The sequence below is a fragment of the Opisthocomus hoazin genome, chromosome 7, assembly GCF_030867145.1.
Source record: "Opisthocomus hoazin isolate bOpiHoa1 chromosome 7, bOpiHoa1.hap1, whole genome shotgun sequence".
Lineage (NCBI taxonomy): Eukaryota > Metazoa > Chordata > Aves > Opisthocomiformes > Opisthocomidae > Opisthocomus > Opisthocomus hoazin.
The window spans coordinates 8,923,515-8,995,603 of NC_134420.1; the positions used below are offsets into that span (position 1 = coordinate 8,923,515).

Here is a 72,089-nt window from a genome sequence, read left to right on the forward strand (position 1 = left end):
TTTATTCTCATTTCAAAAGAATCTCGGCAATAATACCTGTAGGTGGTTGAGTAATTTAGAGAAAATCTGTCAAACCTATTTCCACTGACTTTAGCGATAGAATTCTGTAATTACTTTCAAAGTTGTAAAATGCAATGATTTATTTTCACTATATTCAGAAAGTTCTAAACTGAGCTTTTTTTCTATTTTAATGACTTTAATAAGCTCAGTGGAAGAACTAACTCAAAGAGTAGATCTAAGAATTGTGCAGCATTTCATTTAACTCACAATAACAAAAAAAGCGCCAGTGCTGCATTTAGGTAACAGATAGGACACTGCTGCACATATAGTCCCATCTTTATGCAGGGAGATAGTCCACATTTAGCTGTATCCTTATATAACTCTGATACATCTGAAACTAATCTTGTTTCAATCTTTTTTTCATATAAAACTACATGGGTTTACAGAATATTTATGAACAATAGAACTTAAGGCCTCTATCTCCTGCTCCACATATTTAATATTCCTTAATTCAGAAGAATAGGATGAAATTGAAAACTCAGAGATTTATTGTAAGCCTAGTTAGAATCTAACTAAAAACTCGTAGTGCCCCTAGACTCAGGCACACACAAAAATTACTTTGTTTAACAATCTACCCTTTGTCAACTGAGCTAAATGAGTCATCATTTTTTCACTTTTAGTCCATGGCAAATGTGATGTAATTTGACTTTACACAATCCCTAAAAAAAGAAAGGTAGTCTGAGATGAACTGAAATAATCTCAGGGTGCTTGGAGACACATGAAATACAGGAATTTAACCATTTGTCTGACAAATCCATAGAATCTGGATCCAGATGATCACAATTATTTAATGTCATCAAAGTCAAATATAGTATATCTCAAGTCTTTAGAGTTTATGAATTTTAAATACTCAAAAAAGTCAAATTCATAGTTCTGTGCAGAGAAGCATTTCTTTAAAAGACATACAGGCACTGTTTTGTGGTAATCCAATTATCCAAGACTGGCAATAAAATGGAAAGTAACTAATTCTTTTTCCCTTTCCCGCCTTGTCACCACCAAAGAACCCATGTTCCATTTGGATTTACCTGATTATGCAGGAGGCACCTCAGCACATCACATCTTCAAAAGGTGAACTGGTGTGTGGCCACTGAGGCTTAACCAAATATGAGTGGCAAATGCATTGGACAAATATGTTGGACCCTGCTATAATTAAAACTTCATTAGCCCCAAATGGTCACTTAATTTTTAATTTGCAAAAGACTATCATCCCCCATCTGTGGTCTACATGTTGACTAACATGTAATTTTTTACTGTGAACCATACGTCTCTAGCAAACATTCATGGTCAAACAGAGAGAAGGCAAAAAAATAATGGAAGTTTATGGTGAAAAAAATCCAGAAATAACATTTTTAAAGTATTCATTTAACTTCTTCCCACAATTTCAGACAGATTTCCACCATTTACTCTCACCCATATATTCTCTGTGCAGAAGTAATTCACTATGAAACTGTGGTGAAAAAGTATGGGATAGTGTTAGCAAACTACCTCATCAGAGCAAGAGCTACCTCATCAGAAATACGAAACATGAGTACCATAGCCACCGTAGCTACAATAATGCTCTGATACTCAAAACTGTATGTAAGTTACATACTGAAGTAGAAGGAAAACCAGAAGCAGTATCATTCTTGCTGCTTATAAAAAGGAAAAGATTTAATCAGTCATCCTCTTAATAAACATGCTGTATCTGTGCACCTAGTCACATTAGCCTTTTCTATGCAAAGAAGTTTGTAATTACTCCGTCATCAATAATCTCAACAACTTCTTTTTAACTAAGTAAAAAACTGCTAGATTGCTGAACTCAATAAGCCCACCCTTCATGCTTGCGAGACAGACCTGTTGGTCCCACACCTTTTGAAAACACATTTCAGAAGAATTTAGGATTTCAAATAATTTCCCTGGAAAGTAAAACTCTCTCTAGATCTAAATTCAGTTTTATTTATTTAAAATGCAATATGGCATATAATGGAAACTCTTTATATGTTGTATCAGTCAGGTGCCATTATTCTAAAAGGAGAAAAAAACCTATTTAACATATCAAAATAATTTTCTTACAAGATAAATAGCTCAGAGACAATTCCCCTGCAATGTACGTTTATGAAAAATCAGCAGGAGCCATTTATGGTCTCATAATACATAAATCAACTGAAAGAACACTTGGTCAGAATCTGAAACATCCTAACATTAACTCACTGTGATTACAAAGCTTCTGTTATCCCCCTTACAGGTGTCAAATCATTGTAATGTTATAATTTTGGTTAATAGCTGGTAACAGCTAAATCTATTTAGATGAGAATTGTTTCTCTGATGAATTTAAATGTTGGTTTGGGGGGAAAAAAAAATCATGTTTTTACACATTACCAAATGAAAAAACAGAAAAATACTAAAAATTATCTTACTTTTCCTAACCTAACCATTTTGTGACAAGGCAAATGAACTATTCCATATAGATAGACTTACATACCACTAAGTGATGGAAATAAACAGGGCTTTGAAATACCAGTGTTTATTTTTTCACTACAGCTTTTGCTTTCAGAATAATTACCTATGCACTAACTCTAGATGGCAACATTGCACTTACTGTATTACTAAAACAAAATGTCACACTAAGTCCCTACATATCCTCTTTATCAACATTTTATGTGCCACAGATCTATAGCCTCTTATTATAAGTGTAATGAAGCAGAAGTTATTGAAGCATTTTATTGATTGCTCAGATCACAAGTTTACTGTCATACAGAATTGGTACCTTACTTGCTGAAGCAAACTGCTGACACCTTTTTAAAAAAGTGACAACTACATCTATTTCATGACCAGAAATCCATTTTCATCTCTATCAAGACAAGAATGCAATTTTCACTTCATTTAACTGATGTTAGGCCTGCTCAAGGCATGACACTTCGAAAAAAGCACAAGTTTAAGGTTCTTAAAATACTTCTGGTAACTAGAATGCAGCTCAGTTGTGGGAAAAATTTCAACCATCACTCAAATCTATAAACAATAGAACATTCGAAGAATCACTTATCCGAACTATCAAGAGGGCAGTTTTCTCTTTCAATTTCAAAATTACTGAAATGCTATTTTTATATTCTTTTAATAAGAAGCTACGCTGAAATGTTACAGTTTTCATATGGAACCTTGCTCTATCAAAGTTCACTGTAACACAGGATTACTTCTTGAGTGGTCTCTACACAGGTCAAACAGACAAAAAATGTATTTTTGTGTGACGTATAAAGAATGAAACAAAGATGCTTAACACCTCTTCAAAAGTGTGAGTCAATGTCATATAAAATTAGAAAAGCAGAAGCTGGAAAGAAGAGGAAACATATTTAGTGTGAAAAAAGGGGGAGGTACTGAACAGAGGCTGTGATACTGAAGTTATTTTAAGAATATAATTTTTAAAACCATAAAAATACAAATTAAAGTTTGGGTTGAACTGGAAACCAGCTTAAGCATTTTGGTGAATTTCTTCCTTTTCATCAAATAACACCCAATAATTATTGTGCCAACTTTACCACAACATAACTTGATTTTCTCAAACCAGCATTATAAACAGGGTAAGTATTCTTTGGTACAATTTTCTGAGAACTCTATGAACTCAGATGGATACATAAATGATAGAAAAACATATTGGTTAAAAAATACTTCATAAAAATGTATAATTCTGTTAGTTTCTCCCAGCCAAAACCCCTGCAAAATTATTACACCTAACAGCTAGTTTATATTTTATTTGTAAGGGAAAACACCCCAGAACACTCATTAGAAAACTTATTACACAATGTAACTACTGAAATCTGTGGAAACTAATTGAATAGTAATGACAGATAAGTTTCTTATGACATACAAAAAAGAAAAGTTATGGTGAACAGCTTTTGTTTGCATATCACAGATGTGTTCACCCTCCAGTACTTTGAGTCATTAGTTTCAAGAGAATAACACATGAAAATAGAAGAAATATAGTCTTTCTTTTTAATTTATTCTGTTACTTGCAATATTTCAATTTTTTTAAAGTCAGTAATATTTTTATGGGTCTCCACAGCAAAATTAGGAGAACTTCATGAATTATGACATTCATGGATGTAGCTTAGAACAATAACAGCAAAGCTGTTGGACATACAGTTTTGAAATAGTACATTTAAGCTTGTGTTCCTGTAGCCGAACTGGTGAATAGTAGAATCAGTCAATAATTTTATTCTTTCCTGTTTTCTTGCAGGCATTTTGCATACTAGCTCCATTACTTTAATGTAATGTAATTTGCTGTGGTTCAAATGATTAATTACTGTTACTGTAAGTTCTGCTAGATCAAGCTAATGAACATTCAGCACAATTTCCTGTCACTTCTTATCCCAGCTCAGTCCCCCCATCCCCACATATAACACACTTCCAGCAAAAATAAAAGCACACAGAATAGAACCTTAGGACTGGCTATGTTTGTCAACTATCACACAAAATTTTCCCAAACCCTTGTAAGTATCACACGCTCAAACCATTTAAATATACTTAAAGCAACCTGTGATTCTCAAATATTTATACATCTACATCTTCCATAATAAATCTTTACTGTGGCAATGACAAAATAATTCTTCTATTTACCTGTTCATGTACATTTTCTATTATTTAATAAAGCACAGATCAACAGCTTGAATACAGTGCAATTCTAAACAAAGAAAATGTTTAAAAATCATTAATATCATTTTAAAAAGTATTTGAGTCTTCTCTTTTGGCCTCTGTTTAGCTGTGCTAGGCCTGTGAATGACAGCTTCCCTGCTTGAAGCATACAGAAAGCACAGCCTTCCTCATTCACTGTCAGTACTATGGCCTTTTCACACGTTCCCTCCACAGCAGTGTTTGTCCCCAAACACTGGAACCCAGCACAATGGCATTCCTACTTCAACACCCCCACCAACAGCACCACTACATATGAAGAATGCTAATGAGATGGACATCCCCCATCTCTGAAAGTGTTAACTATATCCCATACTATCAGATATAATCCTATCTCTATTGTTACATATTACATCTCACTTAAAAGCAATTTCATTTTGGCGATGCTTTTTTTCTGAACATTTTTAATAGAAACTATGGTAGCTTGACAAAAAAATTAAAAAAAGTCTTACATGCATTCACTCTGTTGTGTATATTATATACATAATGAACTGATTTTAACCTCCAGATATACTTAGGGATCTCAGAAATTCCGACACTAACACACCATATTTAAAATAGCAAGGCAAAAGGCTAACATCTGAAATATTAATAACAGAATAAGTCTAATAGTACTGTTGTTTAAATTTTACTTTTTTGTTAGAAAATTGTACTTTACAGTCACAGAATTCACGTCAATATAAGCTTTTTCAAGATTTTAGTGAAGCTTATAGCTCATTATACAGTTATGTAATTGCAGTTAGAAAGACTTTAAAGGAAAAAAACAGAAGGCTTTTGTAGTAGTGTTTATATGTATATACTTTTTTCCTTTCTCTTTTATTTACAGAAAAGCACAAACCATTTCCCAAAGTTCAAGTACTTTCTCAGTTTTACCTGTTTTACTTCACCTATATTATTCTCAAGGAATACTATTTGAAGAATAACGATTTTCCTCTTTGAAAGGATACAAAGACCACAGCAAAGAGACGATATCTCCTCACTGTTTTCTTCCTCTGGAGCAAGAAGCAACAGAGTGATTATAAAGACGACACTGTGCAACCACTGTGCAGTGTGGACCAGAAACTATGTATTTTTTTAATTCAATACATGCATTTTAAACTGAAGTCCAGACAGACTTTAACAGAATTACATGTATTGGCATATTATCAGTTGTATGTGCTATCTGATTTCAATGCACAGACTACAGTGTCTTAGCAGAGTAATACTTAATCAAAGAAGTTTTCTTTTTTTTACTTCCGTTCCCTTTTTACTTAAATGAAAAAAACAAAGTAAATACAAATAATTCAAATGTCAAAACAACACTGAGATAAATAGAGATCAAGGAAATATATTTAATGTTGTCAAGTAATGGCTAGACTTTATATTGGTATGAATACTGTAGGCAGTCATCACAGTATTATGTTGTCAGGCCTTAGCACAACAGGACAAAGTGATAGTATTTTGACTGAATGTCCTGGTTCTTTTTAACATGCGTCCTAATCTTCTATCTGTATCATATCACAATGTGCTCTTTACAAAAGAAACTTGTTATAGCTATTTAGCCAAAAAGGTCAACATCAGCAGAATATAGTAAGATTATAGTGAGAAGTATTGTTATACCTACAGTACAACATAACCTGTAGTTATAATGATTTCATTTATGTTCAGTACTACATGACTTTAGTTAGAAAACGGCTCGAAAAATTGAGACACTTTAAGCTGAATTATATGTTGTATCTTACCTTTGAAGTAGTATACTTCAAAACAACACAAGCTTTCAGCACAATAACTGCACAAAACATTTAACATCCTTATGCTGTAAAATTTTCATTTAAGCACTTAAACTGGTTTGAAATGTTTATTAAAATATTTTAATCATAATATTTTTGTAGACAATTAACTGTCATAGCTGACCTGACATTTATCCTTGTAATCTGGACTCTTAAATGTCCAACATGGTTATACTGAACATATGTCTATATGCAAGCCTTTCATTATAAAGAACCATTTGTCTTCAGAAGAGAATTCACATAGACTAAAATTATTGTATTTTTCTTGTCATTTACAGTTTCCAGCTGAACACTGCTGGATAATGACCAGAGGAATGATTAAAATAAGTTAAATTACTGAAATGTCTTTATACATTCTTTACAGAGAAAAGCAAAAAAGTAGCCAATAAATGACTTGCATATGAATTTTTATTTAGAAATTCCATTGTCTGTTTTGTTGTACTAATTACCGTTATACTTGCTAAATACTTGTATGCATTTCATATATTTTTTTTCTAAAAGAGTAAATATTATATGTTAAGGAACTGGAAAGTCGCACATTTCATTTCTGTAGCTTTGTGACACGCAGCATTGTCTTAAAAGTGAAGAATTATCAACAAAAAGAGTAAAGATATTTCTCACTTTTTAACATATCACTGCACTGACTCAGAAATATTCTGCAACAAGCTCTTCTTTTTTTCTTTTCTGCTTGTTTTTCTCTCTCACACATGCTCTCCCATTTTTGTTTTTGTTTTTGTTTGATTTCATCTTGCTGACCACTATTAGCTCTAGAGAGGAATAGTCTCTTCCAAAGTCAATTCTCATTTCTCTTTATGGATCTGACAGCAGGAGGTGCTGTATAAACAGTGTGACTGACACTTCACTTGCACCTCTCCTCCCCCTTCCTACACAGACCGGTAGCTTGATCTAGCTGATGCAGTCATTCTTAACTCTGGGGCCTGAGATCATTTTTAAATCTAAGGTTCCTAGCTGTTTTTTTATTTCTATACAATACTTTTCCTGGAAAATCTGTACGTCTACTATTTTTATAAAGTACTCACCTAATCCTTAAACATATGTACATTCTTACACATATAAAAGAAATTAAGTACCTATGCTGAACAAGATCAGTGGCTTTTTACTTATAGTTCCTAAAATAAAACAGCTGATGAACAAAAAATAAATCATCTTATTGCTCCTTAACTATCAAACAGTATATTCAGAATCTGTTTTCTCTGTTTTTCCAAACTATAATGCATGTCTGTTATATTTATTTAATGGCACATGTATAGTAATTAAAATACTGAGGTTTTAAAATATTATACATTTCTTTGATTTTCCATAATGCAACACTAGTTATACTTAGAAGTGTTTTATTTATTTATTAAAAAACTGTTTCAACTAAATAATTGTTTAAACTAGTTATATGGGAAGATCTATGAGACCATTAAAAACTGCATGTGCGGAGCAAGCAATGAAAAATGATTGCTTTAGAGAATTTCCACATAAGGAAGATCACAGCTAGGCACAGTATGCAGCAAGAAAAGATGAGACATATGACATCCCACACCAAAAGAGAGACACAATTAACTCCTTTATTGTTGGCTTTGCAATTACAGGAGAAGCATTTAATTTTCCTAACAGAGACTGCAGCTTACGCAATTTATGTCACCCTTCTTTATGACACAGTGCATATTGTTGGTTTTATACAATTACTACATTTGAAAATGAAAACAAAAAAGCAGACTTTTAAAGAGTGGGACAACTCACCTGTTTGCAACAGTTTGCAGACTTTAATCGTTGGTGCAGGGCCAATAGAACTCCTTGGACAGAAATCTTTGCTCCTGAGAGGCTGAAACCTTCTTTCTTACAGACCCACACAGGTCCACACAAAGGTGTGATGGAATCTTGCAGGCATCTGTCAAGCAGAGGAGCTATGCAAAGAAAAGAAGAAAAAAAAAAAGAAAATGCATTCTTTTGACCCAACTGAAATACACAGCCTCTAACGCAGCCTCAGCATCAGAACTAACTCTTAATATCTATTATTTATATCTGACCTGGGTTAAGTCTTGGAAAAACAACTCCTGCATTTCTAGTGGCCACCATGAAGGACGTATTTATATTGAGACACCCCCCATGAAAGACTCATAAGCTTCGTGAGCACACCTGAATAGTTCTGAAGTGTGCCTAACTAGCTGCACGGAGTGTCATGGTGTGCACTGATTGCCTTATCTTCTCATTTATCACAGATGAGTTGGAACCAACCTTGCTGAAATCTACTTGTATTGTCCTGATAAAATTGCAAGATCCATGTTGTTTCTGTATACAGTTTCCTCTTGAGGAGCTTACATATACCTAAATATCATAAATGGCAACATTCACAAAATATAATCAACACTCTCATAGCCATTTTATTATAACCTCATTGCCACTATTCAAAAAACAACTTCTAACAAATAAAAATGCTCAGTGTAGCTGTTTAATAACGAGGAAAGGTCAAATGAAAAGATAGATAAAATTGATTCATGGCGGTGCTCTCAACAAGATCTTTTTCTTGCTGTTCTTAGATTTCAAATCACTGCAAAGGTTGCAAGCATTCTCTCTAAGGGAACTAATGTCAATATGTGTGACAAACAGAGAATGATTATTTTGGCTTCAGGCATTACTGAGATGCATGTGCTTTTCAGATATTTTTGTGTAATGCATACATGGGCCTTTCTTATATAACAAAATAAAATAGCAATAAGTAGCATTTCAGGCTTTTACCTGATACTGTACAAGGGAAGGAAAGGGGAAGGGGAAGGGAGAGGGAGAGGAAGAGTGAAAAGGAAAGGAAAAGGGAAAGGGAAAGGGGAAAAGGAAAGAGAATGAGAAGGGCAAAGGGAAGGGGAAAGGGGAGAGAGAAGGAGAAAAGGAAGTGGAGAAAAAGCAAAAAATCACCAAAATCTGGTTTTACTAGTAATATACAAGAATACACAAAAAATAAACTGTATACAGCAAATTTGTGAACAATGCAAATAAAATTATATACATAATTTTCCCATCTAGTCAATCTATGGCCATAAAGATTATTATTTATCTTATAGATTTATATTGTGGATTTCCTAGGTACATAAATACTTACAAAGAACTACAGGTTTTGTCAGAGGAAATACCACTGGATGAATTACACTTTACATATTTTATTGAGAATAGGAGACAAACATTCCATTCAGACATGACAAATATTTAGCCTCAATAGCTGTTCAGTCAGCTGTTAGAACAAACAGAGTCTGAACTACAGCCTTAGTTAAGAAACTTTCATATGTGAGTTCTTTTATAACTGGAGAATTTTGGACAAATACAGAAGGAACTTATCATACAGTTAAATCCATCTTCAAAGATAAAGAAATAGGTAAACATGCAACAGACTGTATTTTGCCTCTGCTGAAGTCTGTGTATTTTATGAGTGATTTAAGCACATGGTTAAGCAAAACCACATGTTTAATTTTGTGAAAGGCATTACTTTTTAAAAAATCATGCTAAAACCCAAGTCTTCTGAATTCCACAATTTTGTGACATAATCTTACAATCTAGTCAGTAATTTTATTCATTCTCATAAAAATAATATTCATTCTCATAACATAAACAATCCTGAGGCTTCCATACAGTATGCTTACTTCTCCAGTAGATATCCTTGCACCCACTTCTGTCCTGCACTTAGCATCAAATGCCTTTTCTGACGTAGTTGGCAAAGACATTCAAATTTAGTTACTTAAATCCCACTGAAGTTTCAACATTCCTATGTTATTTACAAGACTTACAATCTCCGTTCAGCAAAATACACAAATAGAAGACTAAATAAAAGCACTACAAAAGTTCTGTTCAGATCTAAAGGACTATCTACATGGTTAATAAAACCCATTTGAATAATCTCTTGAATGAAAACCTATCACACTATTCTTCCAAAGTAATTTAGAATTGTCTCTAAGTCTCACATGTACTTTCTCTTCATTACAGAAGTGGAAAACGGTAGACAGAAGTTTGTATCAATGGCAAATGGGAAGAGAGAGAAGCAACGCAAGAAGACATGTGGAGAGATACATACAAGGGTTCAATGCTCTGCAGGGACTTAAGAAAAGAAAATGAGGTGAAATCCTGTCCATACTTCAGTTTATGATAAAAATCCCATTTAACTAAAGGGAGATCAGACTTCACAAAATAAAGCGGATGGGGATTCACTGAACAAGGTTAATATGCATATTAACCTCCTCTTACTGGTTATCCTAAAAAGTAATACTGCAAAACTTTTTCAAAATATGCCATCAAAGTAAAGACTCCAAACCAGAATGCATACTATATAGCATTAAATGTTTGCTTTTAAAATCCAGTTTCTCAGGATATGGCCATGCAATTGAACATGAGTAAAAATGATTTCAAGAAGACAATCAGTGAATTAATACTTTTCCAGACTATTCTAATAATGCACTTAATCCCTAACACTGAAGTCAGACAAAATTAAGAAGATTAGATGAGGTAATGAATGAGGTCTGACCAGGAACACTGGCAGGAGTGAGTTTACTTCAGGACTAAGCGAGCAGTATGAGAATTAAATCTATTTTTCCTATTATGTGATGAGGAGTGGTTATAGTCATACTTAGCTCAAACAAAGTAAAAGGACAAAAATCTGATCCCAGTGAAGTCTCTGGAAGTTTTACAAATAAGTTTTTTTACTCGGTGCTTTTAACTTAGTTACCATTAGAAAACAATTGCAAACAGAAATAAAGAGAACCACAAGTAGTGCTGCTTTTCTGAGTGTGAAACACAACTGTGAGAAAATGTGTTTATACTAGAACTGGATTTTACATCTGAACACTAATTGTAATACTATTAACTATTTTACCACAAATAATTTTACCAGAAGCATAATGTGGCCATGCTGATTCAACTTCTCTGAAGGTAGTGACCTTCAGAACCAGAGAGGGGACAGTTGCAGGACCTGCCGGCATAGCTCTGAAGCAAAAAGATCAGAAGTGTCACCTCTTTCAGACATGCCTAACACCCAAATTAGTGTATCAGACCCAAATAATTTTCTATAAGCAATAATCATTTCCATAAGCATCAGCTGCTTCTACCTCTAACAGTATTTGCTTCATTCCTCACTCAACCTTTTTGTTTCCAGACTTATAGTCTCAAACAGCTTGTATTCTTTCATTTTTCTCACATCCTTTGACCTGCTTTTTAAAATTCCAGAAATCAATGGCATTTAAGTTATTAAGCATTCACTGAAGTATGAAACCATGTGTCCTTAGAAAGGTAAAGGAATAAAGGTAGAACAGCAAGGCAGTCATTTCAGAAGATTATACTTTTACTGAAATACTCTGTAAGTTTATTGCTCTCAGTATCTGGTTGGTGATTCCAGAAGATGTCCTTAGTACTCTAGATAAGAAATTCACTGTTGCTCAAAAATCATTCCTAGTTTAGGATCGTTTATGTTGTTCTCATGTGGAATTGGTGCAGGTATGCAAGAATAATAATTTTCAATTAACACCTAGCTACTTCCAGACTTCCGGCTATTTTGGTGACTTACCTAAAGCAAAGAAGGTATTAGAATGAACCAATACCCTTTTGAAAACTAGAAGAGTGTCAATAATGAGTCCATAACTATCTCTCAACTCCACTAGAGTACTTTGATATCGTGGCTTTACACAGACCACAGTCCACAAAGCAAGGTGAAAAGAACCTACAGGCAATATTTCCCAAAGATTTGCAAGTCTATTGCCAAGTGTTGCATAGTCCATTCAACATTACAGCTGATCAAACATTACACACATTGAACTATGAAGCAGGACTATGAAGGTAAATAATGTGTTAACCATAGCAAAAGAAGGCAAAGGCTAACCCTTGGAAAGAAAGTCCATGAGTTAACTAGTAAGGTTTAGGAACAACTCCTCATGATGTTTGTCTCTCAGCAGGTTAGAGATTTTACTGTGAGGTACTCATGGAATTGCTTAAGAGGGAGTGATGACAAATGAGGCCTTGATCAGAAAGTGAAATAAATTTTAAAGGAAGGAAACTTCCCTTCAAGGGAAGCTGAGCAAAGCAAGGTAGTCAGAAGTTATGGAAAATACTTTGATAGACAGAATCCCTTTTATCTATAATTTTTCTGCAGAATTTAAAATACTGCATTAGAACTTATCTGCATTTTTTCTTTTTTAATTGAATAAATTTTTCCATTGCAGCAGTCTTAGCTGCTAGTCAGCCATGGATAAAAAGAGGTACCCAAGGTTCTTTGCTCCTCAGCTAATAAGAACAGTCTAAATATACCTTTATTGCTTTTATTCTCTCCCTCATTGATTTTTTTACTTTATGTCATATGACAAACATCGAGTTTCCTTGAAGAAAATAATTGTTTTACAGTGTAATTTTACACTCCTCTGAAGAACAGAGATGAGAAATTTTCCCTAAAACAAAACCCAGAGATCTTAAATTGATGGAGAAAATGGCATGAAGCCACTGTGGCAAACAGAAGAGAAAAATCTGCTTTTTTCTTTGTCTGGTCTTTAAACTTGCTGAAAATGATAACAGTGCAGTGCTGATCAAATGGAGTGACAGAAAGCATGAAATCCAAAGCCCAGTAGGATATCCACAAAAAGTAAGCAGAACATTTGTAAAGGAATGGGAAAATCACCCTCTGGTAATTTGCAATCATCACAAGAGGACTGCAAAAAAAATCAAAACAAATCCCCCAAAATTCAGTTTGTTAACTTTCTTCTTACTTAAACTCATGGCATTATTGAAGCATAAACACTAGCATTATGCCTAGTTCTCTTCTACATCAATTTCTCTTAGCAAACAACCTAGAAAGCAGTACAAGTATTTTTGTAACAAATAACACGATCAGAATAACAGGAAAGAAATAATTAAATATTTTTTCTATGGGGAAAAAAATCTTTCAAAATGGTCAAAATACTAGAAACTCTTTTTACCCTCCCTAATGACAAGGGTTTTCCTGAAGGTACTTTCAATATGTACTGTACACTGCATATATACTACACAGAGGGCATGAGATTGCGCTAGCATGCACTGTACTTCACTGTTTCTTGTTTTTAGCAAACACCACGCAATTCTTTGTCCAGGGCAACCAGCGTGTACTATCCAAAACTGTGGTTTATACAGGGAAACTGAATGACTCAGAACATGCAGTTTCCTATGTTATTTAAATGATGTCAGTGTGTTTTTACTCAAACAAAAACTAATCTAACAGCTGCTGTGTACTTTTGTTTACGTGCTATATGTCAAATCGTATTGTCCCCAAGGTACTTATGAGAGATGCTTTAGCAGTCATTTTCTTAAATACTGATGCCTATCCGAATTTGGATTTTTCCACTATTGAACAGAATGACAAGCACACGATTGCTGTACTTAAAGAAATCTTTCACAGCTGCTTTGCTTTTTCAGTGATCCCATTAAATTGACGGCATATGCCTGTGGGGTCTACAATGTTACAATACTGCTGAACAAGATGTTGATTGTACAACACAAATTTGTACAATAGAACTTGGCTTTATTGTGGGAACCATTTCCTGGGTCATCCTTCCATTTATTTTTCACCTGAGCAAGATTTAATTTAAAAACTTACTTATCTCTGTGACCTTTACTGAACACCTGGTTATATTAATCGTTTAAAAGTGCAAACTCTAACACTCAGTGGTTAGTAGGCATGAAAACCTACGAAGTCTCCTCAGTTCCTAAAATGAGCATGAGTCATGTCTTTTCTTGAACTGAACGAAGTAGCTGTGCATTAAATATGCTGGCATATCTTCTGCTTGAGCAAGTGGACCGAAATGGTGTGAATTGTTAATGCCTTGCTGCTTTGGTTCACGGCTTGTGATTGATCATTTGTAACTATATCTACTCCTTGTTCCATGAAATCAAGTATGGAGTAATGGGTTCATCAGATTTTTGGGTTAAATTGAGAGTGAAGAGGTACTGTGTGTGGAAATAAGAGTTGCCATGTTCGGGGCTGGCCTTGTAACAGCACGGAATCTAAAGGCGATATTCAAAACCACTTCACTCATCATACGCTTACTGATTCTGAATGGGGTCCATTTGCAGGGGACATTTGGTAGTTTTCCAATACACTTTATGCCTCTTTCTGCACTTCTACCACCCTGCACATCTTTTTTTTTTTAATTTTTCTTTAATTTTAAACTAGAATAGCTTATAACAGGTCAGCACTGAAAACTAATAGATTTAAATAACTTGCTATCTAAAAGTAAAAATAGCCTCAGACTGAAAGGACTGTCCTCCAACTAATTAATGATACTACCTAAATATTAAGTCATTTGCATGGCTCAGGCTATAAAGAACTCAGCAAAGTTTTATTCACTATTCAGAATGACAATCTCATATTTCATAGAAAATTAGTTTTCCAGGCAGAAAGAAAAAGTTATGATAGACTGAATTTTACTCCTCAGTCTGTTCATGTCCAGGAATGACATATTTCCAGACACTACAACACTGCTTGTGACTTTGCAAATAGCAGTGCATGTGACCACAGCAAATAAAAGCCAACAGCAACAAGAAGTGACAACTTGTGATGGCCTGCAGGAGAGTAATCACATTACAGTACCTCCACAGAACAAGAAAGGTAATGTATGTCGGTACCAAACTCGCTGCAAAGCTCACAATGTTCTGTTTGTGCAACAGAAGCCTTGCTATACTTACAGTGCTATCTCATCTCCTCTGGTTAAATTCCACCAATTCAGAATAAAACATACCAACTTTTTTCCATTGTTTCAAAACAATTTCCAGAAGCTATTTAATTACATGTGCATGTTGAACTCGGAATGAATGAATCACGCCAGTCACATGAAACTTACAATCAGGTTTTCCATCTGCTATTGTGCTGAAGTTCAGAGACAAAACTAAAACCTGGACAAATTTAAGACCAAAAGAGAAATACAGGGTAATAATTGGCTACTATTGCTCCTCATTTAGTAGAAAAGAATGATATGGAATGGAAATAAATGGAAGTGGAAAGGAGTGTACTGCATGTACACATCTGTGTATACATGTGATGATTATAGCCACATTAAGACAAAAAGAGAAATGCAGCAGTTTAGTTTGATTTAATCCAACTAGGTCATATAAGAATTTAAATCTTTATTCTTTGTTTAATAGTTATCCTGATGAATGTAAGTAAGGCGCAAGTCTACAGCGATCTAATCGATGCACAAGTTTTTTCATTAAGAGTTTTGGGAGACTTCAGTCCATGCAACATTGGAGGAATACAGGAAGCAACCATAAGAAGGTGCTTTTTTCAGACCTCATTTTGAAAGTTCTCTATCTTTTTCCCTCTTTTCTCCTCCTGTCTTTGTGTTAGCACTACAGAAACCTTGCTGAGGTCAAGTTTCTACATTTAACTATTTAATCAGGCTCTTTTTTAACTAGTCAGACTCATGATGGCTTTGTTGGCTTATGTTGTTGTTGCAAAGATGTCCCACACTTACACAAGGAGCTGTGTCTTCCTTTGGAACAAGTTTATCACGCCCATGGAAGTCTTTTATAAAAAACAATCATTTTCCTGGGTATTTCCTTTTTTTGATTGTGACTAAATTGCAGATGCTCATCTCTATTTTAAAACACTCAGTGCTGAAGCAGCTACAGAAACCTGTCCGGATGAAATTGCAGCAACCAGACAACGCAAGGCCAAGAAGACTTTCTCAGCCACAGCATGCTTAGAATTCTTCAAAAAAATTGGTTCTGAGGCATTACTGCAGTCAAACTGGTAAGTTCACAGAATCAAAGAATGGTTGAGGTTGGAAGGGACCTCTAGAGTTTGTCTAGTCCAGCTCCCTGCTCAAAGAAGGGTCAAGACAGAGCAAACTGCTCCAGGGTTTCTCCTGGCATTTTGAATGTCTCCAGGCATGAGATTCCATAACACCTCTGGGCAAACGGTTCAGTGTTTGACCACCCTCACAGTAAATTTTTTTGTCTTATGTTTATGCGGAATTTCTGCACCTCAATTTGTGCCCAGTGTTTCTTATGCATTCACTGAATACTACTGAGAAGAATCAGGATCCATCTTCTCTGCTCCCCCTGTCCTAGCCTACACTGGTGGACTGGATACCTCTCCAGCTGCAGGACTTAGCATTGTCCTTTACTGAACTTTATGGAATGCCTGTCTGCCTATTTATTCGTTCTTTCTCCAGCAGTGCTTCTAATGTGCAGAAGTTCTTTAAGACTTATAAGTAGAAAGAATAATGCATATTGCCCAATTCACTAAGCACATAATTTATGTAGAAGGTAGAGAAAGGTCCTGAAGAAAATGAGGGTTAAGCTTCATAACTATGACCTCATAGATATTCATTCCATTCAGGCGAAAGGCTCACTCCTAATGGACTACAGCTTAAAAAAATACTACCTATGAAGGGATATATTCAGATTTCATAGCAAGTAACTCCAGATATTACTCTAAAAAATATTACTTAAAAATCAAAGGTGCTGTTCTCCATTCAACCACATATACATCTCCTGCCAGAGAGGAGAAGGAGGAAAAATTGATCTCCTGTCATTTTTTTGCACTCTAATTTACCAAGTGAAGTAAAGATAATTTATAACAGAACTTAATGCTGTTTCAGTGCTCCGTTGGTTACAACCCATGGCGTCAGCAGCTACACATTTGCCAGACCAATTCAAACATCTTTTTTATTTTCCCTGCTCATACTGTGCTTTCTACACTAAACATAATAACGTATATACAAGTGGCTGCATTCTGTGTGTCAAATGAGTCCATTAGATTGAGTTGTGCTTTCCAATGGAGTTTTAGAACTTCACACAAGTAAGTGGAACTGAGTACTGAGCATCTAGTTTTATTTAAGTATCAAATTTTCATGTAAAATGTATAATCCTCCTATTATTCTATATAGAATATAGAATAATATAATGTACATACAACATATTAGTAGACATTTACTGTAATAATATTCTGTATGTAATAACATAGTTTATATTATATTATGTTCCATTCTATAACATTACATATGTTACTATAAATTGGGCTGAACAGACGAATTAATTAGCTGCAATTGTTGATGCGAATTCTTACTGGTCTGACAAGTCAATGAATATACACCCTTAAGAATAGGCAGTAGAGGTACAAAGGGAGAAAAATACTATGGAAAACACAGTACATGATAGTAGACATGGAGGCAATTTTTATATCTCTATGTGAAAAGTAATGATACACACTCCACAGGGATGGAGAATTCAGAATTATGATCCTAGCTAGGTTAAGAATAAAAACACTTCCATAGCTGTGGAATCAATGCCAGTTTACTTTTTCTGGATGCATCAAACAAGATATGTCCACTAAATCCTGCGTCCGAGGACAGAAATGTTGGGCTGAATCTGAAGTTACATGTTAGGATGAAGTGCAGAAAAGAAATATCTGGGTTGATTCTTAGACACATCATGCAATTGGCATCAAAGATACTTTTGTAGCACTACACGATTTCACAATGAAGGCAGAGTTGAGCGTTTCATCATGACTGAGTTATATTTAAATGCTGGTTTTGAAGGAAATATTTTAGTAGTAACTTGTGCTTACATACAAATGCTGGAAGTGTGGTTACATAGTCTGCGATTAAAGAAAACGAGGCACACAAAGGCTTAATCTATATCTTATTATCCATTGTGCCACTGATGTCATCGCTACCATAAACTGAAAGTGCCACCAAGGAGATAAATAGTTCCATCACACGGAGTAGGAAGGCTCTGAATATATCAGTGGGTTCTTTTTTCAACAGTACTGACAGGTTATATGTCCAGTTACTCCTCAGGCAGTTTTGTGGAATATTTAGCTGAGGCTATCATGCTCTTCTTATTACAACTATTTTCATCAGCATTCTCTGTATTGTTTTAATAATCATGAATCTTTTTTTTTTACCTCTTTGATCTGAAAGTAGCAGTAAACCTTGAAATAACAAGAAAATGCTCACAATGAAGAGAGTCTTCTCTCTTCCTAAAATGTGGTCAGGGAATGCTATCTCACTTTTGAGGAGAGTCAAAAAACCCTGAAAACTCTGCTCCTAGCTGGGATAAAATCTGTGTTACTTCTCTGAAAGTGGTTAGGACTCAACGAGAAGTAAGCATACTGCTTACATAAACATTAATTGAGGCACACAGCCCAAAGAATTTAAGACTCCTTTTAATGACTTACAAATGCTACATCTTCCTCACATACTTCTCCCACGATAGGAGGATTATTTATAGATACAGTCATCCTTTGAACTTATTTATTTAAAACCTTGTACTAAAAATCTTTGGTCTTAATAACAGAGAGATATATTCAGGAATAAGAAAAAAATCTCATAAGAATATATACTAAAATGCTTAATTAAATTTATAGCACAAAGATACAACTATTTGTTAGAAAACAGCCCTGAAGGAAAGCTCAAAGAAATAATTCTTAGCCGCCTTAAACAATAGAGCTGGAATGATGTCTTGTTTATAGACCACATACAAGGACAGAAGAGATAAACTGTGTGTGTGTTATCCCATTGAAACTGTAAGAAAAACCTCTCTGATTAAAGAAGAACCTACAGAAAAAAAAGACATGCAACCACTGAAAAAAGGATGAAAAAATATCCATATATTAAAATGCTAGAATTACAAAAAACCATAGCTTTATTCATGAGTTCATTTAATGACTATATGCCATTTTTAGCTCAATTTAAGGGCAACAACCTACACAACGGATTAAAAAAATAAGTTCAGATTTGCTTTTCCGTTCTAAGACCTTGATACAGTAAACTTACCACTTAAGATATTGCCAATTTTTCCTCCACAGAAGTTGCATTAGTGGCTCACTGGAGAACTATGATTCATCCTCACTGTGCAATCATCTGAAACCCTTAAAAATAGATAATAATTGAGACTTAGTTTTTTAAAAAATACATTAAGAAAAACAAAAAAGCCCCACCGTAGTATAAATACGCTCTAAATAGCTACAAATTAAATATTTACCACTTAGAGAACAAATGCCTTTGCAATGTAGCCTACACCCCACACAAAATGCAGAATGTACAGCTGGCAATCCTTTGATTTCCAGTAATGATTATACACATTGGCAAGTCCAGAATTCTGTATATGCATTTATTAGAAATGCAAGAAATCAAACATTCCACAGAAGCACAGAATCACAAAATGTTCGGGGTTGGAAGTGACCTCTGTGGGTCATCTAGTCCAACTTCCCTGCCGAAGCAGGGTCACCTACAGCAGGCTGCACAAGACCTTGTCGAAGCAGGTCTTGAATATGTCCAGAGAAGGAGACTCCACAACCTCCCTGGGCAGCCTGTTCCAATGCTCCATCACCCTCAGAAGGAAGAAGTTCTTCCTCATGTTCAGACGGAACTTCCTGTGCCTCAGTATGTGCCCATTGCCCCTTGTCCTGTCGCTGGGAACCACTGAAAAGAGTTTGGCCCCATCCTCCTGACACCCACCCTTGAGATATTTATAAACATTTATTAGGTCCCCTCTCAGCCTTCTCTTCTTCAGGCTGAACAAGCCCAGCTCCCTCAGCCTCTCCTCGTAGGAGAGATGCTCCAGTCCCCTCACCATCCTCGTAGCCCTCCGCTGGACTCTCTCCAGTAGCTCTTCATCTTTCTTGAACTGGGGAGACCAGAACTGGACAGAGTACTCCAGATGAGGCCTCACTAGGGCAGAGTAGAGGGGAAGGAGAACCTCCCTCGACCTGCTGGCCACACTCTTCTTAATGCACCCCAGGATCCCATTGGCCTTCTTGGCAGCCAGGGCACACTGCTGGCTCATGGTCAACCTGTCGTCCACCAGGACACCCAGGTCCCTCTCCACACAGCTGCTCTCCAGCAGGTCCGCCCCAAGCCTGTACTGGTGCATGGGGTTGCTCCTCCCCAGGTGCAGGACCCTGCATTTGCCCTTGTTGAACATCATCAGGTTCCTCTCTGCCCAACTTTCCAGCCTGTCCAGGTCATGCTGAATGGCAGCACAGCCTTCTGGTGTATCCACCACTCCTCCCAGTTTTGTGTCATCAGCAAACTTGCTGAGGGTACATTCTAACTCTTCATCCAGGTCATTGATGAAGCAGCTAAACAAGACTGGGCCCAGTACTGACGCCTGAGGGACACCACTACTTACAGACCTAAATTATCCTTGGGAAAAAAGTAATTGCAGGTAGAACAAAATGTTATGTTTTCTTTACCAGCTGAAATAGTATGAAATGAAAAAGAAAAATTTCGATGCCTCTGAAAAATGAATCTACTTCTGTCAGATGTTGTACACATACATGTAACAGAAAGCTCTTCTTCAGAGACCTTTCAGACAAAGTAAGATACAGAAAGAAAACTGTTATTAAGTCTAATTAGTTTAGCCACACAAAAAGATGAATATGCTGTGTAAAATTTTTTAATGTGTATTCATAGATGATATATGGTAATGCTAGAAAAACAGTATAATGTAGCAGTGTCTTAGAAGTTACTCAGTGACTTCAGCAACAGACTCCTTAACAGTGGAAAGCGTATGGTCTGCTAGCGCACATTAGAGTTACAGTGGGTGCTGCAGAACAGAAAGAGGGGCTTGATTGTCCATACTACACTTTTAAGCTAACTGCATATTTTGACTAGAGCATGCATGCTTTGAATGTTTCAAATAAAAAGATATGCTAAACTCTAGAAAAGTCACAATTGCTTAATTTAACCTCTGATTCCTATTAAACATACAGGTATATGTTTTTGTATTTGTTTAAATGTTTAATTCTAAATAACTTTTTATTCCACTAGCAAAGATAGAAACTCTCCTTTAGAACAACACATCCCAAACATAACACTGTTTTGTCTTGTTGTATACCATCACAATAAGGGATACCACAAGCTATTTCTTGTGCCCACAATTTCTGGATTATGCTTATTGTCCATGTCCACATTGTTATGATTGTTCCTAGTCATGCATTACAGCTATTGTTTTAGAGAGAATCCTCCCACTATCAGGATTTTATGCTGAACCAGATTTTCAGATTGAATAACATAACGTCATATACCTCGGTCATTTTAAAACACCTGTTTCTTGATAGCATTCTTTTAAATACTATTTGCTTGCTACACATACTTCAGAATAATTGATTATTGAATATTTAGATTACCTTTCTGCAATTCATACAGAAATCATAACCCTTGAGAATATATACTATATATATTAATAATAAATATAGTAATATATTTATTGTAATATATACAAACTCTGTTTTTATATTGTGCAATACTACTCAGTGAATGCAAATTTTATGAAAGAGGTGAATCATCACTATAGGAGTTGTGTGATCAAATCAGAAACTGTCACTGAAATGATGCTTGTGAAATTACCTGTCATCCTCTGGAACAAAGTCTAACACAGACGGCACACAAGTTACTTTTTGATGACAGAAATGGCAATACTTTGACCAGGAGAAATTCATTGTTCATGGAACTGTTGAAAAGAAAAGGCACAAGAAAATACTAACGACATTATTCATCCATCATGCCTATTTGAGGTCAGTCAGGTGAATATCCTAAGCTTTTTCAATGTGCTCGTAGAGAAAACAGAGCCAAAGTATGAAGAAAAAATTTATCAGTCTTGTAAATTTTAAGAGGAACGTGTCCTATTTTAAAAATCTCATGTTCAGCTGCAATAACATGTTCAGGTGTGAAAAACACATCTCATACCTCAACAGAATCCACATTCCACAGCTGACATTGCACACCACACTTAGGAGAGATGCTGCCTCTCCAAAGAAATATGATTTAATACAAGACAAAGAATACAACATCAATAAAGTTTTGTGTTTCCTTGGGTTTTTTTTTCCTTTTCTTCACTTTCAACTGTAATTATAGTAGCTTTGATGCTGTTCTAACATGCACAAACACGGAACTGTTCTGAAGGTGTTGCATACCACTTAGGATTGCTAATATACAACATATTGCCTCCCCCTCTTGCCCATTTTTGCACATATTTGCCATATTTGGGCCCAAATACCATACTTCTGACCCAGTTCTAACTCAGAATACTTTTTCTGGAAAGAGAGAAGAGAAGATGGGAAAACACGCAAATATATTACAATTTCTTACAATAGAGTCAAGGTCCTTCGATAGTTGTAGTTTCTGATTTTTTACAACTGAAGGTTCCTTAGCCTTCTAGGCAGTTCCCTAACTGAAAATGCCCATCTCAGACAGACTTGGGAGAATCAGGTTCAAGTCTAATCAGAATGTGGACCTGTACTCAGGTCGCCCCTATCAAATTCTAGTCTCATATCTCTGTCTTAAAAAATATTTGAAAAGAACTTAGCTCAGTAAGAGCACTTTAGACATTTTCTAACTTTGGCAGGACAGAAAAACTGTTTCATACAAGTTTAACTACAAAACAAACAGAAAAAAAATCACTATTTATCTTCTCTCTTCCTTCAAATTTTCTAAACATACTTATTCCTTCCAATTTTAATTGCAAGGCATTTTCAGCACGAAAAAAAATACTGTCCTTCAAATAACTACAAATCCTACTTGATATACATCAGTATATTGATTGCTGTATGGTAGATGTGCAGTTCTTCTATCAGCAATCTGTACTGTGACTAAACGGAGATGGGAGGAAGACTGTGAAGATTGTACAGTCTGGTAAATCTGCCTTCTTGAGAACAGAAACAGAGGTAGCAATTGTTCAGTGCATCCTTTTTCATCATTCATTCAGTGACACACATCTAGCATAGCTGAAGTGAGAATGTTATCACTTTTGTCAGGATTTCAGAACAAAAAGAATCAAACACCCTTCAGTTGTGCTTCTGACCTTCCTGCCAAGATAGGCCCAGTACCGGGTGAATTCACATCACTCTTTCACTCTTTGCACAGTTTGTCCACTTTCTCATTAATAGGTAAAAGTCTGAAAAGAAATTGTTACTGACTACAGAGCAACAAAAACACTTTCCACACAATAGCAACAATCTACTGAGCATTTTGCTTATACATAGAAACCCCCCCACATTTCAATCGTTTTTTTAAATCATGCTAAGTGAATGGCTAAGGGAATGAATAATCACAGAATCACAAAATCACAGAATGGTAGGGGTTGGAAGGGACCTCTGTGGGTCATCTAGTCCAACTTCCCTGCCGAAGCAGGGTCACCTACAGTAGGCTGCACAGGACCTTGTCCAGGCGGGTCTTGAATATCTCCAGAGAAGGAGACTCCACAACCTCCCTGGGCAGCCTGTTCCCGGGCTCCGTCACCCTCAGAAGGAAGAAGTTCCTTCTCATGTTCAGACAGAACTTCCTGTGCTTCAGTTTGTGCCCGTTGCCCCTTGTCCTGTTGCTGGGCACTACTGAAAAGAGTTTGGCCCCATCCTCCTGACACCCACCCTTGAGATATTTATAAACATTTATTAGGTCCCCTCTCAGCCTTCTCTTCTTCAGGCTGAACAAGCCCAGCTCCCTCAGCCTCTCCTCGTAGGAGAGATGCTCCAGTCCCCTCACCATCCTCGTAGCCCTCCGCTGGACTCTCTCCAGTAGCTCTTCATCTTTCTTGAACTGGGGAGACCAGAACTGGACAGAGTACTCCAGATGAGGCCTCACTAGGGCAGAGTAGAGGGGAAGGAGAACCTCCCTCGACCTGCTGGCCACACTCTTCTTAATGCACCCCAGGATCCCATTGGCCTTCTTGGCAGCCAGGGCACACTGCTGGCTCATGGTTAACCTGTCGTCCACCAGGACACCCAGGTCCCTCTCCACACAGCTGCTCTCCAGCAGGTCCGCCCCAAGCCTGTACTGGTGCATGAGGTTGTTCCTCCCCAGGTGCAGGACCCTGCATTTGCCCTTGTAGAACATCATCAGGTTCCTCTCTGCCCAACTTTCCAGCCTGTCCAGGTCATGCTGAATGGCAGCACAGCCTTCTGGTGTATCCACCACTCCTCCCAGTTTTGTGTCATCAGCAAACTTGCTGAGGGTACATTCTAACTCTTCATCCAGGTCATTGATGAAGAAGTTAAACAAGGCTTGGCCCAGTACTGACGCCTGAGGGACACCACTAGTTACCAGCAGTTTGAATGTCCCATTCAAATAACAAATAATTTTTGTATTCAAGTTAAAGGAAAATGCTCAGCTACTGATACATTCTTTGTGATTTGACTACACATTGACTGGGGTTATCCCAGATGAGGGAAATATGCTAGGAAATAATCAACATATGCAACATATATACCATATGCTGCCTTTATTTTTCCACTTTTCTTTAGATATCACTCAAAGACAGGCTATTGGACTAGATCAAAGTCCAGACTGACACAGTATTGCAATTTTTATGGTCATTTGTTTTTGTTTTCAATTTATAAGCAAGAAATACGTTCTGTTTTTAAATCACTAGACTGGATGAAATACCATTTTGAAGATTTTAAAATACATTAATTTATGCTTACTGTTGGATTAATACCTAAGACACTGATTTTCAATCTATTTTAAATGTGCCAATCTTTACATATTGAACTTTCATTGGAGGATCATACGCTTGCATAAAATTCAAATGTGAATTGCATACAAACAGAGAAATTTTCCTTTGGTCTTCGTTCTCTTTCCCCTGCACCAAGTGGTACATACATGCTAGAATTTTCCCAACAGTTTTTCAGACTCATTTGTTTCCTTCCACTCCCATGTGATCTTTTTTCTTGTGGTGTAAAAGTATTTAGGTGGGTGTGCAGTGAATCAGATTCCAGAAACTATTCCAGATTAAAACTGACTATTATAACTGGTTTATTTTTGGTGTATGTCATCTTCCCTATGGGGTTCACTGAATAATGGAACAAAACCCTTGAGCTGTCAAGGGAGCTGCAGAAGTCCTACAACAACAAGGCCCAAGTGGTGGAGGCTTCTTTTTGCAACAGGGCTGGAATACACTGACTTCAAAGGTACTCAAAACTACGGCCTCAGTCACTTTTGGATACCCTTTACAAGCAGCCCACACATCTACAAGGCTTCACAGACACCAGTTTAATAATTAATGTTCTAGGTCAAGACAACACTGTGGAAAAAAACCCAAGATTGATTAATACTGTATCAAATTACTGATTGTGTGTGATGTTCAAAAACTATTGCTGAACTTCTTTGGTCTGATGAACCGACAAGTTTGATCTGTGTGTTTTGATTAGCTTCATAACGTTGAAAGTATTCTGAAAGTTCTAGTTAGACAACAGGTTCCAAGAACATTTATTGCAGAAGTGTTATTATTCACATTTGCATGCAATTTCTTGATAGATACTAGCACCAATGCTGACAGTAATAAAACTAGATTTATATTACAAAACGTGGGATGATATCTATCACAGGCAACATTAGAAAACTGACAGATATATGACCCTTCATTAACTGACCTAGATATAGTTCTCCTGGGTATTATTTTAGTGTACAAAAATTATAATTGTCCTACAGACTTAAGAAAAACTGGATTACACAGTTCAGAGAGGGATGAATGCTAGTATTCCAGGCTTCCAAAATTCCTTAACTGTAGTGGAAATCTTTGCAAAGTATTCCATGTTGTGAATCAGCCCTAGCCTTGAAAAGTATTTAAAAATTATTATTAGAAACTTATTTCCAATATATCACAGAGTAATAATAGAAATGAGGTGATATAAAGTATATATGCCACACTTGTTTTGGGACAAATACATACACTCTTCTAGAATTACCTGAAAACAAAGACAATATATCAATGCTTCTAAAACCTACTGAATTGCCAAAGAAGTATTAAAATGCCTTATACAGGAAAAAAGATTCTTGTATATACCGTAACGATAAAATATGTGTCATATCTTTTAAGAAAAATATTTTAACTACTGAATATTTATGATTAAATATCTAATCTAATCAAAACTGACCATCTTTTCAAACATATAACCCATGTCTCAGATAATCTTAGAAATAATGTTCCTCGGCAATAAATCCTCAGATAGTGTACTGTTAGCACACACAAAACTAGGAGAATAGGCATAATCAGAAGTAAGGTGGCTACTAGGCAAAGACAAGCAGATTAAAGAGCAGAGGAGATTTCAGGAAAGAGGGAGCACAGAAGTAAAATTCCCCTTATCTAACCTGAACAAACATACAAGCCCAGTTTTGCTGAATTTCAAGGATTTATAATTCAAGGGATTTTTTTTGTTGTTTTTTTTAAAGAATAATCTATAATTATCCAAAAGCAATTAAAACATGGTAACAACAAAGGTACTTTGGAGATGCATTCATTCAAACATGCCAGTAAAAAAAGATTACCTTTTCAATTTGATTTTGTGATGCAACAGCCTCATAGTTATCCTGCCCCATGCAGTTATTAAACACTAAAATTCTGTCAGAGGTGTCCTCAATAATTTTCTACATGCAGTTGGAAATGACAGGCTTGGTTTTCTTTTGCTTGACACCATTACGAAGAACCAGGCCATTCACTGTCTAAGATACTTTCTTGCTTAATGACAGATGGTCTGCAAGAAAAAAGAAAAAAGAAGTAAAGTCAATATTTGGCTTCAAAATTAAAAACGGACACATCATGCTTCCCTTTCCCTATTACCTTAAAAATACACACTGGCCTGACTCCACTTAGATGCTGGTATTTTCTGAAATGCTACCACCAGCTTCCTACTAACCGTGACATAAGCTGTAGCAAGCTGTCTGCAGTGATAGCCTGCATAAATCATCATTCCTGAAGGGAACAGATGTTCAGGGTATGAAAGAGTAATACCACAATTTAGTCATAATTAAAATTCACCTTAGCATGCCTCTATCAGTGAGCAGAGAGGAACATTTCACTTCTCACCTACAAAAATGAAATGCCTCTCATTTCTTCTGCTTCAGAAAAATTAAGCCTGAACCTTTTGTACATTGTTTGAGTTCCGTATCTGACACTGCATCATATAAATGACATTTTTATTTCACTTCAACTGTTAGGTTTTTTCTTTTTCCAAACACTAGAACATGAACTCTAAATGGTGTACTGCCGCTGCACAGCTACTCCAGAGGTGTACCTAAAGCCCCTCCATAAGTACAGACTAGAGCCACCCTGGAGTGAAATCTCTTAAAATGTGTACAGTAGGGACATTAAGATCCTTTCTACTAACCGCTTTGTTCCACAGATCTGTTTCTCTGGTGCTGTACAATTTGTTAACCGAGACTTACCTGCTCCCTTCTCCAGAACTCTTCCTGTTACTTGTAGAATTTATTAATTTTGCCTTATCTTTGCTTTTGAAACAGCAAAAATGTGCACTTGCAGTTGTCAGGAAGGTATTCTGTGGTTGCTGTGAAAACCAATAGGCATGTGCACTTGGGATGAACTTGTTAGAATCTGCTGCTAAAACTCTAAACATTCACATTACCACTGATCAGGTTCCAGCATCAAGGGACTTTGCTAACACCAGCTGTACCAAGTAGACTCTTAGGCTCAAAATAGCCTTTTACATAGTATACTTAAAATTAGAACGCCAGGTACGATACAGATCAGTGAACAGCATTAGTTCTTACTTGCCACAGCTAAAAATAACTATGTTAGATTGGGAAATGCAGGGAGACTTCACTGAGTGGCATTAACAATTCTGTGTGTTTCACAGTCCTTACTGTTGAGCAATTGAGAAATACTTATTGTTATTGATTTATTATTCCTTTAGAAAGCATGAAAGTTTTACTAAATCCATTTTAGAAATGGGATCCCTGAAAAGTTGTATAGGATCTCACAGAAGAGCTTGAAATAATCTCCTCTCTTGAAGGACATGCTCAAATATCAACCACTCATCTATACAGAACAGTTACTCTTTACTTCATGAACAACAACATTTTATGAGGACATTTTTCTCACAGACATTATTTTTTATGCTAATAACTTCCATTTGTGTGAAAATATTATTTTGGTTGACTGTGTAAGACATCCTGTCCACTCAGCATATAGGATGGCTTGACTATCCCTTGGTCCCTCCATCAATACAGGTTCCAAGTCATATGAGACTGCAGTAATGAGGAAGATGCATCTCAGAATTGACAGGAACAGCATATCCTGAATCACACCTTCACGTGACTTATCCATGAATTCCACTTCTGATCACAAGAAAACAGTGATCTTGTAATAAAGAGGTGGCTGCAAGACCAGCTTAACTACTGGTTGAAAAACATCTCCACTGACATTGGAAAACAGATCTTAAGATCTCAACTAACACCAGTGATTAAAAAGATGAACTGATTGTCAGGGGGAATTTTTCAAAATGGTGAATTTTCAGAGAAGCTGCAGAAGGTTGTTCAGCCTTGGACAAAGAGGCTCCCACATGCATTGACAAACCTAGCCTAAGTCTGTGCAATGGTTTGGTAGGGTGTTCATTTATACAGTTATTGGGCATATATTATCTCTTATTTCCCACATCAGCAAGTATTAAAAGTTGGCTGAGTAACAGCAAAAGGATGTTTTCCAGTTTAGGTATGCTACACTAAGTGTTGCTTTGCTTCCTCCTGAGCAGAATGGTACTTGGAAAAGAAGTGGCAGCTGATTTAGATGATAATGAAAGACGACATAAGGTGAACCTCAGAGATCACTTGCCATTGAATGATAAGAGCAAATTGATGCCTAAAGGCGAGTTCAGGAAGATTACAGCTGCCTAAGCCAAAGAATGTGCTAAAGACAAATTCTGCCCACCCTTTAAGGTTATATCCACAGTACTCCTTAAGGCTGGCTGGAGAATTGCTCTGCAGGTCAAGCTTGTCTGTATTCTATAGTATAAGCCTGCAAGGAAGCTTCAAGCACAATAGGAATAAACCCCCCAGCAACCTGCATGGCGAAAAATGCTAAGCATGATCATTTGCTCCCAGCCTTGACAGAAGAAGATGTCAATGAGATTGTTATATGCATGAAGGGCAGGCACTACGTGGTAATGAATACTCTTCCGCCACTTCTGAGCAGCGTAGGCATAAAATCAGGCACTTGAGTGTCTTGTGTTCCCTTATTTTCAACAATACATTACTCTTGCCACCTGAAATTGTCTGTACATTGATGCTGCTGTGCATCCTTAAGTGACCACGATCCTACACGATTTGAGAAGTCTGGCAGCTACCAGTCTCTGGGGGCTCACAAACCAGAAATCTCCAAAGCAAAATTCCCTCATTGAGGGGATATTTCTGATATACTAAGTGCAGAGACAAACAGTGGTAACACTGAGTTTATAACAAAGTGAAACAGACTTGAGCATTTAAATCAAAAAATGACTGGAAGAATAGCGGTAAAGTCTCTATTATACAAGTGGCCAAGTGTTTGTATCTCCTGGGTGGAAGGAGGTCAGATTCTATAATCTTCTCAGTCTCACAGACTCAGTTCCATATTTCTCCATTCCCAGGAGTATGCTCGTGATCTCCAGCATGCTGGCTGGACTGAGATCTCTCTTGTTGCTATTGGACTGCAGCAATAACGTAAAATTCCCAGTGGAAGAAAGAAAGAATGGCCATGGGAATCTAAGTTTACAGACCATTGATAATAAAAGTACTTATTTGGCACTAGGGTAAGGCTTTTACAATCCTAGTCTTACACAATGCCTAAACAAGGCGTTTAAGCAGAGGCATCAGATGAGATTTCAGCTTCATTCCTTTCTTCAGGATTTCTTAGTATCTGTCATAAATGCTGCTTCTCTTGAACCTACCCTGTGCTTCACACTGATGCTGTAACTGAAAATGTTGTTACACACAAGTGATTTGATGAGAGACTGGAAGGAAGCTTCTAACCCTGCTCAGAATATTTTGAGGTCTTTACATGCCTAGGATGTGTGACAGAAATAGAGCAAACATGGACAACGGAATGTAGAAGATTGCCAAGATCTGTAAGCAGAGAGGTTATACTCTATTAAGCTAACAACCACAGTAAGAAAAAACAGACAAGCTCTCTGACATATAATTCCTCCTTGCATTGTTTAAATACTTAGATCTGCTACAGGGACCTATTATTATTACTACAAAACAAGTGGATTTCATTCACTTTCATAGTTGGGAATAAAATGCAGCATCATTATGCAACAGGAGAGGTTGAGAGATCATGGACAGAAGGTAGTTGAGAGGACATCTAACCGTAATCTTCCACCACCTAAAGAATGGCTATAGGAAAGAGAGAGAAAGAGATTTCTCAAAGAGGCACGGTAAACAGACATGAGGAAAAAGTCACAGCTGCAGCATGAGAAAATTCAACTAAATATAGGGAAAAAATATTTACAACAATTAAGCAGTCGAGTGGGTTGCCCATAGAGGCTGGGGAATTTCCATCTTTGGAAATTTTCAAAATTTGACTGGATAATGATCCAAGCAATCTGTCCCACCTTTGAAGTTAACCCTATTTGAGGAGAGTGGACTAGATGACCTGCAGAGGTCCCTTTCAAGGCAAGTTATTCTGTGATTTTCAGTCATCTGCTACTCTGTAGCAGACAGTTGTACACGCTATTGCCAACCATAGTGTACCTTAATTTGTTAACCACAAAGTTAACACCAAGTGCTTCATACTGCAAATATACAAATCTTAAACCAGGTTTTTATAGGCACAATTTACACAATTTTTTATGCCAGAATTTACCATAATTTTCAAAAATTAAATTGTATGCTTGCTATTATGCTTAATATTAACTGTTGAAATGATTGAAACAAGATCAGCAATACTAGTCAATAATTTCATACAGAAAGTGATTACCCCAGCAAATTGACATTACACTGAAAACTGTGGATAAGCAGAATATATTGCCTAAATGGAAGTGACCCCTCCAAAACACACAGTAACATTGTTACTCGTAGTTAAAGTAGCTCTAAAGCTTTAATCATCTCAAGATAGCAGAATTACAGCCTAAATTCATATGCCAAGGAACATCTTCCTCCAGCAAAAGAATTCTTAATGATATGATTATATAGAGGTTCACTGTTAAGAATGAAGAATATTACTTGCAGAATAACAAATATAAACTTAAAGAGCACTTAAATTTTCATTTGACATTCCCTGTCTAAGTATTGACTATACTGTTCATGATCTGAGCCAAGGTCTGTATGTCACACACATTTCCTGCCACAGTGAACTTATTTCCCAGTTCTGTGTTCTCATTCTCCCAGCACCTATCCCCTTCACTCACAACTGCTTTATACTGTCATTGTTGAAACAAGATTTACAGAGTTGTATGAAACTTTCTCCAAATGCTAACAAAAAGGAATAAACCGACAGGTTTAAAGGGACCATATGGCATTAAAAATATATTGATACTGTATGCTATATATTATATTAGGCATATGTACTTAGACACGTCTTGCTTTAACTTCTTTTCCTTTCCTTGCCTTGATAGAAATAAATACCAACCAATGGCTCAAACAACCTTCATAACCTCATGAATCCGAAACTTATTGTCTGAAAAAAATATTTTAATCTATCAAAAACAGGACATAATTTTCTCAGTTCCCACTTTTTAAGAATCTGAAAATTGAGTGATACGTTTTAAAGGATGCAAAAGAGTAAGAGACATCAACCTAAAACATACTTCATATATTAATATAACTAAGTGTTAATATAATAAATATGAAACTCCCTGATATATATTTATGAAATAGGAAGAAAGGCCCAAGTTTCCTACAATTTAAACACTCTAGTAGTAACAGCACCCAATGTTGCATTCAATTACCTCCTCTGTTCAAACTGCAAATGCCTCTGTATCTGGGAAACAAATTATGCCCAGGTCACATTCCTGTGTTTAAGTTTACAGTCACTCCCTTTTCTTTAAATACTTGAGAGTTTTTTGTTTCTGCATGTTCTGAAGTGTCATCATTTATTGCCACAGGCGGAATGGCTATATTTAACTAATAATGACAGCAGTTGTTCTTAGATTTTAAACTCACTAACACTAGTCTGACATATTATTTGAAGTATGTCTTAATTCTAAATTTGATTAAAATTACAAACATCCTATCTTCTCTGCCAATCAACATACTTCTTCCCTTTGCCCTGAACTTTTCTACGAACTCTTCAGGAAAATAGGTCACAGTATTAGTGTCCACTTCAACTGAAGAAGGCCCCCAGATCGTGAAAATACTTTTATACGCTTTTCACAAAACACAAGTAAAAACTTAGGTTCATCAATGAATTATGAATGTTTTTCACTATGTTTTGTGTGATTGGAATCTGAAATCCAGAATTTACTTTAAAAAAATCAGATTACATTTCCTTTTAAATAATAAAGTTACATTTTACTTTGGGAAACAATTGAAAATATGTAAATGATTAGCAATTAAAACTGCTAATATTAGTCTAACAAACCAGAGAACCAATACTAAAGGTTAAGCAAAAATTCCCATGATTGTACTTGAGCAGTCCAGAGGCAATGAAAATTGTTTCAAGAAATCAAAAATTTAGTGTCAGTACAGTTTAAAAGAAATAATTAACTTTTTTTCATGTCATCTCACATGAATTCTTCTCTTATTTACACTCAAGTAAACCTGAAATTATGTGGGGAATTTAACAGGTGTAAATGCCAAATGGAATAAATGAGCCCTGAAGAGACTGCAGCAACAATGCAGTATGATAAACACATATAGAGACTGGGTGAAAGGTTAAGGCTCTGGCTCTGCACGTCAGCACAAAATTCAATTGATACATTGATAGTTTACAATGCAAACAATTTTCTTCCACTTGGCAGAGAGAAGAGATGGAATGGCTCTTCAGTCATCTCACCAGTGCTCTACATTTATCCTCCCCATTCCTCTTGAACTTACGTTCACAGGATCTAGAGTGATAATGGTTGGAAGACTGTCTGTCTCATTCTGGATTGGGATGAATTTCTCCACTCTGCACACCTGGCAATCAATTTTGGTTTGGTTTTTTTATTTATATCGGGGTCAGAGGTTTAACTATAAATTATTTTAAACAGATTCTTACTGCAATAGACAGGTTAGTGAGGATACAGAGCTCAATGTTTTACATTTCTTGAAGAATTTTTCATTTTAACACTCCTGATTAGCGCAAATAAAGAAACTAAGACAAAGGTTCTACAGGCGAAGATCTTCTTCTGTTGCTACGTGAAAGGTATGGACAAAGTTTTCTTACAACTCCTGGTTCTTTGTACACATAAGAATGTCTCAGAATTTACCCTGGCTTTGTCTTCCAGGATACCACTGGGGAGGTGGTAGGACAAGTTGAACTACTCATTAAACAGAGCTGTACTTTTTACATTTAATTTACACCGTTTCGGCCATACCTTATTGTTTACATGTTCTTTTATTCAAATACAATTTTAAGCCATATTTGGAAAGTACTTTTCCAGTCTAGAAAACAGCATCATTCTTTTTTTTATCACAGAACTGCTGACTTCTTTACCATGACTAAGTTCCTACTGCTGTAGATATCATAAAAATATACAGAAAGATACTGCTTCATATCCAGGCATTTTATATATTTTATATATATTTATATATATATTATAATGCAGAAGTCTATGGAGGAAGCTGTATCTCTCTCTAAAATTCAAGTGGATTCTGGGTAAGGCATCAGAGTCTGCGTCCCCTCAAAGCACAGTACTAACACCAAACTAACTAACACAGTATCATCTCAGTCTTTGGTGCCCTAAACAAAAATGCAATATGAAACATAGATGTTCAAGAGAAACTGTAATAAAAGGGTAATAAATAGTGCATTTTACACATATATATATATGAAATGTGGTGGATACTATCATTTCATAAAATCATTTCTCCTTAACAGCGGATGCTGTCTCTAAAGGGTTTAGTCATCTCTGTTTTGTCTCTTTAGCAGCATATTATAATGGGTGTTGACTGGTTATCTAAACAATTCAATTTGTATAATTAATCTTATGCTTAAGTAAATTTTGCATTATGGCTTTTTAATTGCTAAAAAATCCCAAACAAACTGTTGAAAATATATTCCCTCTGGTGATTTTTCTACTCTGACTAATTCACCTTACTTGGTTTTATTTTTGTGTGTGTGTGTAAATGTATTATCACTTTTAGCTATCAGTTTACAACTTCTAGTGAAGTTGTCATCCCTCACTCCATACACCCTATTGGTTGCTCCCAGAAATCAAGCATCTGGTCAATCCGTCATGGTGGAAAATGTCTTTACAGACCAGTAACGTCATCAAGTGAAAGTATACACTAGACAACCTTCAAAGGTCACTTCCAACCCAAATTATTCAATGATTCTATCATTCTATACCACAAAAGTTTCTCATATTTCTTTAACAAACTACCACAGTTAATAGACGGGAGAGTAAAGCCTAAGACCAGGAAAGAAAGTTAAAGCCTGACAACATACATTTGCTATGATTACTGTGCCATCTATAAGACCCTGTATATGTTGTCTGGAAAAACATATTTATCAAAATCTGCTGTGGGAGCTCTTGAGAGAACACTGTAGGTACCTTTGCTTCTGGTGCCAAAGGAAGTACTAGAGATTGGTAAGTGAGAAATCTAAAGGAAAAGACACAGCATATTAAAGGTGAGATCTTACCATTAGATTCCTGTATAAAAAACACTAAAGACTTCAATGCCTTTGAGTGGCTAGAAGGGAGACTTCAATATTGTGAAGGGTTCCAAAGCAGCTCAGAAATGGGCATTCTTCAGATTTGAAAAGGTATCCACAACAGGAAAGGGCTGCAAGAATCGGTAATAGTAATTTGAATCTAAATTTTCCATAGTCAAATAATAAAATTAATTTTCTGTCAAACTCTTCAAACAAAATATAATCTAGGTTTTACTGGCATCCCTCTCAAAAACCAAGTTTTTGTCATTCTAACTTCTAGGATATGATCAAGCTATTTTCTAAGTATTCAATTCTATTTTGACATATATTGATTTGAGAAAAAAATTCTACAGCTTGCAATAAATCTGTTTTATATATTAAGATCTTCAACCTGTTATAAGATGGATGAGCTCATAATATACGATGAGATACCTATTTCTGCATATTTTTATGAATAGTTGTTACAGCATACTCCTATTCCAGGTCAAAATTCCAGTACTAATGCACTGAAATAATAACATATAATACAGTAATTACAGGAAAAAATTGTAATAAAACGTATGAACTTCAAGTTCATAGAGGAGATGCATTTTTTTTCTGCAAATTAAAATGTAACAACTTCAGTTTTTATGTGTTGATCAGAAAAAAGCCCTATATTATTTAGAATGCTGCTTAGAATTGAAACATTTCCAAATCAGTCAATAACTAGAATGGTAAGAAGCCATCATTTCCCTTATACTTACTCTGTGTTGAAAAGATGTCCTATTCTAAATGTGTTCACACACTTTCTTTTCATTCGGAACTTGTTTTGGTAAATTACTTCATTTTGTGGATCACATGATATTTAAAAAACAATAAACAAAAAAATCTTTATCTCTTCATTTAAACACAGACCTGAAATGCAGCATTAAGAACACTAAACATGGATTACTTTTTCCAGCAGCCTCATTGTCACAGTGCATTATACAAAAGACATAAAATCTTATTCATTAGTTTTAGTTTTACTTTTAGCAAACAGTACTGGAAACATACACATCCTACAAACATAACTCTTTATCAAAGAGTACAGACATTTTGGCTAACCAGTAAAAAACTGAACATTTATGTACTAATTTTTTCCATATCAGGTGTTCTTCTACTATAGTGATTCACAGAATGAGAGCTGGAGGTGGGTCATAAACAACACTCTGCACCTGGGTAATAAGATGAATAATCAGATGAAGCGCCAATGGGATCAGTGAAGTGGACCATGCTCCACGCAAGGAATCCTTGTCAGTATGACTTACAAAAAATACGTGAGCATGGCATATCAACAGCAGCATTTTGGCCAAAATGCTGTCTTTAAGAAGTGACTCAGTTTAAGATCAGCACAGCTAAACTAGATGTCTACTTGTAAATTAGACATATCTGAGCTAGTCATCTTAGTTTCCATTATAGTCAGTGGAGCTCTAGTAAGTATAGTCATATATCAGTATAAATACCGAGCTTCACTGCTCTGAAGGCTCCTGCAGAAGTCACTGATGTGACACTCCGCAGTACAGTGAATTAGACATGAGCATAACTGGTTTTGGATTGCACTCTAAGACTACAATCGATTGAACAGCCAAAACTCCTTTGTCTCCAACTTAGCAACTCTGAAGCAAGATCACAGTAAAGGACAAACACAGAAACTGAAAAATTACTGATTGGAAGCTGAAGTTTAGAAGCAGCCGTATTTTCCACAAGAGCAAGACAGATAAAATGTGCAAACTTTTTATGAAGGAGTGATAGCTAATTGATTGTTTTATTGGGCAAGGTTGCTAATGTCACTAGAATGAAATTAAATAGAAAGAAATTAGTACCAGTTTAAGAAATTGGGAACTAATGAAGAAAAAATGAAGCAGTACATAGCAGACACCTGAAACTCAGTCGCAAAGAAGTGTGCAAAGGGGGTACAATAAAAGCTGACAGGAGAAACACAAGGTATTAAAAAGAATAAATAAGAACATCCAACATATTTTAAAATTCAGTGGCCACTAAATATAGAAGTGTCAGCAAACAAACACTGAAGTACATAGTGTCCCATATATTTCCACTGAACAATTAATTAAATACAACCATTGATTGCCACCATACATACATTACATGGAAGAACAACATACTACAGAGCATTAACTCTTTGGCACAGTTCTGCAACACACTAGTTCCACAATACTACCAAAAAAAATATGTTTTGAATGCTTGAGACTTGATATATTTTTGTTTGCTAAACTTCTGTTGGAATGGCACCTTATAACAGATGTCACATGTATTTATCATAAATATTGATTTAAATCAACAGAAGCAATGGCTTTCAATTTTTATCCCATATCATGCAATTTGACAGCCTATGTTTGAATCCTTATTCATTTAATCAAAAACTCAATACAAATTTTAATATGTCAGAAAGATGAGGAGGTGAATAAACCCAAATAAACCAAGACACCAACATCACTGGGAATTATATTTTATCCAGGTATTGATACCACTTGAAGCAATAAAAGTATATGCAAGATGATATAATTCTGACAGACGTTGTAATTTATACAGTACTTCAAATACAGATTTTCACGAAGGTGCTGATCTTGCAAATATTTATCTGTAACTACACATGTAAAACGTCTCTCTGATTTCCATGGGATCACTTGTACATATTTGCAGGTTGGGGCTTTACAGTATATCACTGTCCATTCCCATGCAAAAAGGATTTACTACTGACATTTGACCTTGTTATCTATGCGTTAAGGACTCAAATGCAGCAATCAGCATGTTTATACTGACAAGTCATTCTACTCTACGCTTTCTTCCCAGTTGTGGGCTAGAGAAAGAAAGTATAAAATACGTACCGTCTATCTCTATGTCTATACATCTCTAAAACCTATCTTCAATATATTGTAGCTTTTTGAAAATGTATACATTGTCCATTCATGCTACATATAAATAAAGATATATAAGAAAAAAAAGTGCTACAGAATATTATATAGAACATTCATAAATGTGCTTAACATCTGTTTTGATTTTTGAGCACATGGAAGTCTACGCTATTAACTGTCTTTTTCCAGTTCTATTAAACTTGTAAACATGGGTGTAAAAATGCCTATTTTCTGGTATTGGTGGCTTTTCTACTCATAGTAGTGACTTTTTCCTGTTATACTTACCCTTTTAATGGACACACAATATGTTACTCTGTGCCCAAGCTCACCTACTCCTTTTCTCAAAAGACAAGGCACATCTGCCACCTGCTCTAGTCTGTGTCCCAGCAACAACTGTCGAGCAGCAAAAAGATTGATTATCAGTCAAAAACCATTCAACAACACCAGATTTTGGTAGGTTAAGCTTGCTGATCCAGCAAGAGATGGTGTGAAATTTTCAGTAATGTGTGCCAACATTTTGGTGCTAAAAGAACAGCAGTGCATGTCACAATGAAACACAGCCAAAGATATGCAAACAAAGCACAGAAGTTTTTGTTTTGAACTTGGCTTGCAAGAGGAAAATGAGAGAAAGAAAAAAAGACTCGCTTAATGAATTTGAAAATCTCTCGTAACGCTCAAGTCAGATGTATGGAGAAACTATAATAAGAGTACCAGTGAAGACTTTGTAACAAATTATAGCAGTGCCTATATAAAAATATTGCAATAATAGGATTGTTTCAATGATTCACACAATACTAATAGCAGTTTTATCATATACTTCTGTAACAACAAGTACAAAGATCTGTTCCTTTTACTGAATATACAGGCCATTCATTATAGCCATTCCAGTGAATGGATCACCTGTATCATACTAAGAATAATTTTTATGTTATAAACAACAGCTTATCATATATAAAAATGCTTATGTAAGTCATAGACTTACTAACATGTTTCATTCATTAATACCTCCATGAATATAGAAATATACCTTTAATTATACGACATATCATAAAGCCTCTACTAAGATTAGATTTTTATGTGTATAGAGAGAGCTATGTTATCGTAATTTTCTTAGGCAAATAGCCAGTAATGAGTACTAAACAGATATCTTCTTGAAGTGTATCTGTACTAGGCAATACCAATCTGTAAAAGAATTAGCAAAAGATTGTTTATTTTGAAATTCAGAATGAAATATTTGACACTAAATTATGTCTCCTCATACTTCCCAAGTCAACAAATGCTATTTAAAAGCTATGTAGAAATATAAAACCCAAGGGTTTTTTCTGAAGAAAGTACGTAAGAAAAAAAAAATGCCCAAAGGTGCAAAGAAATCTCTATATATAATATATACCACATATACAAAAAATACACACACTAGTTTGATGATTTGTCTTTTGTTTTTCTTCTTTGCTATCCCTAACTTTTAAAAAAACATATTACATTTTACTACTACAAGATTATACAAATTGGAAAGTTTCATATAACGTTAAACAGTTTATCTTACTTGCATTTCTTATTGGAATTGTACACTGGAATTTTAGATTCCTACCTACACATACACTATCCTAATGATAATTTTACTTTTTTATTATATGTTAGCTTATAAAGTTCTTTATCACAAATGCCACTTGAATTAATAGATAAATGAAATACCCGATTGGGATCTTGAATATGATACTGAACCCCACTGAAGCAAATATTATAAAATGTTACCACAATTTGCTGCAGAAATCTCACAACGTACTTCATGATCTTAAATTATGACAGAACAAAACATTTACATTCACATTGAAACTGTAAAGGATTTAGAAATAGTTTTCCTCCCTTGTGAAAAATAAAACATAATTACCAGATTGGTAAAGGAATGAGAAGGAAAGAAGAAAAATTTTAATAATGCTCTTACCAAAGAATCTAATATTAATAAAGCATAGTAAAGTTGGTAAACTTTCAAAAATTTTTAAACAATGGCATTAATGAATCCAATCTTACATTCTGGATTATTTTTGCTAGTGGAATAAGTCTAATTAATTATATCTGTTTGATGTCACTAAAACTAAACAGTAAATTCAATAATCTCTTTACATTTTCACCATTTAACCTCCTGCAGGCTCCCTAATGTCTATTCAGATCTATATTAAATTAAGTACCAATGCTAATGAAGGGCAATAAACGTAGCTGTCAGTAGATTTTTCTTTCATTAAGCACATTATCCTCTTACTGAGCTGTAAATGAGTAAACATTAGTTTTGTTAAACCATGCAAAAAGACAGGACGAAAATCATTTTTAATTGCACCCCTTAAGCCATTTGCTGGGAGTTCAGTTTTGTTTTCTTTTTTTTACCTTTTATTTTTTTGAATGGATATAAAAAGGTCTCTCCAGTTGAAATATAAACGTTGGCATCATGGGGTACGTCTTTAGGTTCTAGTGCTTCAGTGCCGTCTGCCAAGAATGCTCATCGTGCAGCCATGTTCAGATTCAGCTTTTCAAAGCCCTCCTCCAGCAGCTAAATGAATGCAAGAGGTAAGGAATACTGATTACAAATATATTTATTTTATGATCAATATTCAGTCAGATAAAATAAAAATGGAAATAAAAATTCCACTCCCAACTAGGTTACCAATCATAGTAACTGCACTACAAGTCACTTAGTATTTCAGTGATTATTACTAGAAATCACAGGATAACAATATGAGAAAAAACACATAACCTTAAAAAGATGGGTTCAAAATTATTGTGCTCTTGCCTTTTAATGTTATATAATACTGTATGTTATGCTGCAACTTATTTCACTTAGCATTTATAAGAATTTTTAACAAGTCACACATTTTCAGCATAGGAAAAGGAAGAAAAGTTTCATGTAAGCTTATTTCAAAGGAAAAAAGGATTTACATTAGGGTTTGACGCAAAAGCTACAAACAAACTTTATGCACACAAGAAAACTTACATTAGAGATTACTGGCTGAATTAAGGACACAGGAACTTTAGCACAGATCTTTCTTGTGCCATTTTTGTAAGCTATGACTTTGATTACGTTTGGCAGCTGTTTAATAACTTTGGACACTTCAAATTTCCTCTGGACATGCCAGAGTTTTGAAACAGAGAACACAGTTAATTCTGTTGAAAAAAACCCAGTTTAGGAAATTAAAGAAGCAATTCAACATATCCTATTTATATTTTTTTACTTGTTTTTTAGAACTTCTGTAATAATTGTGGGAAAAGACAATCTGAACATATGATCATTAAAATTCTTCACAGTATAAGAATTTAGTTTGCAGTGCCTAAGTAATAAATATAGAAAATACAGAGAAATTGCACTGCTATAAGCAAAATAGACTTAATCTATCCCAAATTGAGTTTATTCAGAACTGCCAGAATACGTGGAAAGCAGTTGCTTAATTCCAGTATGAAATCCTTTTATACAATACTTTAAGAATTTCATAAGAAAATAAATCACCTAATTTTAAAAGTATTTTTCAAAATCTATCAGCACAAAGAAACATAGCAAAAAAAATTGATGATTCTGAGAAAACTCGTAAATAAAGAGTGCCTTCAGTGCATACTATGTAGATTATTGCTTCTAGTTTAAAAGGTAAGAACTGATGACTGTCTTTTCTCAGGCAAAATTTCAATCAAATTGACAGCAATTATGTCTGTACAGTGACTGCAGAGTGGGGCTTATTGTTAATTGTTTCTGTTTCCCAGATAGCCAAATATATTCAGTGCAGCTGCCAGAATAAAATTAAATAAACTAATACTCAATTTAAAAAAATCATAATACTATTTCAAAATGTTCCTACCACAGACAACTACTGAATAATACCACAGTAAGACTGCTTTTAAAAAGAAGGGGGGGGGGGGAGCAGATTTATAACAAAATGTCATACTTCAGCAAGAACATTTGTGACATATGGTCCCCGTCCTAGCCTGCAACAAGAGGTTCCCATGCAGAACTCGGAACTGCTTTGAGGCCTATGATTTTAATTTCTCTTCCATGAAAAACCTTGGAAATTTTTCCATTTATTTCAATTAGCATTGAACAGATACTTCACTTAAACAATGATGGCACGTAGGTAATCTCACATATTTCACAGTTTCCACATTTCTTGAATGACAAAATGACCACATAAGAATCCTAGCTTTTTTATATTCTTTTTAGCATTTCTAAAGCAAGCCACAGTATTAAATCAGCATAGCTACTTCAGTGTTGAGTACTAAACTATATAAATAAGAAAGCCAGAATGTGGCCCCCTTAAAACGCAATTACATTCTTTTCGGTTTTAGAGTTTAAGACTTTCATACACCAAGGGACAAATACATTAAAATATATGTCTTATCATACAAAATTAGCAATTACAAATATTTTAACAGTTTTGGATAAAGCACTTTCAGAAAACATTTACAGAAAAGATATTTAAGTGCCACTTGTATCCTACTTGAGGGGATGTCTGCATACAAATGAGGGGATACTATGATAACTATAATCATCTAGGTTTGTCTCAGTTTACAACAATTTACCTACTCAAAATAGAAGACACTAACAATAAAAAACTTTTGATGAGAAGATCCAAATTAAACACACTAAAATATACTTCTGTTCATCAGGTCTTCATTTTAATCACCTTTATGTCTTCACTTTAATCACCTTTATGGTACATTGGAAAATCCAATGGTTCTCTTGGATTTTCCAGACAGATGGAATCAATTAATTTTGGACTAATTATGGAGAAACACAAAGGGTAAACTTGATGGATATTACCTACCTATTGTTAAGTCTATTAAAAATTTGTAAAGCAAATTGGTATGCCTGGTTTATTGTCATTTTATGTGTCTTTCAGAAATGTTTTATGAAATCAATATGGTTTTAAAAAGGACATACTCCAAGAATTTTTTAGGTCAAGAAATCTTTATAAAATTATCAAGGTCTGTTTTAGAATATCAACTGAATGATCATTACAAGGTGACTGAACTGCAGCAGTCATGATTAAATGCAACAGAGAAGAGCTTTGATTACCTTAGTTGACCTGTGGGAACACTTTCAGCTCTGTTTCTCTTGGATGGTGATATAAGACAGAAATTGTCTGTACTGCTTGATTTGTAGCTGTCTATATGTCTGATACTCCATCACAGCTCTGAACTGATTTTGTTTGATGTGTAGAACAATCCTGAAGTCTTGACCTTCTTGATACCATTGCTGATTGCAGGCGAATGTTATGGGCAAACAGAAGTTGCTAGAGCTTTGCTTCCCTTCAATATTTTTAACAGCTATTTTTGCATAGGGAGGGAGACATTTTCTGAAACAGAAATATGATAAATATAGTTAACATTTTATTATTTTTCTCTGGTCTTTCAATTACTTTAAATTATTAATGACTGACTGTAAGGAGTTCAGAGACGCCTACAACAGTTTAATTAAAGTTGGAAAACACCTGATGAAACTGTGTTAATGGTTTAATCCTGATTCTTGTTTCTGCAAACTATAAAATTATTTCAGAATTCAGCTCAATTAATCTTTGCACAAGCTAGGATCAGAATGGGAATTGTATAAAGTGCTGTAGGACAGGATTATGGTGAAGTACAGTACATATTTCAGCTATACTATATCGCAATAGCACTAAGACTGCGCTAGCCTTCCTTCACACAAAATGAACATTAAATTATCTCATAAAACTAAACAAAAAAAAGGTTTTATTTGCATAAAAAAAATTAAAAATAATGAGAACAAAAGCCTCCAACTTTCAATTTGAGGCTACCATTAATGGCACAAAATTACTTTATACCGTGGGCCAGAAGTCTAGACGGAATAATCACCCATATGAAGATCACACAATCTAATTTTATCCAGTCTTTGGAAGATCCAAATCAGCACAAGTATAAGTGTGCCAATAGCAGTATCAAAGATCAAGAAGAAGCAAGAAAGGAATCGGATGAGATCAAGCCCTCATTCTTCTTTCGCATTCAAATAATTCTTAAGCGACAGAATATTCCCATTATAAATTATAAAAATTATGTCACAACAAACGTGAACTTCAAGATATGTCTACGTGTATTGCAATACGTTTACCTAGGAAATTCTTAAACTAATATACTACCACTAAATATTGGAGCAATCGAAGAAAACTCTTTTTAGTATTATGAGTCTGAACACATTACACTTTTGATTTCTCACTAGTGACAACAAGACAACATTATTTTTTGTAAATACTCTTTTTCTTAAAAGACCATTTTGTTACCCACTTCAAGAGCAGAAAATAACTACAAAACCAGAAACAAAATCCTTGAAACAAAATCTATGAATTGCCATTATTTATTCTGTAGATAACTTCTTTCTTCAGCAGATAGCATCCTTACTCCTTATGAACTATTTTGATGAAATATTAATAGTATTGTTAGTATTAACTAGGAATCATCTTGTTTATGTTAGAAGTAAACCATTATGTAAGTTCAACAATATATACTACCTATTCTTGTCACTAAATTACACAATACAAGTAAAATACCTACAAGAACACTACTATTATTGTTCCCTAGTCCTTGTCCAGTTTTTTCTTAAAATTTCCCACCATCATAACAACTATTTATACGTACAGGGTATGTAAACCTCAGGGTACTTGTGCATACACTCCAAGACCTTAACTGAGGTGGTTTCAAACAGAAAATGCAAGCATGCAATTACCAAGAGTAATCTTACTCTTGCACTGCTGAGCTGTTCTATACTTTGAAAAAACTCAAATTTAGATGTAACCCTGGTGACCATTCTTCTGGAGATTAAACAACATAAAATGAAAGTCCTAATATCTGGAAACCTCATGAAAGAGACAATGTGAAATGGCATTCACTAGTCAGTAAAAAAAAAGCTTGGTACTCCATATTAAAGCAAAATTTCTTCTTAGTCAATGGTAAATTTTGCTGGATGCTAACACAAAGACTGTGTGATCCTATTTTTACAGCACAAGTAAAGCTGTCCAGATAGAGATACAAAGAGAAAATATTTTTAAACCAGAAATTTAAATGGGAAAAGAAATGAAAAAAACTAAAATCTAAAGAGCTCTAACAAGTTTTTTCCCATTTAAAAGTAATTAAATTATTGTTTATTCATGGCCAAACACTGAAATCTTTTTGTAATTATTACAAAAGGAACTTCTACTTTCAGTTAGTTCTATATGCTCAAATTCTGTAGCTACATCAGATTAAAATTTTTATTCTGTTGCTATAGTGTAATTCTCTAATTATTCATTATCGTCTAACTACAGCACGTTTCTCCATATTTCTTCTTTAAATAGGAAACAGTATACTAAAGAAAAGTAAATAGTCCATATAGTTTTCTAAGACATAAATCTGCACATGGCTAATATTATTTTCCGTAAGTAAAAAATACAGTTACTTAAACAGACGTTGGTTCAGTAACAGCTATACAGGTCAAAGTTATCACACAGTTTTGGATGTGAATTCAACAGCAGGATAATGACAGTTGCCAAGGATTTGTACTTGCTGTCGCTTACTACTAGTGTTGCCTGTCAAATTGTCTCTTTTTCTTATACAGAAGCCATGGAAATTTTTATGGATAGCAATTACTTACAATATACAATGAAGTACATCAGATGTAACAACCACCCTTTAGCCCTTCATTATTTGGTCGTCTCTTTGTTATATCTAGTCATCCATTTTCACCTAAATTATTTATTTATACTGCATATTTGACAAGCATGTATTCTTTCCTTTATTTTTTCCAGTAGCTGTTCAAAAGATATAGTGATTTATTTGCATATTCTATTGGAATTTACATATTTAAATTTTTATATTTAAATTTACCTTATTATTTTTATTTCTGTACTTGCACTTCATGTTGGATTTCTCAAGAATAGCATTATGTGCACAGTGAAGGCATTTTATTTATCTGTCAAAGGTATTAAAAATTAAAATAATTGGAATATCAGCTCTTAACCACAATGGAGGGGTTAAGTAAATCTTATAATTCATTCATTATTTGTTTGCATTATTGAAACATTTTTCTCCAGTCATCATATGCATTTCATATTTGTTTTCACTTATGTTATTGTTGCCCTACAGTCCTGTATGCTCCAGATAACCATATTAATATATTAATATATCTTTATACTGATATATGAGAACATGATGTTTCATGTATTATGGTCCTGAAACATTTTCTGGTACAGGTCTGCATTAACATCATCTTAAGTGTTGTGAAAATTCTAAATTTAATTGTATGTACAGGAAACTCACAGTATATATCATTTACATGATAAAAAACAAAGCCTAATAGTTTAGTAAATGTAGTACATTTGAAAAACTGCCTTCGTAATAATTCACCCAACAAAGGGCAGATTTACACACGTAATCTGTATCACTTTGGGAAATATCTTCTTCAACAAATAATGCTGCAAAACTCTCACCTGCCAAGTAAACTAAACTGCTCTCAAGTCACACAGCAGCTGGAAAGAAAAGGTGATGATCACTATCCTTTTATTAGGAAAGCCAAATCTTCCCCTTTTCTCCTAATACTCACTCCACTTACAGTCTATCACAAAATTACAAGTTATTCTACATGAGTACACCCTGAGTAATAACCTAACAAGTACAGACTGTGTGTGAACTCATGTCCCACTAAAATTGTTGGGAATTTTGCCAAAGTCTTGAATGAAAATTTTATCCTGGATCTCTGAGTCAATGAATAGAAACTGCTTCTCCTTTCCTTGTCACTTCCCCACTGAAACCCTGGCATCCCACAGGCCTCTGGCCATGAAATATTTTTCTCCAGCACCTCAAAGAGAAGAAAAGAAACTATACTGCTCAGTTAGCCAACTGGTGCCTAACGCAGAAGAAAACATTTAAACCATCCTTTTTTAATATCTCAATAATCTGGCAACATTTACTATCTCATCTTACTTAGCCAAGAAACCAGACAGCACCCAATATGCCACTTCTGTCTCCCCCTCAAATGCCAGAGAAATGGGATTTTCTTTCAGTTCCTGAAACAGACAAAACCTACTCAATGCCTGAGGAATGAAGCCGCCACACTTCAGAAATCAGTGCAAAAAATGAGAACATAGAATTCCTTGACCAAATAAGGGCTCACAAATAAATTGAGAACTGAGTCATCATAGCACAGTTTTACTAGTTAGGTAGATAACAAGGTAAAGAAAAAGCTGTAAAAGTTTGAAACTTAGGTGTCACTTCCACTTGCAGAGCTAAAGTGGCTCCCATCTGCTCCCATGTCTTTCAGTGAAGCAGAAAAAAAAAAGGTCGCCGCACCTTGGGATCTTCAATGGCTGTAAGGGCCCTGCCTGCACCCCCCTCCCAGGGATGTGGCTGCTGGGCTCAGGGCCAGCTGAGGGACGGCGCAGCTGAGGGCTGCTGCTCCTTCCCTCTGGTGGCTGTGGGCAGCTGCCAGACAGCTCGGCAGGGCGGCCTCAGCCAAGGCTGGCCCCTTCTGCGGGAGCCGCCTTGAAGTCGAAGCTCAGGGCTCGGCCTTGCCTAAGGTGCAGCCTCACCCGCGCGGCAGCCATGCTGTACCCCAGGCCCGGCCATGGGCCCCGCTGATGTGCACCGGTCCCGGCCGCAGGGGGCTGCCTTCCCGGCTTGGCCTGGCCACCACAGGCTGTGTCTGATCCTGGCACCAGGCCTGATCCTGGCCCCGGCTCACTGGCTCGTCCTCCTGGCTTGACCTCGGCCCTGCCTCATCGCCACGGGCTTGCCTGACGACGCGGGCTCTGGCTGGCCCCGGCTGCCATCCCGGCTGGGTCCTGCCCAGCACAGCCCCTGCCCTGCAGCCCGGCTGTCAGCCCGGCCCCCACCTCCCCGACCCGCAGGGAGCAGCCCACCCTCCCCGTGCTCTGGCGAGGGCTTTGAGGACACAGTGCGGTCTCTTCCCTTCAATAACTACATGCAGAATCTTGTCATTTCTAATCATTCTTACACTTTCTTTGGCACAAAAATATCGTCAACTCTCCTGTCTGAAATCAGTTATTAAGACCATGACTCGGCGTTCCAGTTTGCCATCCAACTGACGAGCAAGAACTGGTATCTAAAGAGCTGAAGAAACATGGGAAGACAAAGAAAATTATTTTACAGATTTCAGGCACACTAAGTCAGCTGCAGATGGATCCGGAATGAAGGATTCACAAACACTGAAAAGACTAAAATTTTAAATAAAGACAAATGTTGAAAATCAACCTATCTGTAGGGTTTTGAGATATTTTTTCCTCTTACTTGAGTGAAAGTGAAAATATACTATACAGAGACAGTATAAAAATATTTTAAATGTTTTACTGCTCTTCATCTTTAGTCTGACACTGATGCTAACAAAATATTTACTCAATTATATTGTTACAACTTATCACACAGCAGCAAATTAAACATCTTTGACAAATTACACGAGTGAAAAGTTGCCATGGCTTTGCTCACACTTTTTTTTGTTAATGTAGGCTGTGCATCCATGTGGCATGAAGACATTTGGAAAGTTAAGCACTCATCGTATTTTGAGATGGTGCACATGCCATATGGCATTTTTCCTGAGCACTTACTAGACTTCTGTTGCTTGCCATTTCCTCTTTAGAAGTACAAAGGTTGTCACTAACATGAACACAATCAGCTTTTCGTTCATAGTTAAGACCGGTGACTAAACAGTGATTCGAGAATCGAACCAATCTTGTGTCATAATTTTCTCTACAGCTTGTGAGACATTGGTGGGCTTTAGACAGAGTCTCGCTTCGATGCATGTATCCTTTGCATATTGCTCCTTTCTGGAGTAGCAAGGTTTGGAATTGAAAGGGAAGTTTGAAGGCTATAAATAGAGAGACAAAATACTTTCTCTGTGGACTCAGATTAATCTGATTATCTGTATATATAATAAAATCAGAAACATCTGAAATAAAGTCATACAGTTTTTCAATAAAACCACCTCTTCTCATATTCTCCCTGCTGCCCTCTATCTCCTCTACCCCTATTAGAATGGAACAACTATTGTGTTTCAGAAGTTGTTTCTACAAAGACATTACCAAGAACCCAGGACCTTTGTAATTATCATATACCTTTTAACAGGAAAGGTTCTTTTTTTTAATTTAGGGAAAACAAGTATGTGATAGACCTTGAGATAAGATGATCTGAATCCAGGTCAGAATCTACATAAACCTAAAACAGATCACTGGCTTTTGGACATATATACGGTCTAATATTTTACCTATCATTGATTGAGACAGACTGGTGGCCAGTTGAGAAACCCTTAAATTATACTTCCTTATGCATGAGATCTGCCATCTGATGTGCAAGTTACCTGTGAGAACGAATCTTCCATTTTCAGCATTACTGCAAAAACTGTGCTGACAAAAACTTACAAAGTAAGCTCTTAAAGTGAGTGCTTGCTTTAATATTGTATAAAGATCAACATTTGAATATATGTTTTATTTTAATGAAAAGAAACAACATACACTTTACACTGTCAGCTATACTATTTTTCAGGGACAAAAATTTACGAGTTGATACCTGTAACAGTTTAGCAATCACTGTTACCAGCAAAACCAACAGTAGCAGTAAACACTAAAGCAAATCTGAAGCTGGCCTTTATAGTTTTAAGAGCCAATTCCTGCAAATACTTCCACAGTTGTTTAATATAAAGCACATCAATGTGTCTGTTACTTGAGTGCAAACAGAAGCATATATGCTTCTTTGCAGGACTGAAGCCTTCTTGTGCATTTCTTAAATATTTGTGTTTCAGGTTTATATTACTGTTTTCACAGTCTACAAAATGTAGACATGCCACCATGTCCTAAAAACTACCAAGACCAACCTTAAACATTCCATTCACTGAAAACAGCTACAAAACCTTTTCACCGTTGTCCTGGTTTCGTCTGGGGTAGAGTTAATTTTCTCCCTAGTAGCTGGTGTAGCACTGTATTTGGGATTTAGTATGAGAAGAATGCTGATAACGCGCTGATGATTTAGTTGCTGCTAAGCAGTCAAGGACTTTTCCGCGTGTCATACTGGCTTGCCAACGAGAAGGCGGGGAGCGCACAAGAAGTTGTGCCGGGACAGCTGACCCCAACTGCCCAAAGAGATATCCCGTACCATATAATGTCGTGCTCAGCACATAAAACTGGGGGAAGAAGGAAGGGGAGGGCGTTCAGAGTGATGGCGTTTGTCTTCCCAAGTAACCGTTACACGTGATGAAGCCCTGCTTTCCTGGAGATGGCTGAACACCTGTCTGCCGATAGGAAGTCGTGAATTAATTCCTTATTTCGCTTTGCTTAAATGCATGGCTTTTGCTTTACCTATTAAACTGTCTTTATCTCAGCCCATGGGTTTCTACTTTTTCCCATTCTCCTCCCCACCCCACGGCAGGGGAGGGAAGGGGTCAGCAAGTGGCTGGCTGATGCTTAGTTGCCACCTGGGGTTAAACCACGATAATCGTACAAACTGATCCATCTGACTAGTTAGGCAAAACGGGTTGGTGTTTCATTGCCCTCCCAGATTTCTTGAATTTCTTTCTTCTAGATCTTTTGTTAAATAGAGTTGCTAATTTTTTTGGTGATAGGATTTTTCTTAACGGTATGTCTGTACAGTGTCTAGCACAATGGGCCCTGAACTTGCCTGAAATATCAATGGACAACAACCCCTGCTCCTCCCAAATCAACACTGCGGTAACAATAAGGTAATAACGTAGAACCAAGTAATTCTATAAGCCAAGAAAAGCCAACTATATTGCTGAAATATAATTTTGATGTTAAACTAGATAAATCTCAATACCAGTTACAAAAATCAGAAAAAGATGCAAATTTTATTCAGTAACACTTATTTCAACTTGACTGGATTGATATTCTGGTACTGAGTACTATTCTGCTTTTATATATCTTAACCTTCAAACATTCATTGATGCATTATCTCAAAACAGCTTTATTTACCATGTGCTTGCTTTTATAAACTTTACTCAGTCTAGCTCAATGCAATCTGATGATAAAGTAATATGATCTAATGGCTAGATGACATCAAAATGGGGAGACTTGCTCCCCTCTTCCATCTCTTCCCCTTGTCCTGGACAAGTTCTCCAGCCACCTTCTCCGTGCTGGCACTGATGCATGACAAATCTTTTCAGTAGGACTAAATCAGCAGAAAATTATAAATTTTTTGGCAGAATTAGATTTTTGTTTATTTATCCCCATGAATTATTTCACTGTGTAGTCACATGAATGGCAGTGCTGATGCAAGGGCAGCAAGAGTACATGACTGAAGCAGGTGAAAAAGAAATGGCAGAAGAATTTTACCACTTTCAGTGGCAACTAGTCATTAGATCAGCATAGCTGTACCTTCAAACTACACCTTTCAGTTCAAACTGAAAAGACAACAGGAGTTTTGCTTAAGCTAAGACTGAAAAATATATGTAATACAGGAATATACAACTACATGGTATCTGAAGTACAGCAACTATAGTCTTTCCTGTAATGCTAAAAGGTATTTTACAATTTGTCACCACACTTGGAAAGTAACTTAGTCTTTAAAGGAATCCACATAATGGAAAAACGTTAATCAAAAGTATGATAAATTATAAACTGTGTCTCTAAAGGAAATAAGCAAAAAGCCAATTAGCCCAGTGCTCCTCTTCAACAAACATGGGGAAACATATCCAATTATCTCAGAAAAAAGCCAATTAAAATAAAATGAATAATCTAAATACCAGAACAAAATATTTCATTTTATAATTACCTTTCTCAAGAAGCTGGTTTTAACATAAACTGTGAAATACTGTCAACCTGTCATGTTTGCAAGCTTTACAGACACCACAGTTGTTGCTCCGTTGCCTTTGTGTATATTGCAGTTTGCATTAGCAAGTAACCAACGTGACATTAAACATGCCTGTTTCTGATAAGGGTTTTCAAATATATGAATATTTCGTTTAAGTATATCAGAAGAAAGATCAAGGTATATCAGCAAAAGGAGTCTTATTCAGTCTTTTCACTACAGGAATTTAAAAAAGAAGAAATATGACATGATGGGGCTTTACACACATGGTTAGCAGAATGTGAATATAAGTACAAGAGGGACAGGAAGAAAAGAGGTCCTTTTGTTTGAAAAATCCAGATGCAATCCAGGCATAGCTGCAATTTGAAGACTGAAAGAGTGGATGCGTATTAAAACTGTTCTGCGTTCTATGACAGACATGAAAAAAGCAAAGCCATAAAATGGCACTTTTCCGAAGTTGCAGAGGGATATCGAGAACAATGTGTATCGCAGAGAAGCATTCCTTTCTTAGAATCTCATGGAATATGATGCAATTCTATATTAATTAATTCTACTGAGCCTACATGGCAAAACTGGGATTGAAACAGCAACATATGAAAACATTTGCTATATAATGTACTGGCATATAACTGGGAAAAAAATCAAGTTGATTTTTATATACGTAGAATTTAAATTTCAATAAAGTTGGACTTTGACTACATACAGCATAAATAGGATTCATTAAAATGACTACGGGGCCTCAGCAGTAAGGACATGGTGGTACTAGCCTAGTCATGCTACCTTTGTCATTTGCAGGCAATCAGTATGGGAATGAGGTCTTTTACAGCATGACAATGTCTCAGAGGAAATCCCATTATGATGAAAACAGGGATTAGAATGTACCATACTGACAAAGTGTAACCAAGTAATGTTAGTTTCTTGATGAATGAGATCCTTAATTTCAGACAATAGTGTGCTAGTAACTATGTATTGTTGGCCCAGGGAATAATTGTTCATATATATGAAACTTTCACATCTTGGGGTTTAACACCTGAAGGATTTCTCTTGCACTAGTGGCGCTGTTTCTTGTAATCTTTTTATTCCACCAGTGGCCACTATCAGAAGGCTAAGTACGAGTTTAACCCTGTTTGGCTTCTTTCAAGCTCTTGTGCTCACAGACCAAACCAAACCAAGACAGTAGCTTGTTGTCATGTTTCCCACCATGAGAAAACATTCCACTCCTTTCTTACTAACACAGCAATTTCAGAAGCTCAAATATCATGTTAGTAATGTGATTTTTCAAATGCAGTTTGTTTAATTTAGCAAGTTTGCAAAGTCAAGCACTGAAAATCAAGATAAAAATAAAAATTTGCACCTGCAGACTTTGTTTGACTTTAAGTACATGGATTCTGATAGATGTAGTGGCATAATAATTTGGTTTTCTGTGTCCTCCAATTCACTCACATCACTGAGCCAGAAATGTGCAAGGAAATGCAGGAAAAGAGAGAATTGTCTCATGGCCAAGATCTACTGCGCTGGATAAATTGGATATCTTTCTTGTCTTTGTCTTAAAATTCTAAAGTGATATTGAAGAAGTCCTATCGACCAAAATTTCCCAGGAAAAAAAAACAGTAGCCACATTTTCTAGATACCTGATTTGGAGCATCTGTGGTCTGTTTTTGTAGGTTTTCCACTAACTGTAAATGAAGTCTTCTCTGAACATATGAGATGCATTATAAAGATAAGTACTGTACGTTATAGGAGTTTCATATTCCAAAACAGAACACCAAAATTCATCATTACTTTGATGTCATGAAGACTTATTAATTAGAGTGCAGAATGAAGTAAGATTCTGTAACATGTTTATTATGGATGTTTATTATTGATGAATGCATCTTCAGAACAAAATTTGAACAAAGGTCCATACTGTAAACAAACAGCTCATATGAACACTCCTCATTTTTGGCAGAGGCAGAGGTCACCTGAGAATAAAAATACGCAATATGTTACAATGCATATATATGCCAAGTGGGTGAAAAAAGATGAGAATAGCTGGTTCTTGGTTCAGCCAAGTGCACAGCTTTTAATACTGTCTTAATGTTTAAATATTAAGCAAATACTTAGGGAAAAAAAAGTTGGACACGCATAGATGTTACTACAGTGCAAATGTGGCAGGCTAAAAAGGAGAGACAAATAATTTGTCACAGGGCCCAAGAGTAAATGCCATGTGGATCAGTGTTAGCAAAGCAAGGAAAGGTACGAGTATCTTTGTCTTTCCCCCAGTTTAATCTATGCCTGGTTTAGACTGATTGACATTGCACTTTAAAGACAAAAACTAAGTCATGAAGTCTTTCAAATTATCATATTTGACTGAATTTTCATCCATTGATTTTACTCCACCTGCAGCACACTAGACAAGGTAATAATTTATGATAATTATATGAAAATATACAATTAATATTCATCACCTCTCATTTCTCATCACTTTAGATGATCAGTAATGCAGAGTAAAAATGCTGTCAGATTTCTAATTGCTTTGTAATGGGCCTGAAGTAGGGAAATCGTTAAAGACAAACAATCTGTCACTTGTCTGTTACCTTAACTATCTATCACTTAAAAAAACCCTCATTAAATACATTGCTAATGAACGACAAAAGACTGTACTCAGTGTGCCCAGATGTACCTTTTTAAACAATATTGTAAATTGCTTAAATAATTCCCAAGACGTTTTCAATCATTTTTGTGCAAATTTAATGGAAAACATATATTTTCAGTGCATGTTACATCTCATTTGTTCACATCATTATGACATTTAGTCTATCATATCCACATCTCCTGGGAGACAAAACTTTGTTTTTCTTTTTTCTGTTGACAAATCTGACCCAATTACAACAAATTCTGGAAGAACTTAACATTCAGATCTCTGACACCTTTCTCTTAAAAAGAAATAAAAAAAAAGGATCAGCTTTAAATAATCCTATCTCTTCCAAGAATTTTTAATATCTAGATTAAAAAAGAAGCACAACATTGTTCAAGGCCGAACAAATTATTTTATCTTTCGCAAAGAAAACAATTGTTCCCAAGAGACAGAATTCAGAATTTTTGCTTGCACCATTCTTTTGAGTCAGCTGTCTGCTATAGCTCTGACAGAAAACTTCACTTGAAAAAAATTATTCTCACTGTACTGACTTCAACAGTCAGAACAAAAACAGTATGCCAGAAGGAGTACCGGTGAGACCCCTTTGTGAAATACTGTATTATTAATTGCCACATTAATTACTTACTTTTATTAATTGCCACATTAAAAAGTTGGAAAAAAATGAAAAAATAACAACTACAAAAACCATCTGAGACAAAATATCGATCTATGCATGACTTAAACATGTTCATTCTCTTAAACTTCTCAAAACCCGATAAATATTCAGTGCTTGTTTTTGTCAGCATGTATCAGATGCTAAAACACCACAGTTTAAGGCAAAAGGTGTAAGAAGAATTGATGACTGGAAATAAAAGCCAGGCAAATTCAAGCTGAGAATTACAGACAAATTTTAACAGTAGAATGACTAGCTGTGGAAGCAGCCTTCTCACAAGTTAGGAATTTTCCATCTTTCAGTATCGATAGCCAGACAGAACATATCAGCTCAGAATAGTCCTGTAATACATAAAAATTCAGACTAGATGATCTAGTGCTTTCTTCAGGTTTTATTCCCACGTATCCTATTTCCTCTCAGTTACAAGAAAAACAAGAAAGCAGAGAAGACTATGCTTTCAGAAAACCATGAATTAAATAAATAAACAAGTGAGCTAACAGACTCATTCAGGTGCAGGGCTTTGTATCAAGAACAGCACTGCAGCGTATGCTGAAGTTTAACAAACCTAAGTGCCGTCCAGATAGAGACGTATTTGTCCAGATAGGAATTATACTAAATAACTTTGCCTTTCCAACTATAAAAAGGCATTTGTTGCACAAAATTTTAATTTCTCAGATTATTCTGAATATTCTAGATGGTAAGTAATCTTAGAAAGACTTGCCTTCTGATTTTTATATAACCTGTGCATCACACTTTTGTATACATATATAGCAATATAAAACCAATACAAACAAAAAAGCAAAAAAAAAAAGCTTTACTACTCTGAACAACACTTTGAAAAATACCAGTTGTCTCCAGAAGTAAAAAATATAGTTAAAAGTTAAAAAGTCTGCATGCTTCAGCTGTTTCTTAAAAGAATAAAATAATAAGGGTATGGCCCATCATTTGTACTCCCCTTTCATTGTATTAATCTGTGACACAGTAGTCCAGTTAACTCCTTAAACAATTCTTTTCCTATACTTCCATGACAATGCAACACAATACTATGCGACAGTTTAAAATCAAGCATCTATTAAAACCTTAAACATTTTCACAAAAAAAAGTTTAAAAAACCCAATGTATACACAAATATATACAAGATATCTTAGAAGAAACCTTTTTAATGTATTTAGGTGTCCAGCTTCAGTGAGATTAATAGCACCTATACATACTTGAATAATGATTTGTTTAAGCTACTTCAGCAACTAACAAAGCCTGGTTTCCTACAGACTTGGGTCCTATACCTCCCATTTCGGGACAGCAGTCCCGGGTCTTCTCCATGACTTCATTGTCTGTCTCCACACACCCCAGACTTTCACGGTAAGTTCCCCTCACTTGCCATGTCAGTTACCTACTTGTGGTTTGCTGTCAGAAAGGAAAAGGCAGCAAATCCTATGGCTAGTTTGAACTATATGCTGATTTACCAGCCAGTAGCTGCCAAAAGCAGTAAATAGCATTTGAGTTCAGTTCGTTTTGCCCTACTTTCTCTCCCCTACATACCCATTTGATTTTAATGAATCTTGAACTAACTTAATTTTGATACATTTAATGATACAACATTGTCAAATCGTCCTGAGATTGATCAACAGCTTCAAAAGTCATTATGACCAGGCAGAGCACGATGAGCTAAGACTAACCCGAACATACAACATCGTGATTTCCAAAACTGCATAGATTAAAATTAAAAGAGAAACCAAGACACAAAGATTCAAATACCAGAAAAGGCCAGATAATCCTGCAGTGATTTCATTTCATAGTTTATGTATTCTACAGTCCATGAACACCAAACCATTATATTAAACAGCCTGTTTTCTTTTACTTTGGCACAACCGCTGAACATGCACAGAAAAGAATGAGTGTTTCACCTCCAGAATTGTTCCACTAACTTCAGAGATGATTTCTTAACATTTATGGTTAATTTCGTATTGAACAACTAATTACAGATAATTATACTATTGGATACAAATGCTCACAATCTCTCAAATTGCTCTGAGTTTAAACTACTGGCTTCAGGCACCAATCCTGTAACAAGTTAAAATGGAAAAATTCTATATGCAACATTTAAGAGTTTTGGGCATAAAGGATAAAAATGGATATTGTAAATGTATCCAGTATGTAAGGATATTAACCATTTGTGATAAAAGCTCAGGTGTAGTAACCAACCTCCATGACACCACCGCACCTTTTACAATTTTTCCTTTTAATTTTCCCCCTCTTGTTCACATATCAGCCCCAATCAACGGCTGAGGGGAACACATTAAGTGCCGTGGGCCACCCCAAGTTAAATGTGGGCTGATCGCACACCAAAATGAAGTAGGTAACTCATGCAATTGTACCAAAACCTTTGCCTGAGCGGTAAATTCTAATCTCAAAAGGGACTATGTAAATTAGCTCACACTTGATACTTCTCATATATAATTCAGTGATTTCAGTTAAATATATAATTATTCACACTGGTGCTGCGGAAGTTAACACCGCATTGACAGAGGGAGCTGGACCATGGCTCATACTAGTACTGCCCAAGTGCAAAGACAAGTGTCTCTCTCTTTTGACAGCTATGGACATCCACGTTACAAGTTTGACCTCACCTAAAAAACTGCAGAACAGGGCAAAATACTAACCTGCTGACTGTTTTGCAGAGACATTGATGACCAGCAGAGACAAAAATCAGACTGATGCACAGGTCTTGAGTAGTTATGTAGATGAGATGTTTTTCTCACCTACCCAGAAAGTCTCTTGCTTCTCTACTGTCCATGTCAAAATTTAAATAGATTCTCCGCATTTATTGTTCAGTTCCAATTGTCCCACATCCTTCCTGCACTGGTGGTTAATGGCAACAACATGCCAGGAACAACGCTCCCAGTTCTTCCCACCCACGTCTGTACAGCCTGCCTGCTGCTCTACTTAAACAGTTCAAAGGATGTGAAAAACGACAAAAAAAGTTCCTTTAGTTCTAACACGTTGCATAAAAATATCATCAAAGGAAGTCTGCTACACATTTAAAGCTATAGCGTGAACTAAGTTAGCCTGAACTAATATTCAGAGATTTTGCTGTCTAAGATTGATGGAGATTACAAAAGCTGAATTTTACAGCACCAACCTAACCTTTCTTTTTTAAGGGGAGACGTCTTTACGTCATTAAAAGTCTGCTTCCTGAGCTTAATTTTTTCATTAAGAGGATGTTCTTCTTTCCTCTTTAGGACAAGTACTTTCTAGAAAGAAACCACCATCTTTCTCAGCTCACAGGGTCGGGACAACCCGTCAGGGAGGCGAGCAGGAGGCAGGAGAGTCAGGGTTCTCTCTCCTGACGCTCGCTGCCTGGAGCAGCCGGGCAGGAGGAATCCGAGGGCGTGTGCCGACCGGACGCCGAGCCCACCGGCTCGGCCAGCCGCCCGCGCCCGCACTGCCCGGCAGGCCCGAGGCGCCCCGGGGTCGGGGCCGAGCTCTGCCTCCGGGGCTGGGGAAGGCCTGCAACGAGGAGGGGCAAAACGGACCCGGTGCGCCCTGGGTCTTCCTGCGCCTGGAGGTGGAGTCCCTGAGGGGAGAAGGGAGGGGGCCGGGCGGCCCGGACTCCCGCGCAGCAAGCGAGGGAGGGGAGGGAGGGCAAGATGGACCCTGGTGTCTTCTCGCACCTGGAGACGGAATCCCTGAGGGAAAGTGGGGATGAAAAGATGTTCCCGCTCGCCCCGAGCCGGGAACGAGCGCTGGAGGGCGGCCGGGGCCGTTACTTACGGAGGCCGGCTGCAGACTCGCAGCCACAGAGCGCCGCCGGTCGCCATAGAGACGGCGTCGGGCCTCGGCCGCGGCTCCGCTTCCTGCCGGTGCCAACGCCACTACTGCCCGGGCGGAAACAGGTAAGGCGGCGCCGTAAACCATACTCACCGCTGCCCCGCCGCCACGCTAAAGGCGCAAAGCGCCAAGCGGAGGGGTTGTTTCCCGCCGGACGCGTTACCCGGGGCACCGGCCGCCTCCCCCGGCGCAACGGCGGCGCGGGGCAGGTGGGTGCTCGCTCGCTGTCGCCGCGGGGTCTTCTGTGGTGTGGGGTGGGGTGGGGCAGCGGCCTCGCGCTGCCGTCCGTTGGTGCTAACGGCCGGGGGGGAGGGGTATCCTCGGCCCCCGTGCTGAGGCGGCGGCGGGGGGGGGGAGCCTCCGGCGGCCTCCCTGGCCTCCCTCTGCCGGCCTCCTCCCGCTGCGGGGGTCCGTGCGTCGTCCTGGGCGGCGCTGCCCTTTTCGCGTGTCTGTAAACACCCGCGTGGGCTCCCTGAGGGAGGAAGGGGTCTGCGTGGGGTGGGGTGGGGTGGGGTGGGGGTGGCGGGCGTGGAGCTTCCCCGGGGGAAGGGGAGGAGCACCGCGCAGTCGGCTGTGCCCTTTTTGCGGTTTGAGCAACAGAGCCTGCTTCCCCCCTCAGAAATGTGTTTGTTCGGAAGTATGGCGGTGGTCACCAGGAACCGGTTTTAGTGCTGAAATGGAAGAAAAACCCCTCCTTTTTCTTCCGACAATAAACTAAAAATTGACGAAACTTGTAAAACTCTTCCCTCCTGGGAGACAGGGTTATTTCTTGTCAGGAAGTTCGTGATAAAGCAGCTACTACAAGCTTGGGATTTCAGGATATCTAAGAATCTGCTTGAAGCTCAGGCGTTACTGTGCTCTGCCTAGCGTTTAATTCTGTTTATTTTTTTCGTTCTGCATCACTTCCTTGATGATAGATGGCCAGAAATGGAAACCCTCGACTAGTGAGGTTTTAGTTACCAGCCTGCACTAGCTTTATGTGTTTTTGTTCATTTTTGTTTGGTTGATTTTGTAGGCTCTTCAACTTTAATATTTGAAAAGTTAAGCTGCCTTACCCAGCAGGGTGGAGGAGGGTCCAGATTGTGAATATCATCATGCAAAACCTGAGCCCTACCTTTTTGCCTTCTTGCATGTATCTCATTCAATAATTGACAAAATGTCACACTTTCATTTACTTAATTTTTTTGTCTATTAAGTACAGTATTGCTTCAAAATAAAAAGTGTCTGTTTTAAGAAGTGTGTGTATAAAAAGTGTATATATAACATGACTAGGTTCAAGATGGTTCAGACATTTAAAACACAAAATGGTTTTAGAGGAGTATGCACAGCTTCTGAAACATACACAAAGGAGTGGGACAGGAAGCAGCGTAGCTGACATCATGTATTAAGCCTTTTCACGATAGGTCTTATGTACGGATGTAGATGTGCTTGAGAGCTACAATCTATTTCATGATCCTGTAGTTTGTCACATTTCCTCATTTTTTCTATTCTTAACTGTTTCTCTTTCAAATTGTAATTATATTTATTTCATTTTCTTACACAGTGCTAAGAAAGTAATTCCAAAGTGGGTCAGACTATGGCCTTGGAAAGGATAACACAAAAGGACTGGTACAAAATTCTGGGTGCACAGCCATCGGACAGTCCGGCAGAACTAAAACGAAAGTACCAAAAACTTGCTTTATTAGTAAGTATGTTTTTCTTATTTAAGATGTGCAAAAATAAATTTTATAAACCAAGAAGATAATAATTGCAGGTTTTGTTGTTACATGTTTTGTATAAATATGATTATCAGAGTATGTTTATAACAACAGTTTACTGAGGATGGTTTAAATTTGAAATAAACATCTGGAGTTTAGGAGTTACTGTATTTTGCAAAGCAGGGTTGTGGTGTTCTGGTTCCAAAACACTGATATGTCTCCCAGCTTTGCTGAACGTTCATGAATGAACCGAGCCAAGTACTTGTTCATCAGGTGCTGGATAATCAGGCATGCAAGTCAAAAAAGATCATTGTTTGCAGCACATTGTCGTGAAATGTGCTGATTAATACTTGTGGTGGTTACTATCACGCATGCAGTTACAGTGTGTTCCGTGCAACCCTTGAGTATGTAAAGACCAGATGCAAAGAGCAAAAAGAAGTTCTTCCTGATAGTCTACGGTAATGGAGTAGAAAATGTATAGGAGGAAAATACGTTTATATCAATTTAGGCTTTATTTGAAGGTTTCAGGTGCATTTTTGTGGAGTTATGTTTTTTGGTCGTGCATTAAGGCTTGATGTTCTGTGAATTCTCTTACTTTTTCCTGTACCCCTGGTGTATGTGTTTGAGAATCTCAGAGCTTTACCAGATTATTTTGTGTAATTCCTGATTCTTCTGTTGTACGCTTTTCCCCTGAATTCAGGTTTGTGGTTTTTTTTCCTCAGAAGATGCTTTGTCTGGAGTTTCTGAGGAAAATGGGGTATGTTTTTTTTTATACTGTTGACCATTTTCAACCAAATTTGGTAGACAAATAGAAGTCTCAAGATAACTAAATTCCTAAGTTTCTTGAAAACTGGCAACCTGGTAGAGAAGAAGGAAGAAGGCGAGCAGAACTCCGTTCTTATACGCTCCTTTAGGTAGCGGCTAGCTAGACTGTCAGTATTGGCAGGCCGTTAGAGACTGCATGCACGGCTGATCTGGCTTGGTTTGGGGTGTCGGAATGAACGTGATAAGAAGTTGAGATTTTTAAGTGAGATGGAGAGAATGCCAGTCAACAGGAGACTGAGTTTTGTTAGAGCTGAAATAAATTAATGGGTGGTTCTTTGTTTTGTTTTGATTTTATTTTTATTTTTTTATTTCTAACCCCAGTGAAAACTGTTTTAAAGGTCATTTCACCAGTATGAAACCTGTCCCAAATTTACACATTTTGACACTCTTCGGTTGAATTTGCTAAGCAATTGTGCTGTGCATCTACTGCTTCTCAGTGCTTCCTACTAGCTTTTTTCTTTGTCTGAAACTGATCTGTGTGCTTAGAGTCTTAAGTTTCAACACTTTACGAGATGTTTGCGTGCAGATGTAGGGCGTAAATCCTTTGGTCCTCACTATTAAACATTAGAAAAATTAACGTAGGAGAGCACTTTAGAAACCAAGCCACTTAGTTCCACTCTTAATGGAAATGGTTGTTTTCTTGTACTGAATTACTAGTAAAATGAGAATAGAATATTAGTAATTATCTATTTGTTCTTAATGAAAACAGTAGGGGGATGCAGTGTAAAATGCCTCCTGTTCAGATAGGGGGCTAATTTAACCTGAATACTGTAATGGAAGTAATGGGATTAATATATTTATTTCACTATGAATCTATGTATAATAATGGAATTAATATGTATTGTTCAGAGCTCTTTGCCACAGAACTGAAACTATGTAGTCCTGTCCTGTATTAATTTTTTTTAGATGAAACTGACCCTTTGTATTGTAGCACTGTGCTTTCATGTAATTATTTTGAAGTGTATAAACTGGGAAATGATGGAGTTTACAACTATAACTGTCTGTCATTTTAGAAGATGAAGAAGTTGTTGTAATATCCAAGCTTTTCTTTAGCACCTGTGTATTTCCAAACTAAATGGTTAGAGCTCTGTATTTGAAAAGTCAGTGAGAAATGTTAGAGAAAATGAAGAGAAGTTTTGGGTTTTTTTCTTTTGCTGTTTGGCTCAGAATTCTTTTGCTATCAGTGATGGATCTTTCTTTCTGACTAGAAAGCCACACTGATGTTTACTTGTAGGTGTTTTCTCCAAGGCAGATTTGCTGCTGTTTGTCTGTTATGACTGTATGTCCTGTCTCTATTCATCTTTTAGCTGGGTTGTTACAGGCTCTGCTAGTTTGTCTACTTACTGGTACAGCGTCTAGCACAGTTAGTCTAAAGTCTGTAAAACCATGGTAGTAATAAAACAACTATTATTTATATGCATCTTAAAAACTCAGTGGCTATAGGACTGACTGGAGACTACATTGCATACATTTGCTAAAAGGTGTTCATATAGCACATAGTTACAGTGCAAAAGCCGTTGCCACAGATGTTGTGGAGTCCAAGGGGTTCCGTGGTTGAAAATGTTGTTAGATGTTCATGAAAGAAAAATCTGCCATGGCAGGTTAACACAAAAAACACACTGTCTAATTCAGAAATCCATGAGCTATGGACTTCTGAGTATTGGTGGAATATGCAAGGGAGGTATTGCTTTATGTTTGTCCTATCCTGATACTATTCCCTGGGCATCCACTGTTCGTTTTTAGTAAAAAGCATAGCACTGGATGGACTTCTCATCTTGCCTGTTGTGCCCTGTTCATGTGAAGTAACTCCCTTGCTCCTCAAGTAGAGTTTGTGCTCGCTGCTCTTGGTACACCTCTAACTGACAAAATGCTGATTTTGGTTTTCTAAAGCTGTTGTTGGAGATAGTGGTGTAGTAGTGGTAGTAGTAGTATTGGTGTAGGCAGAGAATAGGTCTACATGCAGGTGTTTTTATGTACTGTGGTAGAAGTCAATTATCGGAGTAACTCCACTTTAGAAGCTGGAATAGCAGATGAGCACAGCCACGTGTTGCCTGTTAAGAGACTTCATCACAAATTATGTAGTCAGTACAGAAAGTTTTCTAGTGTATGTGTAGCAGCAGAAGTTAACCTCCTGAAGAATTCTACTGTGCTAATTACCTTAAAATCCAAAAGTTTATCAAGCAACTTGCATCTTGGATACCGATTGCAATTGATATTCATTCTGTAATAACAGAAATATTCTGATCACAGATATTCATTAGCGTCAAGCATAATAGATGGTGGAATTTATTTTTAAAAATAATTCTGCTGTTAAAATAAAAATGGCAAATGTCTGAGTCCAAGACTTTTGCAAATGATCCCTGGTGCTTCATGTTGAGCATTTGCTTTTTGCCATCTGGTATTTTCTGTTTGTCAACACGTATATGCTTAGCATCTTGAATGAACAGGCAGATGTAGATTTCCAAAGCTAAAAAGAGTTCGAGATCTTGCCATATGTCATCCAAAAGATAACTATATTTGTAGTTATATCTCAGGACTGACCTTAATGATACAAAGTTGTATGCAATTAAAAATGGTTGAATTGTAGGTTTGTAAGAATGATTTCATAAGGCCAAATAAGCTTAAATCTGATTAATTTTCAAAATATAACTTTTTTTTGTGAATTCTGAAAAATGATGATGGTAAACATTAATAACCCATAACAAATAAAACTCTTAATATGCACCCTACCAGAGTAAATACATTTACTTAACGTTTTGCCATATTTTGCTTTGCTGTACTTACTTTTTCATTTGGTCAGGTTACAGCATGTATTTAAGTGAATTATTTTACTGCAGACAATGTCAATTCAGTCTTTAAGAAGACTACTAGTTTGATACAGGAAATAGCACAAGTTTGGCCTAAAAGTAGTGATATTTTTTTTGATCAGTTTTTTTTTTCTTCTCAAACTTTTAAGTATTTAAGTAAAAGTTCTTATTTATAAATTGTAAAATCTATAACTATTTTAAAACTTATAAAATCTTATTTATTCCTTACAACTTAATGAAACTTAAATTTTAAATTCCTCTGTACATATGTGACCCTACCTGGATTATCTTGATACTTTATTATTGTAACAATCAATAGCAGCTGAAGACGACAGACTTTGGGGCACAAGACGTGTGTGACACTGGAAATTTTATAAATATCTTATTTTTAAAACAAAATAAAACTTTTGTGTGTGCTGGCTCATACTCTGGTTTCTTCGCCAGCACAGATCTTCAGCCAGTAATTCTGAAAGAAAAAATAAAAGAATGAGAAATGTGTATTTTGTAACCAGCATAGCTCAATGCAAAGATTCCTTGACTGGCTGTTGTAAGTTCATGCTAAAGTGCTTTCTGAAGCACCGAAGACTTGCAGTTTCCATACTCTGAAAGGAATTGCAACAAATTTTGCGAATTAATACGTTGTCTAAGTAGTAGGAGCTTGGTCTTTGATGTTGTGTCTTCGCAACATGCTGATGGTTTGGAGATATATGGGACACCTATAGCCTTTTTAGCCACAGTTACGTACACAGTAGTTTCAACAAGACAATTTCTTAAATGGATAAACAGGTTTTATACTCTATACTTAGTTTTTCAAGGAATCCATACAGTTTTTGGGAAGGACAGTGCTTGCGTTCTGTTTCTGAATGTGTATAAAATTGAGAGGATGAAATTAGAGTAACAAAAGTAGGGTATTGGGGGAAAAAAATACACCATCTTATTATTGGCACAATTTTTACATCTCCTTTTGGTCTAGCACTTTGTGGTCAAAAAATGAGTTGCCAGATTGTTTTCAAATTTTCGTGTAGTTGCTCTGTATCTGAAAACTGCTTTTTACAGGGAATAGTCACCAAATGCGTAAGCTTTGTCTAGCTGAAAATCAGGTGTCTGTTCCTGTTGATGCTGATGATATTATAGGATACCTTTCAACTGGAAAAAAAATGATTGTGCAGGAAAATTATATACTGCTGTTACAATGTGTGCCCTAATCTTGAAGAAAATCCATGTAATTTGAGCAGGCAGTATGCAGGAAGCTCTTATTTTTAATACGGTAAGGAAATAAAATGTGCCATTTAACACATAGTGTTACAAAGATTATCTTTTTACCTGAAGGGGTGGTGTGTGTATAGGAATACAAGCAAAGTGTTAAGGTGATCACATAATCTGTTTGAAAGAGTAGAAAATTTGAAAGTAAAGAGCATCGGGCATAGGTGAGTGACTCTCCACAACAATAAAAAAGGATATTAATAGAAATTTAATTTAATTAAGGAAAATAACTTCAAGAGAGATAGTTTTCTTGAGCTCGTGTAGAGGAAAGATATATGTCTTTCTGGAGAGAAAAAAAATCTGTTGTGTCTTACCAGATTTATGTACACATCTAAATTCTGCAACCACAAGAAATGCAGAGTGTGTTTATGCAAAGATAAAGATCTGCTCCTGTGACTGTTGTGTTAAAGTTTGTTCCAAAATATATTGTGTCACTCCTGAAAGCACTTGCCTAGTGAGGACGGTCTTTTCATGCTGAATTTATGTTGAGAATTTGAATCTTTTAAAAGAAAACATTGAGCTTTTTATCAGAAGTCTCATAATAATGCTTTTCATAATGAAAATTATGCAGTGTGTCTATTCTTTTTTTTAATAGCTTTTGCAGGTTTTTTATTTTTTTGTTTGAATAGCAGCATACTTGTTAGAGGTACTTAACAAATCATCATGCTTAGCTAACTCTAGTTTCGCCTAACTTGTAGAAAATGAATTTTGTAATTTGACAGTATAAACAGAAGAAATTCAGTGCAGCCTGGTTGTAGCTTCACTTAAGTTAATATAATTGCAACAGAGAGAAAGATAAGCCACTAAGTTTAATACCAAGGACTATTGTTTTTGACACTCTTGGTGGTTTTATTTTGAGCTGTTCTTTACATCTCATTTACTGCTTATGACCTTAATAAAATACAAGATGGCATATTTTCAAGTTAGGACTTGAAAAAATTGGTTATTAGCTTATGTAGTATATAATGGATGCCAGCATTTTAGAAGTCACTAGTTCAAACAGCCTGATTAGCCAGATCATGATAATGCTGATGTTCCTGCTGCTGTTTAAGCCATGAGAGCTTTTTCTTGATTCATCCACCTGTCTTTTTTGTGGTGGTTGTTGGTTTGTTGTTTTTTTTTTCCTTACAGCAGAAGAGGTCATTATGATATTCAGTAGTAAGTCTGAAGAACAAGTATTTACCCCGGCCATGATCATGGTGCGGTAATGGGAACTTTCATCAGTCTGAATGGTGTCACGGATTAGTTGTGTCAAGATGGTCCTTAAAAGCCAGACGTTCTGGAGGTGCGTGATGCTGCCACATACAGCGATACAGACTGCCGCATCGGAGCCAGGGCTCCTGCTCGCTCGGTCGGAATTGTGTGGAGATGTAATGCTGGTGGCAGTTGGTCCTTGAGCCTTGCATGCTTCGCTTAGGGTAACTGGCCAATGGGAGTGTGTGTTCTACATAATTAGGCAGCTGGCTAATCAAATGAAATGCAGTGATTAACCAATTAGTGCTTTGATTGGTCAGCAACCAGCTGGAAGGCATACTCTGGACACAAGAACAGGCTGAGAAAGGTATCCTGACTTGCAGAAGGGATGGGGGGAAAGAGAGGTCATGGATGTGGGTAAAGAGAAAAAGGCTGTAATAAGGTATCGTAGCAGGAAAAGGGGCACATGCCAATATTAGCATGTAGGCTGCAGTACTCCTTCGTTAGAGGCTGGTGTCCACCATATCTCAGTTTATATGGAGTGACGTCTCACTTTTTATTACTTTGTGATGTGTAATTTTTTATATTGATTTTTAAAAATGTAGGTAAGTTTTAACAAGTGGATGGTGTGAACATCCCTATAGCAGAAAGTTATTTTTAATGCTTATACAGAATATGAGAAAACCCATAGCATCACAAAATAAGCCAGCAAGTAAATAATACATTGCATATCCATGTAGTTCAACCAGTTGTGAAAGTAATGTTAGTTTGGAAAATTATCTCTAATTTTAATCTGTTTACTTACTGGGTTATTGTCCATAGTTTATTTGTTATAATTAGCACCTTCTGATACTTCATCCTGTGTAGTTTTAAAGTACATAGGTAAGAAGAGAATGAGCATCAGGCAACTGAAAGGTGAGATTCAGCTGATGTGTGCATGGTCTTTCATGTCATTTATGTTCTGCAAAGGAATCTGATGCCTCTCTTGAACATTTTATGTGCTGCTTATTGATTGTAACAGCATATTAAAAATAGGGTCTACACTGTCTTTGGTAGACTTTTTGTGAAACGTGTTCCATGCTTATAAATATTCACTGTGTCCTGAGATGATACACAGTTAAAATTCTGATTAAAAATAAAATCGTAAGTACTAGCATATTAAATTCCATAAAGATGTTTCTTTACTTAATATTTGCAGGTGTTCTTTCAGCACTTTTGAAGACACGTTGAAGAAGTTTTACATTGCGTGGTGTGTTTTTTATCTCACTTCTGAAGGCAGACATCTGAAAAATGCAATTGACCACCTTTGTGTTGAATCTGAAAGAGCTATTAGATTTTTTAAAATACTAGTAGTATGATGTAGTACCTTTAAAAGCTTAGTGTTTTGGGGACTTGTGTCAGGTTTTTTAGATTTAAATAAATTATCTGTGTAATTTGGCCTTGTGTTTAAAATATATAACTATTATGGAAATGTATAAAAGCAACACGTGCCTGCCTGCCTTCATGTTTGAACACTTTGGAGTCAGAAAATCACGGTCTGAATGACATAAGAACGGTCCCACCATTCATGTTTTATATTTTCCTTGCCTCAGTGTATCATGAATGCTTTCTCATCTCCCATTGAGCCCAAATGCTCAGCAGACATGAGCTCATTTGAACTGATTTAACACAGAAGCAAATTCTTATACCTGAAGCGTTGTCTTGTAGGACACTTTGTAGGCAGCTTGTATTATTATAGTAAGAAAGTTCAGCTTTTTTGTTGTAGTCTGCCGGTTGTTTGGATAAAGTATCTGTCATTTAATTTTCAGCATGTTAAAAATAACACTTTAAAGCTGGAAAGTCAATTGTCAGATATTTTTTAAACTTGATCCTTCATTATTGTTCTCAGTAGATAAACAATAACAAAAAAATTCAGTCTGCGTTGGATTTGTGACCTAAGAATTTCCATGGTCAAAGAAGGTAAAGATGAACGAGTTTTCTGAGCACCATCTTAGCTAAACATTTTTCTTTGCTTGACATAAACATTAAATAATAACTAATTTGGTGTTTGAGGAGAGGCCGACAAGAGTTCCTCATTTAAGAGGTCCTTACCTTCTGGCAGAGCGTGCCAGCAGTTAAGTGTTAGTTCCTGCTGCTACAGCAGAGCAATGCAAAGTACAAGCTCAGTAGGATTCTCTCAGTATAGTTACGGCTTCTGTAGATGTTGCTCTTGAAACTCAGTAATAAAAGCATTGGATTATTCCTCTACAGTTGCTGATCTCGCCTAGGTGACGACTTTACCTTTTCATCTGCATATCTGGACTATTCCTTCCTAAAATGAGCAAGTTCTGTGAAGTCTGAAGGCCATCTGAGTGCTGTATCAATGGCGAAAAGATCAATAACAAATTCTGTTCAGTGAGCAGAGTATGCTATTATTGCGTGATTTCCTTGAGTCATCTGGAAAGTATGTCCTTGTAGTAGCTGAGGACATGTCAAAGTTGTTTCTTTACTGCACGTGGAGAACAGTGACCACCCTCAAATTAGAAGTTAACACCAAACTAGTGATCAATCCAGCTACAAATGCATCCCGTAAATGATCAGTGTGAGTAAATCCAATCCAAACTAGATGCAAAGTTTATGTGATTCTGTGGATTGTGTTTGGAATTGTTTTGTCTCTATGGCTATGAAATTTTGAAATAACTGCATGCTGATGCTTTTTGGGGGGGGGTTTTGATTGATTGTTTTAAATACTCTTGTGATGCCCGTGAAATGGAGTGATTGTGCAGTAGTCATAGCATACTTCGGGGCCTCTGATTTCAAGGGCTGAAACTTCTCAAGATGCTTTAGACTTATTTGGGATTGCCTAGGGTATGAAAGTGGTGTCTGTCCAACAGGCTGTGGTGCTGCTGGTTTTTTTTGGATACATTACTAAACAGTTAAGATGCCTCATAAAAGGTAGGTGGTTTCTTCATGGGTTTTGCATCCAAATGTTTTCTAAACTGAGTGCTAAGTATCTGTTAATATTTAGCTTTTTACGTCCATTTTAAAAGTTATGATTTGACTGGGGTCTAACCTGTTGTTTTGAGATCATGAATGGCTTCAAATACTGTAGAGACTCTATATATATATTGCTCCTCCTAGAGATAGGGAAGGCTGAAAGAAATATTTTGAAGAAACCAAAGAACCATAAACACCTGCAACTTTTGAAGTGTTATGCAAGTGTTACAGGTATGGGCACTAGTAAATAATTTTTTTAAAGAAGTCCTCTATTCTTCAAAGGCCTGCTTTCCACAGTGACTTCGGCAGCTGAAGTGCCTTAGGGACTTTGATTATTTTGCATTATGCTTAAATCTGACGTTTGAAAGGTGTCTGTCTGGTTTTGGGTATTCCCAATGAATTTTAAAATTAATGGTATACTTTGGTTTGGAATACCGTTCTAGTGACAGTCATCTGGGGGTGGGGAGGACAAGACAAAAAACTGCTTTGTGCTCAGCAGTTCTTAGGACATTGTGGGGTATCAAAGTAGTTGGACTTTCTGAGCCTGCAGAAAGGCGTTCATCTTGCCAGCCGTGGTGGCAGCTGAAGCCTGCTGCCCCAAACTGCCTGGCCCTGCCCTTCTGCCAGGTGTTTCTCAGCCAGGAAATTGTGTCCCATGGGTTTTCCTTCATCCGCTGCTGTACGTGTCAGCTGGAAAAGTTCATGCCCATTTCTTCAGTAGTTTAAGCAACCTGGTTGTTTTTATTATAATGCAATACAGGATGCTGGGTTTTGCTTTCATGTAAAAGTAGCATTTACCTAAACTAGTTTCCTAACCTTCTGTGTAACTGGCATTATTGTATGACTAGGGCCACATCAAGTTTTTGCCTAAACAAGTGTGTTTCACGTGACATTTAACAGTATAAATTGTGAACACAGGGGCCAGACATTTAGAAGGAGCTTTTAAAATTCCCTTTATATTTTTATTTTTCTTTTATACTCCTCCAAGTTTTAGAAAGTTTCATTTCTTCCTTCTTTCCTGTGCTAGTTTTTGGCTTTTTTTATTGCTTTGTCTTCTGCTGCTGTGTAGCATAGTTTCCAAAAGGCTTTTTGAAGTAGCTTTTGAGGGTCTTGGGTGGCTCTTCATAGCAAAATAAGCAGCCATGGAAGCAGAAGAAAATGAAGGAGAGGCTGTTCCTAAAGATGTACTTTCTGGTAACCATAGGTTCTGGTTTCTCTACTCATTTTCATACCTTCATTAGCCAAATTGATCTTTACTTCTATTTATAGAACATCAGTTGATTTTTCTTTTTATGACTAGAAACTGAAACTTTTACATTTAATTTCTGCATTGTTTGTTCAAGAGCTGAAAAGGGTGAGAAGTGTGAACGTTTACGATGAAAGTTATGCGAGGTAATTGCTTGCTGTTTTGTTGCTCTCTTCTCAGTCGAATGGTGTTAGATCTTCCCAGAGACTGGGATATGGGGGCGAAAGGACTGAGGTTTGTAACTCAGTAACTAAGTTACTTAGTTCGTTGCTTAGATTTCTTTCTATAAGATGGACTAGTTGCTGCTGCCTCAGAAATGTTGTCCACTTCCCTTGCCACTGCAACAGGTTGTGTCTCTCATCTCGGGAAGGTTTTCACACCAGGATCTGCAATTGTTTTTGCCGAGGGAGATGGAGCGCTGTAAAGTAGCGCATTCGTGGAGCCTTACCTTGAACAAAGTGGAGACCCACTGTCGTAGTTAAGACCAGTAAGAGAGTGTAAGGTCGAAATAGTAGTGTCGTGATACCAGAGTACCATGCTAAAAGCAATTGCATTAGAAAAGGATTCTGGTCATGTCTGATACAATCTTTAGACTTTAATAATTTACTGCAGAGAATAAAGTATTTTTCACTGGAAATTACTTCTTAGTGTAAGACCAGTTCTGCAGTTACAGGACTTTTACAAGTAGCATCAAATTGAAAGTGACTGTTTCCATGGAAGTTGAAATTTACTTCTATAAAAGTATAGTCAGAACTACAGTGGCAATCCTGTGGCTACTGCAGTTAAATATTTAAAACCAGTATGGTAAAGACAGGGATTTTGGCATCAGGCACTAACTATAAAGAAGGAAAAGCGAACCTTTCTTCAGATTTTTCCGATGGCTCTCAGCTCAGATTCATGGCCAACATGACAAAAGAGTAAGATTTTCCAGTGAATAATAGAACCATTCAAAATTCTGGTCAGAAATTAAGTGATTTAAATGTGAAAGAAGATGATGTGGTTTAAATGTGAAAGAAGATGATGTGGTGAAATTCTTGGCTTAATCAGAGAGAAGGTTGAGGAAGTTTTAACTATGCTTAAGCAAGATAACTTTAAAAAAAATCCAACATGCAAATTAATGAGTTTGACAGTGTAATTCTATGGTATTTTTTTAAATTTCACTTTAGAGGACTCTGGCAATTTTCAAGAATTTGCAGCATCAGATTGATAGTATCATCCTCTGTTTTTACTGTGCTGCTATTAGTGAGTGCCAGTTATGTGGTCTGCATAACTGTTGCATAT

The 72,089-nt window shown here is 36.5% G+C and overlaps 2 protein-coding genes across 2 annotated transcripts in view; one reads left to right on the forward strand and one right to left on the reverse strand.

Annotated features, from left to right (window-relative positions):
• Positions 1-19,297: 19,297 nt before the first annotated feature.
• Positions 19,298-48,669, reverse strand: DCDC1 (doublecortin domain containing 1). The gene is given in 9 exon segments (XM_075427118.1): positions 19,298-19,368; positions 21,851-21,953; positions 26,765-26,970; positions 40,274-40,436; positions 40,878-41,047; positions 42,576-42,646; positions 42,945-43,039; positions 43,042-43,161; positions 48,475-48,669. Coding segments are annotated over 8 exon segments (1,035 nt in total). The 3' UTR covers positions 19,298-19,368; positions 21,851-21,938.
• Positions 48,670-58,912: 10,243 nt separating this feature from the next.
• The window catches only part of DNAJC24 (DnaJ heat shock protein family (Hsp40) member C24), a 39,419-nt gene continuing 26,242 nt past the window's right edge, over positions 58,913-72,089 (forward strand). Inside the window, exons 1-2 of the mRNA XM_075425236.1 lie at positions 58,913-59,009; positions 60,344-60,484. Coding sequence (XP_075281351.1) covers positions 60,377-60,484 — 108 coding nt within the window. The 5' untranslated portion in view covers positions 58,913-59,009; positions 60,344-60,376. The remainder of the gene's footprint in view (positions 59,010-60,343; positions 60,485-72,089) is intronic.